This window comes from Physella acuta, unplaced genomic scaffold, assembly GCF_028476545.2.
Source record: "Physella acuta isolate Inbredline_101_S28 unplaced genomic scaffold, ASM2847654v3 ptg000213l, whole genome shotgun sequence".
Lineage (NCBI taxonomy): Eukaryota > Metazoa > Mollusca > Gastropoda > Physidae > Physella > Physella acuta.
Window position 1 is genome coordinate 584,182 of NW_026731732.1, and position 72,089 is coordinate 656,270.

Below are 72,089 nucleotides of genomic sequence, written 5' to 3' on the forward strand. Positions count from 1 at the left end.
AGTCTTTTGAAGTTTTTTGTTCTGTCATTCGGAAATATTTATGGTCGACTGCTTACACTAACAGATTTAGTAGCTGACGTCTTACACTGAACTCAGATTTGTTGACGTCTTACACTAACAGATTTAGTAGCTGACGTCTTACACTGAACTCAGATTTGTTGACGTCTTACACTAACAGATTTAGTAGCTGACGTCTTACACTGAACTCAGATTTGTTGACGTCTTACACTAACAGATTTAGTAGCTGACGTCTTACACTGAACACATAGTTGTTGACGTCTTACACTGAACACAGATCAGCTGACGTCTTACACTGAACACAGATTTGTTGACGTCTTACACTAAAAGATTTGGTTGCTGACGTCTTACATTGAACAAGATTTAGCTGTTAACGTCTTACACTGAACACAGAATTAGTAGTTGACGTTTCACACTAAGAGATTTAGTAGCTGACGTCTTACACTAACAGATTTAGTAGTTGACGTCTTACATTGAACACAGATCAGCTGACGTCTTACATTGAACACAGATTAAATCTAGTCGATGTCAGTGGGTATATTTCGTTCTATCACAGCACGTTTAAATCACTTCACCTGACAAAGTGCCCCAGATGGTCTTAACGTTTGGTTTGTGGTTCGTTAACTGAACAACATATTACAATAATCTTAAAGATTAGTATGGGATTATGTTGGTGATTTTAAAGAAAAAAATATTCTACTGACCCCCACCCTTTAAAAATTTGTTCCATAAACTATCATCGATGAAAGCAAACGAGAAAGGAGAAAAAAGTCAATCATCGACCGAAATTGGACGAGATTAAAGTTTGCCAAGAGCGACTGTCTCGGCGATGCTCTGTGTCAGGAACAACAACTCTCCCAGCGTTGCTCAAAATGTCAGGAACAACATGCTGACTTAGCTCCCCTGATCATTTTTTTTTCTTTCGATAAAAACGGCGAGACCAGGTCATCGCTACAGGAAGACTTGACAGCAATCAAAGCTTGTAGTAAGATATAGACAGCAATCAAAGCTTGTAGTAAGATATAGACAGCAATCAAAGCTTGTAGTAAGATATAGACAGCCATCAATGTTTGTAGTAAGAAATAGACAGCAATCAATGTTTGTAGTAAGATATAGACAGCAATCAATGTTTGTAGTAAGATATAGACAGCAATCAATGTTTGTAGTAAGATATAGACAGCCATCAATGTTTGTAGTAAGATATAGACAGCAATGTTTGTAGTAAGATATAGACAGCAATGTTTGTAGTAAGATATAGACAGCAATCTATGTTTGTAGTAAGATATAGACAGCAATCTATGTTTGTAGTAAGATATAGACAGCCATCAATGTTTGTAGTAAGATATAGACAGCAATCTATGTTTGTAGTAAGATATAGACAGCCATCAATGTTTGTAGTAAGATATAGACAGCAATCTATGTTTGTAGTAAGATATAGACAGCCATCAATGTTTGTAGTAAGATATAGACAGCCATCAATGTTTGTAGTAAGATATAGACAGCCATCAATGTTTGTAGTAAGATATAGACAGCAATCTATGTTTGTAGTAAGATATAGACAGCCATCAATGTTTGTAGTAAGATATAGACAGCAATCTATGTTTGTAGTAAGATATAGACAGCCATCAATGTTTGTAGTAAGATATAGACAGCAATCAAAGTTTGTAGTAAGATATAGACAGCCATCAATGTTTGTAGTAAGATATAGACAGCAATCAATGTTTGTAGTAAGATATAGACAGCTATGTTTGTAGTAAGATATAGACAGCCATCAATGTTTGTAGTAAGATATAGACAGCAATCTATGTTTGTAGTAAGATATAGACAGCCATCAATGTTTGTAGTAAGATATAGACAGCAATCTATGTTTGTAGTAAGATATAGACAGCCATCAATGTTTGTAGTAAGATATAGACAGCAATGTTTGTAGTAAGATATAGACAGCCATCAATGTTTGTAGTAAGACACAGGCATTACAGAAACCAATGCTTGTATTTTATTCTCCCATGTTTAAATTGATCAACTCTACATCAAAATATTTCATCAGTGTGAATGACCAACCTGAATGGCATCCATTGAGTTCCTTTACTCCACCTCACCAAACAAGCTGCACGTCACATTAGAGTGAACACTTAATGATCTAAATCTAATTAATGAAGATAGAATTGTGTGGGCAAGTCTTCTTGCAGAAGTGTATACAACGATTTGAAAATAAACCATATTGACATAAATAATCCATTTTTAATTGGTGTCGCGAATTTAATTTCCTAGTGCACAATTTCAGTCGCTGTATTGTTGAAAACAACGACGGTCAAAGCTTATTTACGTGTTGTTATTTTTTTTTCGTAGCGATTTAATGTGTGGTTATAAAAAGTTGATTGCTATTGAATAAATCGGATCTTGACAATATCGGTGCATTTTGTTTAATTAATTGGGTAACTAAGCAACGTAAACATGTGTTTTTGTTTTCCAAGTCTGCAAACTGAAATAAGTCATTTTTATTTTGACTTCTCAGTTTAGCGCTTAAATCTATCGAATATTGTTTTATAATATAATTAACAGATTGCTAAATTCAATAATAAAAGGGGAGATAACAAGCTAGACGCGATCGCCCGATCAGTCTGATGAGCTGTGGTTCACGCCGAATGTCTGGTCACGGTTGGTCGACCACGAACGAGGGGCAGACAACTGTTTAGTAATCTGTTGGTCGGGTGTTAATGCTAATTTTTTAGTCGTAGCCAACGCAGTTTCAGTTTCATTTAGAACTAATGACTATCGAATGAAAATAAAACAAATGTAAAAACCTTTATAATAACAAGCTTTTAATTGAAATGAGAATAAGAAAATAAAATAAACTATCTCCAATAAAAGCTTTGGTCACTTATGTAAGACTAAAGTACCCTGTTCGAGCCTGATGGTCCATGGGGCAAGTGAAGTAGAGTTCACCTGTTTCTGTGTCCTCGCTCATGAGATCTCTTACATATTCTAGCGACCAAATCTTATATTGGAAAGTAATTTTTTTTTGTTTTATTTTTTTTTCATTGCATTTAAATTTAAAAGCTGGTTATTATAAAAGTTTTTATCTTTGTTTTATTAAAACTTGTAGTCTGGCGAAGATTAATGTTTGAACTGGCATCACTTCTGAGTTTGTATTGCCTTAAAGGTAGAGAACGATAAAATATATCTTGGTACTCCAAATACGTTTATCTCCTCTCTGAAGCAATTGATACTAGCGCTCAATTTTAAAAAATTGTTTGATTTAAAAACATTTTGGGAACGTCGTGGTCAAGCGTACGACTAAAAACCCGTCAGTTCTATACACGGGTTTATTCACTTGTTCGACTAGGCGATTGTCAGCAGGCCCGAAAACAAATTAATATTAAACATTACCAAGTAGACATTCTTAATAAATTTGAATTTTATGTTTTAAAAATCAACACAATTCTGAGCATATAAAACTAACATTTGTTTATATTTTTTAAATATACCTTTTATTTGGGCAAACGGCTTTCGGTAAATTGTCTATTCGGGCGTTTGTCGCAAAAAATAAAACAAGGGGGTGGGGGTGGAACATGCGTGAAAATTCCAGAGTTGCCTAAAACGTCAACTTGTATAAAATAATTAGTCCACAAAAATATAACACGGTGGAGGATTTCTACTCCCCTAGGGTGTTATAATGCCGTCTAAGAGGCTGGACACTATCGCATCATAAGATTCATATTCGAGGGCTAGACATCACTATGTGTATAATGTACGACCTAGTTCGTTAAACGGAGCGTTACACCCATTGTCACCCCACTTTTGCCAGCCACTGTCAAGTGTAACTAGTGATTAGAATAAATATTCTTATTTCCGCGCATATACATGTACTGAACAAAAAGGCTATAATTACTATAAAACGTCAAGCCTACTCACCGAAAGCGCAGTTTTGCCAGAAGTAAAGAGCCAGGACTTGAATCAGAACTGCCATAATTAAATTAATGAAGAATAATGACCAATAATTAAAAACTTGTGTCCGAATTTGAAAACGTTTTTGAGCACACGTTGAGCTGGTGTGTTTTGTATCAGTTAATGAATTCTTTGAACGCTGTCACTTGTAATACAAAAAGCAGCAATCACTTTGCTCTATTTAATTTTGTCAACTGTATAAGTGCATTTCATCACTGAAGAGCTCTGGTGTTTGATGTTCTCGTGAGCTGCTAGTTAGAGCGTTGATTGTTTCTTTTAGTGCGAGAGTCCCACTTCCGCCCGTTTTCCGCCGCCTGCGATTCCATCTCTGTGACTGCTGTAGCAGTGTAGGGGCCAGCGGAGGTTGTGCGTGCGGAGTGGCGGGGTAAAGGGCGGGGCGGGGGCAGGGGCAGGCGTACGGTCCACACGGGTTCAGTTTTTCTATTTCCTCTTGTCGCTTATCGATGACCTAACACTGTGGCTAATAGATGACCTAACATTCTCGCTAATAGATGACCTAACATTGTCTCTAATAGATGACCTAACATTGGCGCTAAGCGATGACCTACATTGACGCTAAGCGATGACCTAACAATGTGGCTAATAGATAGCTAACAATTTCGCTAATATATGACCTAAAAGTTTTGCTAAGCGATGACCTAACAATGTGGCTAAGCGATGACCTAATATGTGGCTACTAGATGACCTACATTTTTCAAGCAATTTTCCAAGCCTGACTCACGCCCTAGGCTGTACATACATTATTTAACAGACAGACGTTTTGTTGAAAACTCAGATTGTGAGGTTAATCATGCTCTCGTGATACTTAACAACGATTTTGATGGTGGTTTAAAAACCTGTGTAGTTAAAACTATTTATCATCAGTGTTTCTTCTGTTTCTTCCAGGCATCTCTTCGAAGAGAGTCTACCGCCCCCCCCCCCCCCCCCCCCCGGAGAAAAAAAGTCTGGAAGAAACTGCTTATATGATCATCCTTCCGATAGAAATAGAACCAAGGACTTAGACCAGAAGCGTAGCGAGAACTTAGGACGTCCGGGTAGGGGCGACTATATTTTTGTAGCGCGTCTATTATAAGTTTAGCAGCACGAAGTCATAGACAGCTTCAAAATGGTTTTTATGCTGCTACTGTACAATCGATGACGGTAAATAGTTGAATAAGTCTGGAAAACAATGGTTGTGGACTAATTTCTCCGGGTCAAACCGCTGGACCCAAAGAAAGGTTTTGAAACCTGGCAATCAGTAGGGGAAGTAGAGTTCTCCTGTTTATAGGGGACACCTCTTGTGTACATGTTGTACATGTTGATGCTTTATATCGAGCTCTGCCCCGGGTTGAGATGCTGGAGGGGGAGACTGGCGAGCATTAATTTAATGAGTGACTTTGTTGAACGTTTAGCAGACATGTAGCTGTATGTAAATTTGACAAGTCTGCAGTTGTATTGGGTCTTTGATTTCATGCAGTGCCCCTCCCCCCCCCCCCCCCACACACAAATTGGTTATTTCCCCTTGTTGCAAAATTTCAAGTGATGGGACTTTTTTTTCCGATTTGCCTTTCTGGATCACTTTCTCTATCACTCCCTCGAGTGTGTAAATCACCTTGTAATTCTCATCCAATAGCAAAGAAAGAAAACGTCACTCATACAAGCACGTGACACCTGGGTAATATAAAGAACATAAAGAACATAAAGAACATAAAGAACATAAAGAACATAAAAAACATAAAGAACATAAAGGACATAAAGAACATAAAGGACATCAAGGACATAAAGAACATAAAAAACATAAAAAACATAAAGAACACAAAGAACATAAAGAACATAAAGGACATAAAGAACATAAAGAACATAAAGGACATAAAGAACATAAAGAACATAAAGAACATAAAGAACATAAAGAACATAAAGAACATAAAGAACATAAAGAACATAAAGAACATCAAGGACATCAAGGACATCAAGGACATCAAGGACATAAAGGACATAAAGAACATAAAGAACATAAAGAACATAAAGAACATAAAAAAACATAAAGAACATAAAGGACATAAAGAACATAAAGAACATAAAGGACATCAAGGACATAAAGGACATAAAGGACATAAAGAACATAAAAAACATAAAGAACATAAAGAACATAACGGACATAAAGAACATAAAGGACATCAAGGACATAAAGGACATAAAGGACATAAAGAACATAAAAAACATAAAAAACATAAAAAACATAAAGAACATAAAGAACATAAAGAATATAAAGAACATAAAGAACATAAAGAACATAAAGGACATAAAGGACATAAAGAACATAAAGGACATCAAGGACATAAAGGACATAAAGAACATAAAGAACATAAAGGACGAAAAGAACATAATGAACATGCATAAAGAACATACATAAAGAACTTACATAGAGAACATACATAAAGTACATACATAAAGAACTTACATAACAACCAAACAAGTAGTAGAACTTCCTTGGGATTTAATAACAAAAGATGTAAATAGATCGTGTTATCAGAGTTTCTTACAGGCATCTCTACCGCCCCCCCCCCCCCGAACGAAATGAAATTTATATAATTTATATTGAAAATATAAACTTTTAACATTGTCCCCCCCCCCCTCCCCCCCCCCCCCCCGAAAATTTCAAGTGCCCCCCGGAGAAAAAAAGTCTGGAAGAAATACTGCGTGTTATTTTGTCTGACCACCGTTTGTTACGGTTACATTGGTCAGAAACAACTGCAAACCTAAAAGAGTTCAGTGAAAATGTGTGTTAACCAATGGCACAAGATTCATCAACACTGAGATACATTTTTTAATGAACTTTGGGATGAAACTATCAGGAAACGTGTTTGAATCAACTCAGGAAAACCACGCAGTAGCTTGAAGGAAATCTAGTCCTAGATTTTGATTGCCTCGGCTGTTCTTACAACTTTTTGATGTAACCGAATATCCTAGTTCCTGGCGTCTTTAAGGGACATAACACCGAAGGGCACGAGTAACATTTCACCCTCTAATTACTTCCCTTCCGCTTATTTTGGCTGTTGATTTAGCAGGGTTGTCCAGCTTTTATTGACACTACCTACATAGAAACAATAAAACACATATTGAAAACAACAACTCTATAATAAACTTTTATATGCATTGAAAATTTTGAAATAAAACCTGCTTTCTGTAATAAAAGTAGTAGACGCTAAAATTAGTAAGACAATTTTACGAGCACCCAAAGTTTTTATTCAAGAAAGCAAGTTTTATTTCTTTTATATTTTCAATGCATTTAAGAGCTTTTAATGAAGTGAGTTTTTTTTTTTACTTGTTTTTTTTTTCTCCTTTTTAGTAAATCGACACCACAAACCACTAAAAATACTTCCATTACAATCCAACCATTAGATCATGATCTCTAAAAGACAGTTATCTGCCCCTCCTTAATGCCCCTGTAAACAAGGAGTTCAGGACAAACAATTCACCTTTGTGGACAGGCTGATCTAGCAATTGCTTGAGATTTTTTATAGAACATCTAAATATTCATTTTTAATTACTACTTTAATATCTAAATAAATTAAAAATTAGATTTTCTTGAAAAGATTAACCTGTCTAGAAAGAATTAATAAAACTACAGCAGGGGTCTAAATAAAGTATACATTTCACACATGTACATTACAATAACTTCTTTCCTCATCCAATTACTGTCAGCTTTGTGTCAAATTTCCATTCATAAAAATTTTCTATTGTTTTAACAATCCATTGTGTACAAGAATAATTTTAATAAGATGCCATATAAACAAGATAACAGCAAATCAATTAGAACAAGTTTTATTTCTGAGTATTTCAATGTGATGTAGGCACAGGTCATTTATTTCAACAAGTAGTACAGAAAAAAAGGCACTTCTTAGGATAATAAAATGGATTAGAAACAAATAATAACATTTTGTGAAAATTATCTGCAGTAGATTTTTATTAATGTAAATAGGTTTTCTAAGTTTTTAAAAAATTCATCGGCAAAAACGCAACCATGAAAAACTAGTGCGGAGTAGAAACCTTGCACGGGTCACAGATTGTATAAATTTACACTAGGAAACATAAGGGAAATATAGTTTTTACTCTAGGGTGGTCAGTATAGGATAACATGCTCCAGAGGGAGTGGAGATGGGGTGCTTGGAATTTTGGGACACCGTTTGATGGTGGGATGGGGAGGGGAGTTCAAAAAGTAGGGACTTACACTTACACATTTAAAATTTTATTTTTTAGTTAAATTTTTTCATTTGGATATGTGCATTTATTTTTTTATGTTATACACTTAACAGTATACCTAATGTTGATCAAGCTCAAAAAGTAGTGTGACATCATTTAAGGATGACCCTGGAGGTATTAATTCAAATCTCCCCATTGAAAATTTGATTTTCCAAAACTTTTAGAATCTAAACATGAGTTCTATTATTATCATAAGATTTCAAATATGCTAGAATGTATATTAGTTAAATAACAAAGTTACTGGTTGACTTAAAAAGTTTTGAAAAAATCAGTAGATAAAAAACTCTGAAGGTAACATAATGTGCAAGATGAATGTTATAGAAAATATAAAACTGATTACTGTTTTACCTGGAAGTTAGTTTACTCATAATTAAATTAGAAAAATGTCACTAAATAACTTTTGGAATTTTTCTCTTCAATTCTAAACACTGTTCATGTTTATTTTAAAAACCAAGATTTGGGGAAATCGTAACTCACAGACTTCTCAAAATTTCTCCTCCAACACATTGTTTACCTTCATAGTGAACAAAATCTAATAATAATATCATATACTTTAGTAGCAACAGAAATTAGTTCATTATAGCCTGTAAGTTTTAATGTTTACAAAACAAAACTCATGTAAGTAGTGGAGGTTCTAATCAAACTTTATCTAAAGAAAATAATTTAAATTCCTAAAAATTCAAAATTATCTTCAAAATAAATGGAAAATATTTTTTTTTAAATTAATAAAATTTTGATTAATAAATAAGTTATGTAAGAAACTATAAAAACTTTTTAAAATAAGGAGAAAAATAAAACAGATGCATTATTTCTGCTTAACAAAACAAACTATTAAAAATACTGGGAAGTTTACATAAAAATAAATTGTGCATGAAGTAAAAACAATTTTACAAGTAAACAACAAGATTAGAGGACTTAATGAGATTACTCCAAGCAAGAAAGGTGAGGGTAAAACCTGTTGTTGTTTACAAGACTTGAAAGATGCTTTTTATGAAAATACATGCCTTACAGCTAGTCTAAGAAAATGTGTTTTTACTGAAAACCTAATAGCAAATCTATTAGTGAGAAAATGTGTTTCTACTGTATATTTAACAGCAAATCTATTAGTGAGAGAATGTGTTTCTACTGAATACTTAACAGCAATTCTATCACTGAGGTAGAGTTTTTTGTGATGGAATGTCTAAGATATGTTTTTTTTAAAAATACTCTTGATTTTTTTCAAAAACAGAATTTCTAAACCAGTATTTTAAAAAATAACATCAACTCACAGGGATCAATATTTCTGATGTAAAAGCTTTCAGAATTTTATACAAAGAAATTACTTTTATTTACACAACTGATTCGATACTGCACAGTCACTATATATATATATATATATATATATATATATATATATATATATATATATATATATATATATATATATATATATATATACTTACTTATTTTTAATATAAAAATTTTGAGAGCAATAATGAACAGCTTATAAACTAAAAAATTAAGAATGGCTGAAAGAAAAGGCAACTTACAAAATAAATTATATTTTAACAGAGAATCTGACAAAGTATCAACTACGTTTTTCTCTCCAGAATACTTCCCATTATCAGGCTTACAATGTGAGAAATACAGTCAATATGTGACAATTTGACAGTCAATGTGTGACAATGTCACAGTTCATGTGTGACAATCTGACAGTGAATGTGTGACAATGTGACAATGTGTGACAGTGTGACAGTCAATGTGTGACAGTCCATGTGTTGAAAATGCTTAAAATGCTTGAGGGTAGGAAATGATGCACTTATATGCAGAAAGTTGAAATGTTTTTTAGTTTGTTTGTTGTTTAAAAATAGATATAAACATACAGACATATATGTATTTCTTAATTCTTATTCAATATATTTTTTCAGACCTGTCTCCAGTACTGACACACTTTATCCAGCACTTGTTAATTTATGGGCTGTTTAGCTTTCATACTATAAAGGCAAAGAATGTAATAAAAATGTTTTATCAAGACCTTTGTGCTTGCCTGAAAACAATATGAACATTATAGAACAGCTGGATTTCTCAAATTGCTGGTAACATATACATTTGGCAATGTTTAAGTATAATCAAATATTTTTGGCCAATGCAAATAAGTAAACAAACTAACATATTCTTATTCAGCTTTTAACAGGTTTAAATATATAATTTACATCAGCAGTAGTCAGTGAACCAGACAACTAAATACCAACATTTACACTAACTTGTCAACATTACAAGCATAAAAACTTTTGATGAGAAAATACAAAGTATATCTACTAGTGAGTTGAATTTACAGAATGAAATGTTTGCATTTGATAATAATACTTAGTTACTTATTTAATATATATTATTTAATAAATTCTTGAAATGGATACAGTGTACAAATATTTCAGTTAACAAAGTCTAAGTGATGTAAACAAAAACTAAGTAAATGACACAATGTAGGCTAACATTTGTCATTACTGCCATTAAAATAAGAAACTGTGCTGTAACCTTAATGCACAAACAGATAAGATAATTATTTAATGCTACAACTATGTAAATATATACTTATATGTTTAACTAAATCTGGATACAAACCATAGCTGACATTATGTAAAAACTCTCCAAATATGAGTTGTGTTACATTCAGAGCAAGGAAATATCTGATGTATAACACAAACACTATGGAATGGTTGTTTCAATGCTGGTTGCATATCACTAGGATCAAATATCCGAATACATGAAGCAACATGACATAAGCACAAATGACTAGCATTTCAACTATGTACAGCTGTATGTAAACTTCTCATGTGAGAAGACAGAATAAAAATATTTACCATCAGTACATGGAACACCTTGTGGTCTATGTAATAAAAAAACTTTACATAATTAGCGTAAAACTCGCACCCTGCAGCACCCACTGGGTCACTAAACAAAACCCTGATGAAAGCTCTTTACAACTTTACAAAAACTATTCCTAAACAAAGTAAAAAAAGGGATCTGCAGCTATCTGAGCCAAGTCAGTTTTTTTTAAAATTAGGAATGTAACAGAAAGCTGAAACAGATTTTGTGTATAACAATAATAAAATATGTACACATTTTACCTTGCACCTTGAACAATAACTTTGTAAAATCATATAATAAAAAAACTAATCCAACATTAAACTTGTCAATTACAACAAAACTACTGAGCATAACATTTAAGGCTTTTGTTAAGGCATCTTTGTAAGGGAATAACAAAACAGGAAATATCATCAAAGGAAGCCTCTTTTCCATCTTTCATTTTCCAACCCTTCCCTGTGTTGTCTCCCCTGGCAAGCAGCACTAAATCTTCTGCTGCCTTTCTGTATCTGAAAATATTTTGTGTTTGATGACTGCATGGAAAACTTTTTAGTTTTCACAGCTTGTAAATAAAGTCATGTAAAAAAGGTTTTAAAATGTCAGTAACTCTTTGATAAGAAAGAAGCTGGTCAACAAATCTATAACTGGTCAACAAATCTAAAACTGGTCAACAAATCAATAACTAGTCAACAAATCTATAACTGGTCAACAAATCTAAAACTGGTCAACAAATCTAAAACTGGTCAACAAATCTATAACTGGTCAACAAATCTATAACTGGTCAACAAATCTATAACTGGTCAACAAATCTATAACTGGTCAACAAATCTATAACTGGTCAACAAATCTATAACTGGTCAACAAATCTAAAACTGGTCAACAAATCTATAACTGGTCAACAAATCTATAACTGGTCAACAAATCTATAGCTGGTCAACAAATCTAAAACTGGTCAACAAATCTATAACTGGTCAACAAATCTATAACTGGTCAACAAATCTATAACTGGTCAACAAATCTATAACTGGTCAACAAATCTATAACTGGTCAACAAATCTATAACTGGTCAACAAATCTATAACTGGTCAACAAATCTATAACTGGTCAACAAATCTATAACTGGTCAACAAATCTATAACTGGTCAACAAATCTATAACTGGTCAACAAATCTATAACTGGTCAACAAATCTATAACTGGTCAACAAATCTATAACTGGTCAACAAATCTATAACTGGTCAACAAATCTATAACTGGTCAACAAATCTATAACTGGTCAACAAATCTATAGCTGGTCAACAAATCTAAAACTGGTCAACAAATCTAAAACTGGTCAACAAATCTATAACTGGTCAACAAATCTATAACTGGTCAACAAATCTATAACTGGTCAACAAATCTATAACTGGTCAACAAATCTATAACTGGTCAACAAATCTATAACTGGTCAACAAATCTATAACTGGTCAACAAATCTATAACTGGTCAACAAATCTATAACTGGTCAACAAATCTATAACTGGTCAACAAATCTATAACTGGTCAACAAATCTATAACTGGTCAACAAATCTAAAACTGGTCAACAAATCTATAACTGGTCAACAAATCTATAAATGGTCAACAAATCTATAACTGGTCAACAAATCTATAACTGGTCAACAAATCTATACTGACTTGTCTGTGATATTCTCTTCCCTGGATTTGGCTAGGGATGATTTGAGTGTGGAGCCAACTTGATCGTTCTTTAGCATATCCCATAGTCCATCACAACCCATAACAATTACATCATCTTCTCCAAACTTGTAATCCATGAGATTAAAAACCCGAACCTGTTAATGAACATTTCAATTTAACATACAGAAGTGAAAAAAACTTCTAAAATTGGTTTTCTACTTAAAAATCATGATTTTTTAGACGTGTGTCTGGAATTGCTTGAGTTTTAATGACATTTGATACACATCTTACTGAAAAGCCAGCTACAGTTATGTTTTCTCATTGATAAAAAGTAAAATAACAAGGAAACGACCCCTAGTGGTTAAATACCAGTTTTAAAAAACTGAACTAAAACTACAGTTTGAGTGACTTACCTCTGGTATGGGTGAAAGAAATGGTTTGACCTTGATCTTTGAACCTGAGACGACAAGGCCGTGGTCCCCAAATCCTCTTGCCACTCCAATTACTCCCATTAAACGAGCCTAGGTAATGAGTTAATCAGGGGCATGTATGGTGGTAGCTTAAAACTAAGGAATTACATTTAAAATAGCCATAGAGTAAGGCCCCTGCTTGAGGTTATCAAATATTTACCCATTTGCCTTGCCCTGCAATAATAGGTGGTCTGTACACATCTTCTTCAGTGACAACTTTGTAAAACCTGGACAGGATGTAATCAATGATATTTTAGAAAGTTTCTTTAGCACTAAGGTTATTTAAGCACTCAGAAAAAAAATCATAAATATTTTGGTTGGTTGTGTAATAGTTCAAATAGTTACTCTGTACAAATGTTTGCTTTTATTATCATTATTTATGTATATATTTGATTATAATTAATTAGCACAATGTTAATGAGGTAATAAGAAAGGACAAACCATCCGGCTCTCAGTGGACCTCTGCACAAAACTTTATTCCCTATGTCTTTCTTGTTAGGATGAGTCAAAAAATAGTTTTCACTGAATGCATCATGGGTGAGTGATGGACAAATATGAGCCTAAGAAAATTGTGTCAAAATTCACCAATAATGTGCAATAACTATAAGAATTAAAGAATGTAACTATTATGGAGAAAAATAAAATACTAATTTGATTCTTAAAGCCCCAAATGTTAAATCCTTTTTTTAAAAATGGTTCCCATTAAATAAAATACTACAAGTTTTTAAATCCCTTTATAACAAAACGAACCAACACAAGGTTGAATTTTTTAATCAAACTTCTCCATATTCATTTTTACTTTGTTGCTATCAACAAAAATCTACACAAGCATTACAAACAAGATTCATTTATTGTTGCTAAATCACAACAGTGTTGAGTTAATGTTAACTTGCTCTGAAAACTGAACCACCAAGACAGTCTGTATAATAATGCTAATAGATTTAGAAATTATTGCATGTAATTGTGTAGAACTAACTAGCCACAAAGCTACAGGCTTTTTAACAGTTATCATTTAACAACTGATTGAGCAGCTAAACTAAGAACTAATTCCACAAACTAATAATTTGCTTACTAAATATTGAATCCTCTCAGCATCAGTTTCAGGGGTAAACTCTGAAGCAAGTTCAATGACCTCTTCCTCTACATACGCCACTGCTCTAGAAAAAAGTTTCATGTAACATTACATATTTGATGGAACTAATCTTGTTTTCTATACTTAGATACACATTTTTTTTTATATCTCAGTTGTAACAATCTTGTTTTCTATACTTAGATACACATTTTTTTTTATATCTCAGTGGTAACGAGTGACAAATATGGCTGAGAGTAAAATTTAACAAGATATATCCCCATAAACAAGCTAAAGATGTAAAAAAATTACCTGCAGTCTCCAGCGTGAGCCACATACACCCTGCCTAGTAAAATCAGTGTCACAATGGCAGCGCAGCCGCCGCTGATATTAAATGACTTTCTCTCTACACCAATGTGTTCATCCTGCACAAGTTCAAAGGTTAAATACACATAACCTTACAGTGTATTTTATCTATTTAGTTGCAATCAACATTCCACAAGCTTTAGCTACAATAAACATTCAGGGGACTGTGTATTTTGTTGATTTAGTTCAACACTTCTTAAACTAAACAGTGTGCTACATGAGTTAGATCAGGTTAATTTGTCAAATACAGAACAAAATCTGCTTTATATTTTATACTTTTCATAGAGACTCTTGTTGATACAAAATGGTGGGTTTAAAAAAAGATACTATCTTTTACGATAAAGAACTGAACAAAAATGATAATTTTAAGGACTAAGAAAAAAAAATACTTTGTTAGTAATGTCTAGCTAGAACTTACAAAAGACATAAAAGCAGCTTCTAATGCTCCTCTCACTAAACTGTCGAGAGTAACAAGAGATGAGGTCCGGCCAACTTCTTTAGGGTTGAATTGTGTTGCCTCTTTCATGTGTAAGTTAAATAAATCTTCTTGAATTTCAGCTAGTTTTTCCTACCAAATACAAAACGATGAATCACCATGTATATTGTAATAAACAAATAGTTGTTTAAAGCAATAACTAAAACAGCAGAGTATAAGGAACCAAATAGCAGACACAGCAGAGTATAAGGAACCAAATAACAGACACAGCAGAGTATAAGGAACCAAATAACAGACACAGCAGAGTATAATGAACCAAATAACAGACACAGCAGAGTATAAGGAACCAAATAACAAACACAGCAGAGTATAATGAACCAAATAACAGACACAGCAGAGTATAAGGAACCAAATAACAGACACAGCAGAGTATAAGGAACCAAATAACAAACACAGCAGAGTATAAGGAACAAATGGAGCCACCTGACCATTGACTGTCTGACAGAAATACTGCCCCAACGCCTACCTGTAAATGATTGATTAGCTGATCTGCTGCCATTAGAGCAGCCCCAACTCCAGCATGTCCATCAAATATGGCAAAGTACTGAACTTCAATGATGTCCATCTGTTTAAGTCAAGTAATTAATAGTAACAAAAAAACAACTACATTAATATTTACATATAAAAAGGAATGACTTTGTAGGCATTAGATCATGTGACACACTCAATCCAAGGCTTAAAATGTATTTCAAAATGTTATTCATTTTTGAAAGTTTTTTTGTTTCAGTGAGGAACCAAAAGTTAAACTTCTATGGAGGACTTGAAAAAACTTGAAAAATTATTTTTCATTTACATTACACACAAGAAACAGCTAACATAGTGAAGTATGCCATTAGCACAATTTTTTGCCTGGTCATTAGGAAAAGCGCATGAATTCAATTAACCTGCAACAGGTGTACCATAAATCCATAGCTAAAACTAACTTCAATGATACAATCTATTAAAATAATTGTGAATACTTTTCTTGTTGAATCAACGAGACCGTTGGGGTGGTGAGATAAAATAAAGCTGCCTACTGCTGCCTGGTCCTCATTGTTCTGTGATTTACCTCCATTAATGCATCTGTTGATATACACACAAATGTTTACAATAGCTGCCTGACATAAATTGGTTTTACTACTCAAATGTAACCACTTTTTTGACAATATGAATGAGCCTCATGAAACTAAATAAAATAATAATAGGAAAATAATAAGAAGTAAGTAACTACATGAATCAATATTCAATTTTGTTTTTTAAATCAGTATGTAATTTGTAATAGTAAATCTAAAATTTTAAAAATAAAAATCTCACTCAGCATAACCAGCTTGAAGAGGAATCCGTGAAGAATCATTAGGCACAATAATTGGCCTTGAATTATGATCTCTGGAAGCTTTTTCTTCTTGCTCAGACAAATTTAAGAAATGAGGTCTGGAGTAATTATGTCTGTCAGGCTGCTTATTTTCTTCTGAGCTTGTAAAAATGTCCTCTGTTTCATCATTATGGATGCTGGGGTTGCTCCTTCTTTTACCTCCGTGCTTAGAAGGTTTTGTTGAGTTGGATTTAATTTTCATTGAGCCAACAAATCTTGAAAATATTTCCATCTCACTAATTTTTCAATGTATTTTCCCTGGTGAGTTGTTGCAGCAAGAAAAAATATGCCCAATTTGTTCCTCTATGTTGAATGTTCACACTTCACAGGCATCCACATTCTGGGAAAAGAAAGTTAAATTCGAGTAAAAGGTTTTTCTAATCCAACTTATATTAGCTAGTGCTCATAATGAGTCATTTGCAATATTGTTGATGGTGATAATTTCATTAATTTGATATGAACAAAAATGAAAAAGAAAATTGAACAAAAACATAGCATAAATAAATCGAAGTGACTACTCGGAAGAACATTTTTCTCCCCAACGTCTCCACTTAGTGGGCAAAAGATAGCTCTGCGCATGCGCAGTGACCTAAGGCTAGGGTTAGGGCTAGGGTAAGAGATAGGATTAGGGTTAGGGATAGGATTAGGGTTAGGATTAGGGATAGGATTAGGGTTAGGATTAGGGATAGGATTAGGGTTGGTGTTAGGGTTCTGCAGTTGTAAACACACGCATGCGCAGTACCATCGAAAACATCGCCGTGATGGCAAGTTGTAGTTACTCTCCATTGCGCATGAGTATCTTATTCCGGCTAGCATCGGCCTAAATAAATATATTATATAAGAAGAACTAATTACTAAACTAAACTAGGCTACACGCAAGGCTACAACTACAACACTTCAACTACAACAAACTTACAACTTTTACAACTAAATCTACACTACACACTACACTTGACACACTAAATCTACACTCCACACAAGCAAACTGTACTTTACTGTACTGTACAGTTATTAAATTTAAGTTAAAGTTACAAACGCACCGCGACCAACTCAATCGAATCTCTCTGCTACTACCTACTCTGGACATAGATCTAATCTAGAAAATCTAGATCTAGATTAGTAGTATCTAAGTATCTGATCCCTAGCTAGATTCTAGATATAGAGATATAGATAATATAGATCTAGATCTGATCTAGACTAGATTCTAGATCTAACCTAGATCTAGATCTAGATCTATTCTAATCTAGATCTAGATCTAGATCTAGAATGATGTAGTAGTTAGTAGATGTAGAATCTGATTAACTAGAACTAGAAGAATCTAGATCTTTGAATAAAAAAAAAATAATAAAAATAATGACATTGAATGTGAGTCTGCCTTGGTCTTAGTCCTTAGGCCGGATGATTTTTATACAAGTGTCTGACAATGTGTTCATCCGGCCGATGGGTCTAGTGATTTTAGACCGCGTATTTATAATTCAATAATATTAATAAATCTGACCAAAAATAGTCTTATCAGCACTTGTTTACTTGTAAAGTTAAAAATACTTCCGGAAAAGAATTGAACTTCCCTACAAAACAAAAGTGTTCCAAGTAGATTTGTATCCGAAATGAAAATTAGCCTAACAAAAACATCCGTCTAGAGGTAAACTGATCCTAAACTGCTTTTAAAAAAAATGTAAGTAATTTTGAAATAAGTCGAATTTTATGAAACAGGTTTTGACAATGTAGCTCCTCTCACATGTTTAGAAAAAGTTGAAATAAACTAGAACACCCAGTATCCTTTGGATAACTGTGTTTGGGAATTTCGTAAATGACGTCACGCTTGTTTGATGAATTTTATCTCTCCCCCCCCCCTCTCCACTGTCCACTGTCACACATCGTCACAAAAAGCCAGACCTCCACATCTAAAATGATGTCACTACTCAGCCAACATGTTTTTGTCTTTTAAAAAACACCCCCCCCCCCCCCCCCTGAGAAAAAAAGTGTGAAAAAAACTCTGGCTACATCAATAGTGGGGAGCTTAATAAGGGAGCTCACTTCCACTTTATTTTGTTGGCTCTAGATCAGTGGTTCTTAGCCGGGGGGGGGTAGACTTTGAAGAGATGCCTGGAAGAAACTCTGTACCTCAAAAATTTTCAGAAATGCCGCTCTAGATCTATGTTACTTTTATAACACTAAAGAAGGACCTGACTGGTGCAGCGTTTATAGGCAGGCAGTGTTTCTTCCAGACTTTTTTCTCCGGGGGGGGGGGCACTTGAAATTTTCGGGGGGGGGGGGGGACGGTAGACTTTCTTCGGGGGGGGGCGGACACTGTTAAAAGTATATATTTTCTATATAAATTATATAAATTTCATTTCGCTCGGGGGGGGGCGGTAAAAAAAATTTCGGGGGGCTTTACCCCCCCCCCCCCCCCCCCCCCCCGAAGAGATACCTGGAAGAAACTCTGTAGGCAGGTGTAACTGCAGCTGCCCTGCGTTTGAACTGGCACCTTCATTAAAAAAAAAAGTTACAGAAAAAAGTACGCCCAGAAAACACTTTTTAAATTTTGAATCTGTGTCGTCACGTTAAAATCGACAATAAAAAGCAGTTTATTGTGCCAAACAGTCATTTCGCTTTTAAGATAAAACACGTCATTTTTCTTTTATTTTTAAAGAAAGAAAAAGTTACTAACTAAATTTTAACTGTACATTATAGATCTAAGAAGTATTTACAGCATCATGTGGACACAGGCTCAACAAGGATGATAGATCTAAGTAGTATTTACGGCATCATGTTGACACAGGCTCAACAAGGGTGATTGATCTAAGAAGTATTTACGGCTTCATATGGACACAGGCTCAACAAGGGTGATTGGTCCCAGCCATGGGTGAACTGGGCCGGGGAAAATCCCGGTGGGCCGCCAGAAAGAAATCCTGGTGGGCCGCCAGAAAGAAATCCCCGTGGGCTATCAGGATCGGTGCTGTTATCAGAAGTGGCGTTGTCAGCATTGATGCTCGGGCTTACAAGAGAAAACAAATGGAGTCGGAAGTTCGATTCGCCGATATATTTCCCGGGTTGCTTGGAGACAGCCAGTCCACCCCTGACCCCAGGCCTTGCGATGTTGGGCGTATTCCTAACGCCGACTGCATACTGTGTTTTTATTGATTAAAAAAATTAATCTCGTCTACAAAATATAGATCTATAAGTAATAGATGGGTGAGTTTTAAGCATTCGATTTCTGTGTTGTGATAAAATGACCAAGTGTGCACGTGCAGTGTAGCTTCAACTTTAGGGTGCCCTCCTTGGAGAAAAATGTCTGAAAGAATCACAGAACTCTACCCATTATTTGGTCTTATAACACTAGTTTCTATACAACAGTTCCTTCCATTTCACCAGCTCCCCGTTATTATGTGGCTTCAATAACAGTTATAGGAACGACTGATTACATTTCAAATGGAACTACAATCAATTCTAACTGAGAAGAAATGTGACAAATTCCTATTTGTTTTTCTTATCGAATCCCGGACCAATTATGGATTATCCACTCAGGCCCTATGAAGTACAAATGGGGGGGGGGGGGGCAAAATGGTGACCTTTTTGGACGTGTGTGGACTGGGGTATGCTGTCCGGACTTATGCGGATTTGAATTTCTTTCGGATATTTGAATATTATTTGAAAAAAAAAAACATTTCACCGTCCTACAAATTATTATATACATTCAACTGAGAGGGATGTGTAAAATTAAAAAAAAAAACATTCCTTGTATTATAGCAGGTTATTTTAAAAAAAATGAAGTAAAAACCAATAAAAAGTATAGAGACGTATTGCTGATTGTGTCTATTACGGTAGTATCACAGCAATATAACTAATTCATCATGCTAGGCCTAGCATGCACTAAGTTTTTACCCAACATTGTGACGATGAGTAATGCGTGAGTAAAAAGGGTAATGGGTTGAAGAAATGTAACATAGCATCCTTTTTGTACTTATAAAATAAAAGATGTTAAACATAATGATAATTTTCATTGTAATATAGTTTGCTGGTTGGGGGTAGTTTGATCGAGGGGGGAGATCGAGCCTCTAGTGATGTTACTGGGTAGATTAGGCATACGTCGCAGAAGTTAAATATTCATTCATGACGTACTTGTTTAAGTTTTATTTATACTTCTTAATTTTGTCACTTGGGGCTTTTCACCCACGACGAACTTACAGGGTTAGGGACTTTTAACGGACCATAACTCATAATAAAAATGCGTTTTTCGTGCCCTTAGGGTTCGTCCATAAATGACGTCACACTCGTAGGGGGGGGGGGGGGGGTCGGTAAGTTTGTGATGGTGTGTGATGAGGGGGGGGGGGTTCAGATGGTGCGACGTCACACTTTTGCATTTTAAAAAAGCAATGCTAGAAATCGAATTTTAGACGTTATTTCGCGGTTTAGAAGACTGTTTAAACAAATGGTAATAGGAATTGATTAAAATACTCTATTTTGACAGATTTCAGACAAGATTTTAGAAAAATATCGATGTTTTAAAAAAAAATTCAACTGAAATTTTGAGGGGGGTACTAGGCTGAGGTGTGACGTCATTTTAGGGGGGGGGTCTGGCTTTTTGTGACGACGTGTGACGGAGGGAGGGGGGAGGTAAAAATCGTCAACAAAGCGTGACGTCATTTACGGATGACCCCTTAGGGTCTATGCCTCATAGTAGACAGGGTAGATAAAGCATAAACGATGGTGAGCCTAGGGCACGGTGTTTCTTCCAGACATTTTTCTCAGGGGGTAGGGGGCACTTGAAATTTTCGTGGGGGTGGGGGACTCAGGTAGAACTATATATTTTCCATATAAATTTTGTTTTGTTCGGCGGGAAGGGGGGTGGCAAAGAGATGGCCTGGAAAAAACTCTACTAAGACATTTATAGATAAAAATGCCTAGGGTTAAAGGTTAACACAGGCACACATTGTACTTTGTAGCATACCTCTGTTGCTTGAACACGTTTCCGGTAGAGAAAAATACTGTCATTTATAATTTCCTGGTATTAAAGAGTGTGGCTCTGCCCCCCCCCCGTACGAAATGGAATTTACATAGTAAATTTACACTTTTAAGTGTCCGACAACCCCCCCCCCCCCCCCCCCCAATTTTTTTTTTAAAAAGAAAGCTGGTTTTGCTTTTTGAAAATGTAATTTGAATTTCTCTTGAAATAGGAGATTTAATTTAAATATAAACTGCATTATTTATGCATTATACACCTGAGTGTACTATTATTGGCAATGGTATTTAGGTTGTATTTTTTAAACTAAGAGGTTTCTTGTGTAATTTTTTATTTAAAAAAATAGCCAGATACCAAACAATTTTTTATTTCTTTATTTAATTTATAAAGATCACAATGGAAACTTTTCATTTTCTTAAAGCATCAAAAGAAAAAAAAATCTTGACATAATTTATAATGTTATTTATTAACTAAAAGCTACTGAGCCAACCACGAATTAGTTTGTTGACCTCAAATGGAGTGTCCATCTGGGTGAAATGTCCAGCTTCTGGTATACGTTTGACTGTTACATTAGGATAATTTTCCTTTTCAATTGTATCAGGCAGGGCAATATTAAGAGCCATGTCCTTACAACCCCAAATCAAAAGAACTGGAATTGTGTAGTTCATATCATAAGGGACACTACCAGATTTTTTTTGAAAAGCAGCTCTGTAAAAGTTTACTGGTGGAGTTATTGCACCTGGTGAAAGAAAAGAGTATTAAAAACATTTGATAACAAACTTTAATACAGTTATGCACTAAAAAGTAGAAGAAAATGATTTTCTTTAAATATATAAAAATTAAGGCTATTCTTTTTAGCTATTCAAATATTGGTTTGCTATACTTATAAAGAAAATAATTTATTTTCTACTTTGTAGTGCATTTAAGATTGTTATTAAATTGTTTTTTTTTTTTTATTATTAAAATGTTTTTAGAATTACATGACTAAAAACAATAGCACACCAAATCAGTGTTTCTTCTAGGCATCTAGGCCAAAGAAGCACCCCCCCCCCAACAAAATGGAATTTATATAGAAAATATATAAGAAACACTGCACCAAATGAGCATAATGTGTCTATAACAGGAAACTGTCTATATAGGAAACTGTAATATTTAAATCAAGCATCCAATTAAGTCAAAATTTATATCACACTGCATTGACCTCATGCCAAATTGTGAGAATTTGGTGTGGTAGAAGTGGTAAACATTTCGCTCGTCCGTTTGGACCATTTAGCAAGACAAAAGAATGACAGAGAAGGCAAGTTAAATAATAGCTTGTAAAAATACAAATGAATGATAAACAGTAAGTGTTTTGAGTTGTGATAACGCAATATCTTTTGTCTTAAAATTACAGTACAGTTTATTTGTCTAAAACCCATCACTTACCTGGTGCAGAAAAGTTGTATTTATATGCCTGGAGTTCCTCCTCTGACATGGGATTCTGAAAACTGGAAGAGAAGCTCAACTCATTTTTGTTCTTGTTGGTAAAACAGTTGGCCAGCATCTCATAATTTTTCATGCGGATATACAACTCTGGCAAAAATGGCATCTGGAAAAAAAAACATGTACCTGGAAAAAAGATTAATTTGTATAGAACTCAATATGAAATGTAATAATTAACTTTTATGAGAAATGATTTATTTAAAACTTTATACTGCATACTTCAATCTTACATGCTGACTGAGATTTGACTGCAGTAGAGCAACTATATAAAAAACTGATTGTAGGACAGCCACACATTTTACTGCAGGAGACAGCCATACAGGGATTTTACTGCAGGAGACAGCCACACACAGGGATTTAACTGCAGGAGACAGCCACACACAGGGATTTAACTGCAGGAGACAGCCACACACAGGGATTTAACTGCAGGAGACAGCCACACACAGGGATTTAACTGCAGGAGACAGCCACACACAGGGATTTAACTTGCAGGAGACAGCCACACATTTTACTGCAGGAGACAGCCACACATTCTTCTGCAGGAGACAGCCACACATTTTACTGCAGGAGACAGCCATACATTTTACTGCAGGAGACAGCCATACATTCTACTCCAGGAGACAGCCATACATTTTACTGCAGGAGACAGCCACACATTTTACTGCAGGAGACAGCCACACATTCTTCTGCAGGAGACAGCCACACATTTTACTGCAGGAGACAGCCATACATTCTACTCCAGGAGACAGCCATACATTTTACTGCAGGAGGACAGCCATACATTTTACTGCAGGAGACAGCCATACATTTTACTGCAGGAGACAGCCACACATTTTACTGCAGGAGACAGCCACACATTTTACTGCAGGAGACAGCCATACATTTTACTGCAGGAGACAGCCACACATTTTACTGCAGGAGACAGCCACACACAGGGATTTAACTGAATAAGATGTCTCACCAGGACATCTTCATTTGTTCTATATTTGTCTGTATAACTTTCTGAAAGACAGGATTGGAGGGGCAGTTGAGGACAATCAGCTTATCAACCATCTCTGGCACCAGCCTCCCAAATGACCAGGCAACAGCCCCTCCCCAGTCATGGCCAACCAAAACACATTTTTCATAGCCTGAAAATAATACAGTAAGATTTTACAATTAAATTGATGTTAACAGCATATGTGAGTTAAAGGTTTTAAAATATGATAAGTTAGTAATAGATAAAGCGAATGTGAAACAAACTTGGAAAGAAACCAAAGTTTATGCCTCATGACCTAGCTAACTACCAAAGCTATTTTTTTAAAAATATCTGATTGACTATAAACATTCAACCAGTTTTGGCGTATAAATTAAAATGTTTTGTGCAAGAGGTACAAACTTACCAAGTGCTGAAATAATTTGTTTGATGTCAGACGTAAGCTTTTTGAGAGTGTATTCATCAATGCCTTTTGGTTTCTCAGATTCCCCATAACCTCTCTGATCTATTGCTACAACTCTACAATCATATACAAAATATCTTACATTATAAAACAGGTAACAGAATGTTTTAGCAGGCTCACTCTATTAACACAATCACAATTAAACTCAACACAAGGTTTTGTTAAGCACAGAACAAGTTAAAAGAAAACCAGACAAAAAAAAAGAAAATTACAAAAGTCCATAAAAATTCAGCAGTTATAAACAGTAAACAAAAGAAAATTACAAAATTCCATAAAAATTTAGCAGTTATAAACAGTAAACAAAAGAAAATTACAAAATTCCATTAAAATTCAGCAGTTATAAACAGTAAACAAAAGAAAATTACAAAATTCCATAAAAATTTAGCAGTTATAAACAGTAAACAAACAAACTTGTTTACATTTTTAAGTAATCTTAGAATTGGTATAGAGGACTTTAGTTTTTTAATAGAAATTTCATTTAAAGAAGTTAGAGATGAGGCTGAAATCCCTACTACTAATTTTACTTCAGACACAATTGTTAACACACAAAAACTCAAACAAGCATAGGTTAGCTGTTGAGATGATGGATGATGAGATTGGAGGAAACTTGCCTATAATCCTTCTGAAATTCCTTGATCTGGTACCTCCAAGAAAACCAAAACTCTGGAAAGCCATGAACCAACAACATCAAGGGCTTGTCCACAGGTCCACTGGCAACATAGTGAATTCTGATACCCTGTAAGCCAAGATCAATAGAAATTTGATTGAGATCTAGTTTTTCTTTTGGGAGACTCAGTGTGATGGTCTGCAAGATTTTTTAGACATCAAGAAATGGATGATGGGTTTTATTAAAAAATGACTAAAGCGTGTGGCTTAATTTTAGGGGTTCTGACCAGAGGCGTATCCAGGTTTTCTTTGTAGGGGGGGCGAAAAGAGCAAAAAAAGGCGCAGAATTTTTAACACGTTCTATATACGTTTATTATATATATATATATATATATATATATATATATATATATATATATATAATTACTAGCTGTATGTCATTACTTTGCTATGATGTAAAATAAGTTGAAAGTAGAACTCTGAAGAAATAAGAAAAAACACACAATGTAGGCCGACAAAACAAAAATTGTATCAATCTAAACAAAAAAAAATAATATACACACACTACAACCAAAAACAATGAACGTAACACAATCTGTTTTGCAATTCTTGTAAAAAAAACATTTCTTACATAATAATTCCTGGGAAATTATTTAAGACAAGTGAAATAGGGGAAATAATCACTCTCTTAATATAAATATGTATATATTATTATCTACACATTTAATTATAAATGTCAAAACAAATAAATAATTACTTTAGACTATAATGATATTGTTTAACACTATTCGTGTTTACAAAATGTTTTTGTCTATAATCAGAATTTAATATATCGTCATCATAAATGCTAAAGTATTACAGCATAATGAAAGTTTTTAAAATTGGAGTTGGTATAAAAACCATGCTTTTCGATATAATAGAAAAACATTCTGAATAACAGCTGCCATTTAACTAAATATTGGACTTTTTAGTTCAGATCATAATTATATTTTAAATTAACTACTGCTTCTTTGTGTTCGTTAAAGATCATTTTTTAACATAGTGATAGGTATGGGTTAAATCACTGTATTGATCACACACCTTTTTACTAATAATTGCAAAAACAATATTCACAGAGTTTTTACGTTTAAAAAGCTAGTTTTCTGGCGGCATGGTACTTTGGTACATCATTACGCGTTTTTCTACATGTACTTAACAGATCAGTTCGGGGTGGGTTGGGGGGGGGGGGGTGGGTTCAACTTCATTCACCACTGTCCGGTCACTTTAGGTCAATTATCCAACCCAATGTATACCTAGGTGTGACATTAATGTCGCTCTACACAATTGTGGTGGTGAGGTGTGTGTAGGGGGGGGAGATAACCAACTCAGAGTGAACATAGCGTCAGTTTTTAGATGACTGTTCTAAACATACAAATATATTACACAAATATATATTACAAAAATATATATTACACAAATATATATTACAGAAATAGATTTAAATAAGTAGCAGTGGTATTATGACAATATTTTTCTACAGAGGGGTCCATGGGGGAGGGGGTTGTAACTGTTTCATATAATTTGTAATCGTAATCACTATCTCCCAAACTGTAACAATACTACTACTTCATCGTGATGACGTTGTTGACCTTGTCAAAATTTCCCCACCACTACGCAGTTTGCTCATAAGTAAATTTAAATAGAGGTGCGACATTAGTTGTAATTGTTTCTGTATTGAAATTTTTAAAAACTAATCACACGATTCCAACTGTATATATAAAGTAATTATGTGTGAATTTTTATGTATAACATTTCTAATTCAATTATTCGTAAGCAAATACATTATACGGTTGCCTTAAACTTAACACCCCTCTTGCCAAGTGGTACTACCCGTGGAGGTTTTTTAAACATTGCAATGCATCGTTATGGTTATTTTTAGAATGCCAAACTGATGCAGCTGTTAATACGTGTTGTAAACGTAGACACTACTAGACTAGTACAATAATGCTTAATTGCTGCATGAAAAGATATCTTGTGATTTACATAGATGTGCCGAACAAAAATATTTTTTTAACAAGTATCATTGTTTAAAACTTTGAGTTTAAAAAGTTTCCAAAAAGGCGCCTCTTAGCTGAAAATGGCCAGAGGGGGAGCGGCCGCTCCCCCTGCTCCCCCCCTGCGTACGCTACTGGTTCTGACTTTTTGTGACAAAGTGTGATATTTTTAAATGGTGGTTGGAGTCCATGCAAAAAATGGTTGTCAATAATGGTAGAGCCCTGGTATTTTAATAAATTAACTACATGATTAATACCTGTCAATAATGGTAGAGCCCTGGTATTTTAATAACTTAACTACATGATTAATACCTGTCAATAATGGTAGTGCCCTGGTGTTTTAATAAATTAACTACATGATTAATACCTGTCAATAATGGTAGAGCCCTGGTATTTTAATAAATTAACTACATGATGAATACCTCAAGGGAAAGATAACCGTGAGTCCCCAAATCAGGATCATCAAGACAAGATGGCCGTTCTATAGGTTTGCTCTGTAGAACCTGCCTAAACCCCACAGAAAAACATTCTCTCAGGATCCTGAAGACAACGATAAAACTGTAGTAGATGGAGAAAACCCACAGGAACAAAAGCTCGGCAGCCCTCAACATTTTGCTTCAGTGTATAATCTGAGGAGAATAAAGTAGTAAATACATGCCAAGTCAGTGACTTTAAACAATATGAGGGTTTGGGTCACACCTGGTGACATCATCCAAACTCAAAATGGTGTCACCAAGACCACACAGGTGCTTATTATTACTAAAGAGAGTTGCTATGTTTTTGGAATGACATATTAATAATACACGCACACACACAAAAGTTAAAATATTACATTTATGTATAAATCAGTCTAGACACACACCCCACTCATATGATTTGCGATTGGATTTTGTCAGTGTGGACAATACATTATAATAAAGTGCATTAGAGGAGGAAGTGCATATGGAGATTGTGGAGTTCTGTACATCCAAAACCTTTTAGAACCACTAATATATATTTAATATATATATATATATATATATATATATATATATATATATATATATATATATATATATATATATATATATATATATATATATATACACCTAGGGGTGGGGGTATCACAACCCCAGGAGGGTTCTGGCCCACCAGACAGCCACTTTGACTTGACACTGGGTCAGTGCATAATTACGCCTGCACACAGAGTCTTGAGAAGGCTACTATATTACCTTGGCTGACAATGGCTTGACTGTTGGTGTGAGGCCAGGGTTAGTGACAGTTTGTATTTTATGGCTGGGAAAAACCTTCCTGACCGGACGGGACCGAGTCATGTCCGGATCTGACCTGGGCCAGGCCAATATTGAGATCTGTCATGTGTCAGTGCCAGAGTTCCCATGCTTGACTTTTGTGACTCCCCTATTTTACAAGAGTGAGATGAGTCTGTGAGGGCATGGTCTGTTGGCTGTGGGGACAACCCCACCCTGGGTAGCCAATATATTTGTAACCCAGAAATACGAATAGACAAAACAACAGGAGAGATTCACCAGAACAACCAGAGAGAACGGCTATTTTGGAAGAGAATGTGTGAACCCTGTGATCATGTGTGCGTACGTATGTTCATTTGGGCCTATAACATGAAAGAGGCAATCTCAACATTTTATTTGTGTTATATAGGGTAATGTTATACAACACTTACTTTTAGATTATTTCAAAATAAGGCCTTACAACTAGACTATTTCTAGTGGGGTGTAACAAATTATTTTCAATTACATGATGGGATTCCCATTCATACTTTATTTAAAGAGCTTTTTATGTGGATCATCTAGTAAACTAAATCTAGACAAGCAATAATAATTCGTCATTTTACTTAGGCCTACAGATCTAGTTATACTCAATATAGGCCTGATAAAGCCTTTTCTAAGCGAGTGCAGTGAAGTCTTTTTACCATAATACTTTTCTTTCAATTTTCTACTAGATCTAGATATACAATCCACTTAGCCTACATATTTTAATTTTTTTATATGTGCCATTATGTGCTGTTTAGTCAAATTTAGTGTTCAGACTTCGGGCCTACACTCTACATAAGCCCCATGAAATATTATTATATTACATTTTTTATTTACATGATGCTAAACTTTATGTTCAATTTGATTTTTTCAAAAATTTTACTAATAAACTAATATAATTACTTTTAATTAGCCTAATTAGTAATTAGGCCTAATTAAATCTAGATCTAGGAGTCTGGGAACCTCCTACTTTGTGCATGACGTCAATTACTTAGTAAAGACATAGGCCTACTCGATCTTATTTATTACTATTATTAGGCCTAGATTTCTAATTATATTTTCAAATATTTTGTATTTAACATGCTCTGAACACGCACGGAAATGCACAGAAAAATAAGATCATCTAGATTCTAGATCTAGAATCTAGATCATTATTTCGTAAAATAAATAAATTAAACTTAAACTAATACTAATTACAAAATGTCTCTAACCCGTAAAATCTGCTTACTAGTAGATCAATATTAATAATATAAATAATAGTTTCTAGATCTAACTACATCTACATTCTAATTTCTATGATCCATGTCCTAGTTAAGAAACTTTAACCTAGTTAACAGCAACAACCAGTAACAATTTTCAGGTCATAGGTCAAGGATAGAAGGCTGTTTTTATTATACAGCTGTTTTTTTCTCAACCAGCATGGGTTCAAATCTCCAGATGCATCTGTCTCCGGTGACAATACAAGAATGCATATATTTTTTGAAATCCAATAGCTTTTTAGTCGTTGAGTAATAAGAAACAGATGTTTTTTGGAGATGCTACTAATCTAATCGGGTTTTAACGCAAATATTTTTTTTAATGATGCGATCTTCATTCAGAACGAATGACTAAACGGTAGAAACTAAGGCTTTATTAGCTAAAATATGTATAACCACCAATATCCTTGTAAAAAAACATCACCCCGCCACCACCATTTACCCTAGGGGAAGGCGGACTGTTAAAAGTATATATTTTCTATATCTTCCATTTCGATCGAAGGGGGGGGGATCGATGCCTGGCAGAAACTCTGCCCATCCCGTTACCCCTCCCTTCCCCCCTCCCCATCCCGTTACCCCTCCCTTCCCCCCTCCCCATCCCGTTACCCCTCCCTTCCCCCCTCCCCATCCCGTTACCCCCCTCCCCATCCCGTTACCCCCACCCTTCCCCCCTCCCCATCCCGTTACCCCTCCCTTCCCCCCTCCCCATCCCGTTACCCCTCCCCCCTCCCTTCCCCCCTCCCCATCCCGTTACCCCTCCCTTCCCCCCTCCCCATCCCGTTACCCCTCCCTTCCCCCCTCCCCATCCCGTTACCCCTCCCTTCCCCCCTCCCCGTTACCCCTCCCTTCCCCCTCCCCGTTACCCCTCCCTTCCCCCCTCCCTGTTACCCATCCCGTTACCCCTCCCTTCCCCCCTCCCCGTTACCCATCCCGTTACCCCTCCCTTCCCCCCCCCCCCCCCCCAATCCCGTTACCCTCAATACCCGTAACCCACCCCACCCCCTTCCTCTTGAGGGAAGGCTTACTACCCCTATACAAAAATAAGCAACACAAAAAAAAAGTGGCAGAAAATTTTCTGCTTGGCTGTTCGTTTTTTGGTGGTTTTTTTCAGAAGACTTAAATATATTTTCTTTTGCCAATATTGTGCTTGTACTACTGGTTTTCTATTATTCTTTCATTGTTGCTAGAAATCAATATATATATATTTTTAAGATCTTAAGATATTTGCTTAGATCTTATTATTTCAAAATTGGCAACAGAAAATAGCATTTGGTCTCCGGCAGGTTTTAAATTTAATTGATAATCATGTCACAATCTTCTGACAGGGGCATCTCTGTTGTGGTATATGACAATCTTCTGACAGGGGCATCTCTGTTGTGGTATATGACAATCTTCTGACAGGGGCGTCTCTGTTGTGGTATATGACAATTTTCTGACAGGGGCATCTCTGTTGTGGTATATGACAATCTTCTGACAGGGGCGTCTCTGTTGTGGTATATGACAATCTTCTGACAGGGGCGTCTCTGTTGTGGTATATGACAATCTTCTGACAGGGGCGTCTCTGGTATGTGACAATCTTCTGACAGTGGCGTCTCTGTTGTGGTATATGACAATATCTGACAGGGGCGTCTCTGGTATGTCACAATCTTCTGACAGGGGCATCTCTGTTGTGGTATATGACAATCTTCTGACAGGGGCGTCTCTGTTGTGGTATATGACAATCTTCTGACAGGGGCGTCTCTGGTATGTGACAATCTTCTGATAGGGGCGTCTCTGTTGTGGTATGTGACAATCTTCTGACAGGAGCGTCTCTGGTATGTGACAATCTTCTGACAGGGGCGTCTCTAGTATGTGAGAATCTTCTGACAGGGGCGTCTCTGGTATGTGACAATCTTCTGACAGGGGCGTCTCTGGTATGTGACAATCTTCTGATAGGGGCGTTTCTAGTATGTGACAATCTTCTGACAGGGGCGTCTCTGTTGTGGTATGTGACAATCTTCTGACAGGGGCGTCTCTGGTATGTGACAATCTTCTGACAGGGGCGTCTCTGGTATGTGACAATCTTCTGACAGGGGCGTCTCTAGTATGTGACAATCTTCTGACAGGGGCGTCTCTGGTATATGACAATCTTCTGACAGGGGCGTCTCTGGTATGTGACAATCTTCTGACAGGGGCGTCTCTGGTATGTGACAATCTTCTGACAGGGGCGTCTCTAGTATGTGACAATCTTCTGACAGGGGCGTCTCTGGTATATGACAATCTTCTGACAGGGGCGTCTCGGTTGTGGTATGTGACAATCTTCTGACAGGGGCGTCTCTGGTATGTGACAATCTTCTGACAGGGGCGTCTCTAGTATGTGACAATCTTCTGACAGGGGCGTCTCTGTTGTGGTATGTGACAATCTTCTGACAGGGGCGTCTCTGTTGTGGTATGTGACAATCTTCTGACAGGGGCGTCTCTCGTATGTGACAATCTTCTTACAGGGGCGTCTCTGTTGTGGTATGTGACAATCTTCTGACAGGGGCGTCTCTTGTATGTGACAATCTTCTGACAGGAGCGTCTCTGTTGTGGTATGTGACAATCTTCTGACAGGGGCGTCTCTGGTATGTGACAATCTTCTGACAGGGGCGTCTCTGTTGTGGTATGTGACAATCTTCTGACAGGGGCGTCTCTGGTATGTGACAATCTTCTGACAGGGGCGTCTCTGGTATGTGACAATCGTCTAACGGGGCGTCTCTGTTCTGGAACCGGCGTCGCCTAATGAAAAATAAGGTACCTGCATGAAATATCCTACTGGGGAACCAAATTAGACAACTGAAAATCTCACAAACAAAAAGCTTGGGCAGCCAGCCACCGATCGCCTATGTTTTGAGTCACGCTGTCAATTCAAGCAAATTTCTGCCATCATTTGGCTTTCAGTAATGCAGAGATCCCTCTCTATATTTTCCCTAGATATTTTACTTTCTAGCTGTAAGTTGACAGGTCGCCGGCAGGCCAGCAGTCTTTGAGCATTTTTTCTAGGCCCTTTAGTAATGTAGTACTACTATTGTTCTACACATATTCATCTTACAATAATTCAACAATTAAGATTGTTATTTACAGTATTATTCAAAATGAAAGCGGTCTCGCATGCCAGTGTTTGACTTAGTGTTGGCGTTTGTCCAACAATTGTTATCTAATATGACGCATGGAAGACGTCTTGAAAGTAGATGAAATGTTTTATATACTATTTCTTTTCCTGTTTAGAACGTTAAAAATAGTTTATTTTCATTATGCTTCTTATATTGTATACAATCTCCGCTGTGAGATTTAAAAATTTCCTGCAGACTTATACTAAAAACTAGGAACGTTTGCTTTTAAAAACAAAGTACTTGTACTCAACAAAACTAAGAACCGGTACTCTACAAAACTAAGAACATGTAATCTACAAAACCAAGAACCTGTACTCTACAAAACCAAGAACCTGTACTCTACAAAACTAAGAACATGTAATCTACAAAACCAAGAACCTGTACTCTACAAAACCAAGAACCTGTACTCTACAAAACTAAGAACATGTAATCTACAAAACCAAGAACCGGTACTCTACAAAACCAAGAACCTGAACTCTACAAAACCAAGAACCCGTAATGTAATGTACAAAACCAAGAACCCGCACTCTTCAAAACCAAGAACTCCTACTCTATAACAGCAACGGCAGTAGCGTACGCAGGGGGGGAGCAGGGGGAGCGGCCGCTCCCCCTCTGGCCATTTTCAGCAAAGTGGCGCCTTTTTGGAAACTTTTTAAAGTTTTAAACAATGATATTTGTTAAAAAAATATTTTTGGTCGGCACATCTATGTAAATCACAAGATTTCTTTTCATGCAGCAATTAAAGCATTATTGTACTAGTCTAGTAGTCAGGGGCGTAGCGAGGGGGGGGGGGGGGGGGGGCGGGGGGTGCGGACCGCACCGGGTGACACCATTTAGGGGGGTGACACCAAGGCAAAAAATAGCAAAATATATAGAGAAAAACTCGAGGGGGGGGGTGCAAATCGAAGGTTTGAGGGGGGGGGTGCAAATCGAAAATTTGAAAGTTTGTCCCTGGGAAGGGTGTCTATGCCTCTGGGGGGGTGACACCATTAAGTGCCGCACCGGGTGACACCCGACCTCGCTACGCCACTGCTAGTAGTGTCTACGTTTACAACAAGTATTAACAGCTGCATCAGTTTGCCATTCTAAAAATAACCATTACGATGCATTGCAATGTTTAAAAAACCTCTACGGGTAGTACCACTTGGCAAGAGGGGTGTTAAGTTTAAGGCAACTGTATAATGTATTTGCTTACGAATAATTGAATTAGAAAATGTTATACATAAAACTTCACGCATAATTAGTTTATATATAGGCCTACAGTTTGAATCGTGTGATTAATTTTAAAAAAAAATTGCAATACAGAAACAAATACAACTGATGTGGCACCTCTATTTAAATTTACTTATGAGCAAATTGGGTAGTGGTAGTGAAATTTTGACAAGGTCAACAACGTCATCACGATGAAGTAGTAGTATTCTTACAGTTTGGGCGATAGTGATATGTATGTTTAGAACAGTCATCTAAAAACTGACGCTATGTTCACACTGAGTTGGTTATCTCCCCCCCCCCCCCACACACACACACCTCACCACCACAATTGTGTAGAGCGACATTAATGTCACACCTAGGTATACAATGGGTTGGATAATTGACCTAAAGTGACCGGACAGTGGTGAATGAAGTTGACCCCCCCCCCCCAACCCACCCCGAACTGATCTGTTAAGTACATGTAGAAAAACGCGTAATAATGTACCAAAGTACCATGCCGCCAGAAAATTAGCTTTTTAAATGTAAAACTCTTTGAATATTGTTTTTGAAATTACCAGTAAAAAGGTTTGGGATCAATGCAGTGATCTAACCCATACCTATCACTATGTTAAAAAATGATCTTTAAAGAACACAAAGAAGCAGTAGTTAATTAAAAATATATGATCTGAACTGAAACACCGAAATTAAGGCTGTTATTCTATAGGTTTCTATATAATATCTAAAAGCGCGTTTTTATACCAACTCTGATTTTAAAAACTTTCATCACGGTGTAATACTTTAGCATTTATAATGACTATATATTAAATTCTGATTATAGACAAAAAACATTTTGTAAACACGAATAGTGTTAAACAATTGCATTATATTTTAAAGTAATTATTTATTTGTTTTGACATTTATAATTAAATGTGTAGATATGTACATATTTATATTAAGAGATTGATTATTTCCCCTATTTCACTTGTCTTAAATAATTTCCCAGGAATTATTATGTAAGAAATTTTTTTACAAGAATTACAAAACAGATTGTGTTACGATCATTGTTTTTGGTTGTAGTGTGTATATATATATAATTTTAGATTGATACAATTTTTATTTTGTCGGCCTACATTGTGTTTTTTTTTTCTTATTTCTTAAGAGTGCTACTTTCAATTTATATTACATCATAGCGAAGTAATGACATACAGCTAGTAATGACATACAGCTAGTAGTTATATCCATATCCATATACATATATATATATATATATATATATATATATATATATATATATATATATATATATATATATATATATATATATATATATATAACGTATATAGAACGAATATAGAACGTGTTAAAAATTCGGCGCCTTTTTTTTGCTCTTTTCGCTCCCCCTACAACGAAAACCTGGATACGCCTCTGAGCAACGGGTACTCTATAAATAGAGGAATTTATAACAAAAGGGACCCGTTCTGTTAAAATTCAGGAACCTCTAAGGTCTAAAGCAGAAAACTTTTTTTTTAATCAAATCAGGAACCATTACTATATTATTATTAAACAAGGAACATCTACCCAACACATCAAATAATTTGTTCAAATAAAAGGAAGATGTGACAATACATTAGTGGCGAATCTATAATAAGTCTTCTCGGGATAATTATGTCTTGCATGAAAATACAAACTGCTTACTTCTGATTGTTGTGTATCGGAATGTCTTAAGATTTTTTCCTGTGTATATTTTTTCTTGATGTCTTGTAAAATCCTCACAATTCTCTACAACGTACTGACATCCAGGATTTAAGGTTTGTCCCAGCGTTCTACGATATCTGTTGATGTTTTGCTGAATGGAGAAAAACAATTTAGATCGATATGCAAACAAAATGAGTTCTCACACAGCAGAATAATAAAAAAAATAATGTTAAACTTTATAAAAATGATAATACCCTGCAGAGGCGTAGCGAGGGGGGGGGGGGGGGCGGGGGCGGACTGTACCGGGTGACACCATTTAAGGGGGTGACACCAATGCAAAACAAAGCAAAATATATAGAGAAAAACTTGAGGGGGGGGTGCAAATCGAAATTTTGGGGGGGGGGGGTGCAAATCGAAAACTTGAAAGTTTGTCCCCGGGAAGGATCGCTACGCCTCTGGGGGGGGTGACACCATTAAGTGCCGCACCGGGTGACACCCGACCTCGCTACGCCACTGATACCCTGTAATAAAAGTAAAAAGCCCGTACAAATTAACAGGGAGAATCACTCATCCATTGTAAATTACAATAACACATATTATATAGGTAACCTCTCCATCATATTGACTCAGTTCAAAAATTCGTTGCAAACAGGTATATCATTTATACGCTAAAAAGATCAGTTTCAAATGCTTACTAGGAATTAGTACTGAATAAAAGTCAATTTACCTATTTTTGTTATTTTTTTGTATGTGCGTATTTTGTGGTCAGTTCAATGGTCAGCCACCTTATTGTCCCCGATTCGAGACAGACACATTAGAAATGTCCTGAAGACTCTAGTCAAGTCCTTCATAAGTTGAGTCCTAGTGATTACTAAAGTCTCAAGTCAGTACGTTTGTCAAAAAGACCGAAAAACGACTATTTTTTGCACCCGTTGCCCACCTACTTATAGTAGCTTCTTACTTCAGGTTTTCTATAATGAAAAATGCTCGTATAGCAATAAGCATGATACCGTTAAAAAGGTAAATTTTAAACTCTGATCGTATTTATTTACAAGTAACTGTAAAATTCACAGAGTTGAACAGCATTAAGTGGGATATTAAATTTTTAAAAGTTGAATAACATTTAAAAAATAAAGCGGGAGTAATCTCCGCTATACTTTCTCGAATATTCTTATATAAAACTACGGGGGATGGCAACTCGGGACAAAGACATACTTTTTTATCAAATTTTTTTTTTTAAATTAAAATTTTTAAACCAGTATAGAATTTCGTAGAAAAAAATAAATGCGCACCAAATGAACAGTAAACACCGAGTGTAAGATAATACGGAACATAAGTACTTTATAAAGAAAAACGTTATTTTCAATTTACTAACTAAATGACCTACGTGAAAAGTATAAAATAATTCGGTCCGGTTGAAGTGTTTGGAATTTTGTTCGCATTTTTCCTACCGTGACGGAAGATGCACAGAGGAATGAAGTAAAAAAAATAAATTCATATGCGTTTTTTTTAGAAATCGGAAATAGCCCTAAGTACTACTTCCGGTCACAGGAAATTACTCAAAATTTCGTAAATCTATCAGGCTTTTGAAAAATCGAAAGAAGAATAAGTACAGCTTCCGTTTAACGGAAATCGCTTAAAGTTGAAAGATAATTACTAATTTGATATAATACTTAATATTTCATCAACCTAGCTGTAACGATATTCAAGTTATCGCGTTCACAGACAGATAGACAGACAGGCAGTCACACACGCGCGCACACACACACACACACACACGAAATTTCAAAACTAAGATTTTGAGACACAGGTGTAAAACGTCGAGATTTGTGAAAATCTTGATTTCGATTTTTTTGCTCGGTTACAGTAGTCCCTCTATACTTCATTTACACGAAAGTAATGAAGCAAATTTTACATTACAATTTAATTTCTGAGCATGACCCAAAAAAAAAACGTATCACTTCGTAAACAAAGCACCACTAAGCTAAACCACATTAAACATTATGTATTTCGATATAGATCTAGATCTATTCAGCTTTATTGTAGGTATCGTAATTTAAATTTTCGAAGTGTTTATTCCCAGACATTTTTTTTTTTACAATTTGAGATATATGGACAATTTTGATATCCACAATCTTAGAATTATTAGCTAGTTCAATACAAAGTTAATCCACTTACCCTGGAAATAGGCCTTCCTTCTAGACACGGTATCGGTTATAAAATCTCTAGGGAAGGTAATTTTTTCTTGACACATCTAGCTGGCGTCTGCCTCAGCGTTGGCGGGAGTTTGTAAACAAACAAGTGAACAGTTATCGGTTTGGCCAGGTTTATGTGGGTAATGGAATGATGGGAACAAAAACATCCCCCCCCCCACATAGACCTGCCTTCGTTGATGTTACGGTGTCCTACTATGTTGGGACAAATGTAGCCCCCTAGAGCTGCCTATGTAGATGGTGTCCTACTATGTAGGGACAAATGTAGCCCCCTAGAGCTGCCTATATAGATGGTGTCCGCAGGGGCTTAGCGAGGGGGGGGGGAGTGCGGACCGCACCGGGTGACACCATTTAGGGGGGTGACACCAAGGCAAAAAATAGCAAAATATACAGAAAAAAACTTGAGGAGGGGGGCTGCAAATCGAAAACTTGAAAGTTTGTCCCCGGGAAGGGTCGCTACGCCTCTGGGTGGTGACACCATTAAGTGCCGCACCGGGTGACACCCGACCTCGCTACGCCGTGTCCTACTGTGTAGGGACAAATGTAGCCCCCTAGAGCTGCCTATGTAGATGGTGTCCTACTATGTAGGGACAAATGTATGGACTAGTGTATGTAAATGTATTATAGATATGCCCTATAGGTATATTTAAAAGAGTGATTTTTTTCGGCCGATCTTACAATTTTAAGGGAGTTTTCCCTGTAGTGATGTGGCTAAAATGTTGTCTAGATGGGTGTTGTCCCTATAGTGATATGACTAAAATGTTGTCTAGATGGGTGTTGTCCCTGTAGTGATATGGCCAAAATGTTGTCTAGATGGGTGTTGTCCCTGTAGTGATATGGCCAAAATGTTGTCTAGATGGATGTTGTCCCTGTAGTGATGTGGCTAAAATGTTGTCTAGATGGGTGTTGTCCCTATAGTGATATGACTAAAATGTTGTCTAGATGGGTGTTGTCCCTGTAGTGATGTGGCTAAAATGTTGTCTAGATGGGTGTTGTCCCTGTAGTGATGTGGCTAAAATGTTGTCTAGATGGGTGTTGTCCCTGTAGTGATGTGGCCAAAATGTTGTCTAGATAGGTGTTGTCCCTGTAATGATATGGCTAAAATGTTGTCTAGATGGGTGTTGTCCCTGTAGTGATATGGCTAAAATGCTGTCTAGATAGGTGTTGTCATCGTAGTGTTGTGACCGAAGCTTCAAAATGTATCATTCTATTTTAATTACAAAGGGAGAGCACTTCATTCGCTGTCGTTTGTGGGGAGGATGCATAAATAGGGCACCAGTGGGAAGCGGATGGGTAATGAGAGGTCATATATATACTTAAAGCTCTGTGGTCCGGCTACACCTTTCATCCGATCGCCATCAAACTTTGGGCAGTTGTTTAGAATAATCCTGGGGAGGTTTTTGCGAGACTTTTTTTTCCATATTCGCAGGGGTGGCGCTCCAGCAGGGCGCGATTCGATTATTCTCTATATATGGTATCATCCGATCGCCATGAAACCTTGGGGAGTTGATTAGAACACTAAAGAAGAGGTTTCGGCAAAAAAACTTTTTTAAAAACTTCGCAAGGGCGGCGTTAGTTTTAAACAGTGCAATAATATGGGGCGTTTAGTCGTTCACTAAACTGAATCAAGCGCGTTCGCCGGCGCCCAACAGGGTGCAACTTGGCACCTCGGGCTATCCCGATAGTGCTATGGCGCATAAGTTCGTTTTAAAGAGTGTGATAGAATATAGATAAGAAGTAGTATCATAGTTTTTCATAAACTAAATCAGGCGCGTCTGCCGACGCCCCCGTGGGTATGCGATTTGCCCCGGGACATCCTCTGACTTTCTTCTATCCCCGCTACAACGCGCGGGGCACACTAGTATGATAATTTACACAGCTACCCCCACTTTTGTTACGTATTTAGTTAAATACGAGAAAGAAAAATTAATTATAAAATAAATTTAGACACATCCATGTGTTTTTCATATGTATTTTGCCAAAGGCTGTTCCTCAGTTGGCCTAGTGCGTCCATATAGTCTGTGATGTAGTGCGTCAATGACAGCCTTTCTACTGTGTCTGCTTTCTATTTTGATCATATTCTTTGTTATGTAATGAGCGTGGTAAAAATGGGCAGTACAGATGGTTAAATTATTGTTGCGATAAACTGAGGTTGCAAGTCACATTAACCACGTCTTTGTGTCATTTTACGCCCAATTAAAATTAGTTTTAAAATACACGATGAAAACCGAGAAGGTTGGAACATTCTAGTAAATTTTGTTAAATTAGAACCTACATAAATCATACTAAATCTTTTTACGTGTTATAAATATTACTATATGTATAAAACCTACATATATTTTACTACATTTTATTAATTGTAAGTTGATTTGCACTTTCTGAATATTATAACAAATTCCATGCAAATACACAAGTGTGACTTTTTTTTCCTACAATTATGTCTGACATGTCAAGAATTCGGTGCTTAGAGTACTTTTGTGTTAACTGTTTTTGTGTTTTTGGTGTTTAGACAGTACGGAAAAGGATAATGAAGGAATCCTAACGAGAAAAAAATGAAGCTAGTAGACGATGTTGTTAGAAGTCTGCGCGTTGCAAAAATATTTAGAGAAAATACTGATAGAATAAGTAGTTTGAATTTTTCTGCGAATGGTGAAACGTTGATTACAAGTAGTGATGATGATTCTATTGTTATTTACGATTGCTTGAATGGAACGTAAGGAACTCTTCAGTCTTCACTACGCTTCTTCCCCATTTTTTAAAAAAGACTCGAGATTGTGAATAAAAATAAAATCATTTTAAAAAATGATTTTTTTAATGAATTTATTCACAATCTCGAGTCTTTACACTTTTGAAAAAGGAGAATCTAGATTTAGATGATCTAGTCAATCTAGTCTTGAAAAAAAACTGTTTAAATCTAACATAGATATTTTTTTTTAGATAACCTATCTGTACCTTGAATTGAGAAAAAAGCATGAAATAATTTTATAAAGTGATTAAATTGACCATTCCCAGTCGAATGGGAATAGCGTGTGGTGTGTACGTACAGACTGAGACTCACATTGAACAGTACTATTCTCAGTCAAATAAACACTTAGTCGGCAAAAGAGAGCTCTGCGCATGCGCAGTGACCTATGGCTAGGGTTAGGGGTAGGGATAGGATTAGGTTTGGTGTTAGGGTTAGGACTAGGGTTTGGGTTAGGGATAGGATTAGGTATAGGGATAGGATTAGGTATAGGGATAGGATTAGGGTTCTGCGGTTGTAAACACACGCATGCGCAGTACCATCGAAAACATCGCCGCGAAGGCAAGTCGTAGTTTCTCTCCATTGCGCATGCGTATCTTATTCCGGCTAGCATCGGCCAATACTTAATGCCCTGTGGTCCGGCTACATTTGCCCCAAATGCTGATTTTGGGGGTATGGCTTTAAATGCTAAATTAAACTAATTTAAAGTAAATTTGATAGCCTTTATTATTATTTTTATATTGAGTAAGAATAATTTTGCATTAAATTTCAATATTATAAAATACTTGGATTAGTAAAAATCTTTAAAAATGTACAGGTGCTAAAAAGTGTGGCTCTTAGTGCCCTTCTTTACCCTACAGTAACAAATGTTAACAAAATACAACAAACAATGCCAGATAATTTCCGACGCTATATACATCCAGACTTTTTCATGCGTTGGGCCTATTTATTAATTTGGTTGATTCTAGCCAGAAGAAGATGCGCACTGCGCTACAATTACAAGGTTTTTCATCTAGACTAATAAATGTTTGTTGTTTATCTTGATGGGACAGAGATTAACATGATAAATACTTAAATAGCAGATTTAAATAGGCTAGCCTATACTATGAACCATCAACCACTGATAACCCCAGCGAAGCACAAGTGCTCAACCACACAGTACTGATAGTTTTGTCCGAAGAATAAGGCTACAAGGGTAATTTAATCCCATTGCACCGCTATAAAGATAATTTGAGTCCATTGAACAGCTATTATGGTCATTGCAATTTTTATCTTTTGCCTGCCAGACTAGTGCTGGGGAGAAGAAGCTTCTTCCGGGTAATCACTTTGTATGAATCTTGCCATTTTGCCAAATGCTATGAACTGCAAGAATTGAAGAATAAAAAAAAAAAGTATTCTATACAGATAACCAATTTATTTATAATATATCATCTATAAATTTCAATGAAAGAATAAACCTCAGTTTTACATTCTAGCCTATCAAGTATTGGACGGGGTGGCCTTCTATTTTTTTTGGACCTACCTTTTCATTAAGGGGTCCTTGTTGAAAACTGCTAAACCACATTTACAAAGTGACTTATATATGACCTTCCTTTGTAAGTTAGAAAAATTACAGGATTCTTTTGACCCAATGCTAGATGATGGCATTCTTGTGTGACACTAATACTACTATGAGTCATTTCTGTTTTAGATTTGACAAGAAAGTAATTATGTGTTAAAATTATTTGCTTGATTTCATAAAAGTAAAAGAAAAATGAAGGTATTTATTATTAAGACATCACAGATAACACTTGTCACCTTATATCATTTACAGGCCTAAAAGAACACTTAACAGTAAAAAATATGGAGTGGATTTAATTCGTTATACACATGCACAGAATACAGCTTTGCACTGTTCAACTAAAGTGGATGGTTTGTAAAACTTTTTAGCTTCAACTTAATTTGTGGTAAATTATGTATTATAAAATTTAACATGTTATAAAATTTACATGGGCCTTTCATGTAATTGTTACAAGATAGCCTCTGCAAACTGTGTTAGGACAATTTGGGCATTATGTCACCTATATAATAATAACCTCTCTACACAAAATAATTTTTAGCTAGAAGTAGCTTTAATTTTAGTGCTTATTTAAGATTCTCTAGTTCAAGTTGTTTGCAAGTGACAGATGAGCTGTTTAAATTATAATAAGAAGAGTTTTAAATACTTTTCCAGAAAGTCTTTTGAAGAAAATGACTGCATATTTATTTGGTTTTTAAGTTACTGAAGTAAAATCTTATAATAGTATGATCAATACAAGTTTACTTTTTGTTTACTCATCATTTGTAAATCCATTTGATAAATGCATCAATTTTTAAAAATAAAATATATATGATTCCTTTAAAATGAAATTTTTTACAGATACTATCAGATATCTTTCCTTGCATGACAATAAGTATATTCGCTACTTCCCAGGACATACAAAAAAGTAAGTATGAAAAGTATTTTACTTTTTTGTTGATTTTTTACCTTGTGTATATGTTATTGTTACAATTTTGCTTTGGGGGATGCATTATTTTATATTTTAACACACAAATTAAATTGAAATCCTTTCTTCTTAGATCACAGCAACTTCTACAGGATGTTTAGTCTATCAGTAGAATCATTTAATTATTTCTTTTAAAAAAGCTGTAAATCATTTTTTCTATTATTTCTAATATTCCTTTTTGCTTATTTTAGAGTTGTCACATTATGCATGTCACCAATAGATGATGCTTTTATATCTGGCTCAATGGATAAAACAATCAGACTGTGGGATTTAAGGTCTCAAAATTGCCAGGTGAGTGAACTATTTATATATTTTCCTTTGTTTGTTCAGAAAAAAAAAGTTAATACTATATAAAAGAAATGTAGTGGACAGATGCAAAATGGTTAATTGCATTTTATATCTTGCTTTAATTAAGCTTAATGGTAATTATTGATCTCTTACCATCATTACTAGGGATTGATGCACTTGTCCGGTCGCCCTGTTGCAGCCTTTGATCCTGAAGGGCTTATTTTTGCAGCAGGTGTTAACTCTGAGAGTGTGAAGCTGTATGATTTAAGATCATTTGATAAAGTAAGTTAAAAAAAGGTTTTACCAAGGCTAATTAAATACATATATAAAATTGTCATTATTAATGTTTTTGTTTGGTTACAAAACTAAATTTAAAAATTGTGATGTATGTTTGCCAATAATTATTCAATTAATGTGTTTTTAGGGACCATTTACAACATTTAAGCTTCCACAAGATAAAGAATGTGATTGGACTGGTCTTAAATTTAGCCCTGATGGAAAAATGATTTTAATTTCAACAAATGGAAATGTTATTCGTCTTATTGATGCATTTCAAGGCACCCCACTTCAGGCATTTATGGTATATTGGGTTTACTGATATCTTTGATGACTAGTTTAACTTAAAATTGTACTTCTTAGTTCTAAAAAAAATGTATTTATAGGGCTTTACAAATCACAAAGGGATTCCACTGGAAGCTTCATTTACTCCTGATGCTAGATATGTTTTCTCTGGTAAGTCATTCTTTATCATACTTTATGTATTGTCATTCGTTTTTTTTTAAACGCATATTTTGTCCTAATTTAATTAATGCAAAATTTATTTATATCTTAAAATAGGATCAACGGATGGGAAGGTTCATTGTTGGAGTACAGAGTCTGGAGTCAAAATGGCTATTTTACAATCAGACCACCCTGGACCAATTCAGTGTATTCAGTTTAATCCAAAATACATGATGATGGCTTCTGCATGTCAAAATATGGTTAGACTATATATTTAATAGCAAAATACACTTAGTGATAGAGGTATATTTGCCTTTCCTGTGATGGCGTCCTAATTGTGAGCTGTATTAAAGGATGTTGGTTATGAAGGGATTATTTTATCTAAATTTCTACTCTTCTGCAAAATACAATTAGACCATTTCCTTTACTAAACTTTAAATTATTTTTTTAACTTATGTGCACATTTTATATTTTTTTAAAAATGTGTTGTCTTTTTATCTGGTTGTAGAGAAAGTCAGATAGTTTTAACACCCTGGACTACAAAGGGTTAATCTTTACTTTTAACAAAATCTTTTTTTTAAAAGTTGTTTAAATATAGATCTATATGGAATTTACCAATTTTATTAAATTTATTATGTTTTTTAAAGCTGTAAGTTAATTTTTTTGTTGTTGTTGACATTTTTTAAAGTTAGATTTAATTATTTTTAAATGAAGATTAAGTTTATATATATATATATATATATATATATATATATATATCTATAATTATAAAGAAAGTAATTATTAAGTTACAAAATGTAAAGTATCAGTATGTCATTTTATCCAACCCCTAATTCCCAGCTTAATAACTAATGTATAATAGAGTTATTTTTACTCAACCTCTTCTATTATTCTATTAAATAATTGAATAACATTCTTTCAATTTTTATACAAGTGAAATTGTCAGAAATACATTTGCTATATTTGAAGTTGATCTAATCTTACTGTATTTTTTTTCCATTTCAGGCTTTCTGGCAGCCAGCTGTGGATGACTGAGTTTTGTTTTTTCAATGAATGGGTGATAGTGTTGTTTCTGCTCCACATTTGATGTAATTCGCTAGACAAAAAGAGTAAAAGTATATTGTGAATGTAACAAGATGAATTATTTGTGTGAATGTTCATTGTATATTTAAATTCATTGGATGATTATTTTCGTCTGTGAACAGCTTCATTATAATTATCATATGTTAATATCATATTAAATTTTTTAAGTTTGTAATAAATGTTTTATTTGTTAGAGAAATATTTTCTGCTTTTTTTGTTTTGTTGTAATGATTAATTTTTTCATTTTTAAAGTTAAAAGATGTTTGTACATAGTAATGAATTAATTTAAAACATATTCTTATAAATCACAAAGAACTCTGCTTTTAATAGGTAGTTAATTCAAACTGGCCTAAAAAGTGCTCATTTAGTGAAAAATTGTTTACATTAAATTTTAAATAGTATAAATTTGAGTTGTTGTTCAACTTTGTCTTTGACCATCCTATTCATCTCATTTTTGGGCCATTTATTGTACCTCATCATAGCGGAATACAATATTATATTTATATTTGAAATTTTAAAAGATACTCAAGTTACCATCTTTTGAGAAACCATAGTACAGTTACCGGAAATTGCTCCAAAGTTGATAGAAAACTGCAAATTCGATATAATACATACAGGGTTGAAAAACTTAAGTTGTTTTAGCTACTGAAGTTTATAAAATTTGAAAATCTTGACTTATATTTTTGCACGCTTTACAAAGCATCTTTTATTTCTGTATATGATAAAGTAGGACTAGGAGGTGTTAAAAAATGAAAACCGTAAAAAAAAACTATTCAGCACAATTTACAAACCTCTACCCTGTATATGAGAAAGTAAATATCTAAGGCCAATACTTTTCATTGCTGGGTCTTTTTGTAGCTGATTCTGATTGGTTTTGTCCTTTTAGACAAGGGTACTCTGAAAATTAATTAAACCAGATTTAACTTTAATAGTTGTTAGTTGTTGAAAGATTTTTTACTGCAATTTTCATAAGTATAAATGGTCATGTTTTTATAATTTTCTTTGCTTTTTCAACGATCCACAATGGAGAAAGTCTTTAAAAAAAATAATACTTAATAAATAACTTAAGAGGCCTACATGACGATTAACTTAACATAAATTTATATTGCTATAAAGAGTCATCCATAAATAATGTTGCACTTCTGAGAGTTGGACGTTTGTGATGAAGGGAGAGGTTGAGTTCAGAAAGTGTTATGACACGACAATAAATTAAAAATATTTGAAAAACTAATTTCCTCCAAAATACTTGAAATGTTTTGATCTGTGATATTATGTCAGTAAATGAATTTCATCGAGATATATTTTATCCTTAAGAACTTTTATCTGAGATTTTGGTTTACACCTGCCAACCACACATGTGGTTTACACCTGCCTGCCACACCTGTGGTTTACACCTGCCTGCCACACACCTGTGGTTCACTCCTGCCAGTAGGGGGTCGGCGTGGTCGATTCTGTAAAGCTCATGGTTGCTAAACCGAAAAGTCTCGAGTTCGAACCCTCGGGCAGATGAGGCTCGTTAGCTGGGGACAGCCACTCTTCTAGGAGAGACAACTCCAAAATCAAACAACTGCTGCCTTGTAGTTTGTTCTTGGTTGGACAAAGGCTATGGAAGCAAATCCAAAAAGAAAAGCAGGCTAAAATCTTGAGTCAATTGCCTCAATTGCGCATAACCAGTTGACACGTAATCCTTAATTGTGATGGAAGCATGGTCGAGTCGGCAAAGCTCATGGTTGATAAATTCGAAAAAAGTCTAAAGTTCAATCCCTCTGGCAGTTAAGGCTCGATCCCTCCCAACACTAAAAATTAAGAACGAAGAAGACTCCTGCCAGTCACACACCTGTGGTTCACTCCTGCCTGCCACACACCTGTGGTTCACTCCTGCCTGCCACACACCTGTGGTTCACTCCTGCCAGTCACACACCTGTGATTCACTCCTGCCAGTCACACACCTGTGGTTCACTCCTGCCAGTCACACACCTGTGGTTCACTCCTGCCTGCCACACCTGCGGTTTACACCTGCCAGTCACACACCTGTGGTTCACAATTGCCTGCCACACACCTGTGGTTCACACTTGCCTGCCACACACCTGTGGTTCACTCCTGCCAGCCACACACCTGTGGTTCACACCTGCCTGCCACACACCTGTGGTTCACTCCTGCCAGCCACACACCTGTGGTTCACACCTGCCTGCCACATACCTGTGTTTCACTCCTGCCAGTCACACACCTGTGGTTCCCTCCTGCCAGCCACACACCTGTGGTTCACTCCTGTCAGCCACACACCTGTGGTTTACACCTGCCAGTCACACATCTGTGGTTCACTCCTGCCTGCCACACACCTGTGGTTCACTCCTGCCAGCCACACACCTGTGGTTCACTACTGCCAGTCACACACCTGTGGTTCACTCCTGCCAGTCACACACCTGTGGTTCACTCCTGCCTGCCACACCTGTGGTTCACTCCCAGTCACACACCTGTGGTTCACACCTGCCTTCCACAATTATGTTAACTCCCATACTATAAACCCAGAGTCAACCTTCTACACTTATAGCGACTGGATGAATGAGGTAGTAATGCATAAAAGACACAAACACGTTTTTCACATGTACAACTGTATGTGGCAGAGGCGTAGCGGGGGAGGGGACATATGTCCCCGGGCGCCGACCTTAGGGTGGCGCAAAAATGGGTTGGAAAAACAAATTGAAAGTTTGAGGGGGGGGTGTTAATCAAAAGTTCGAGGGGGTGCAAATCGAAAGTTTGAGGGGGGGGGGTGCAAATCGAAAGTTTGTCCCCGGGCGCCGGGAAGGGTCGCTACGCCTCTGGTATGTGGCCAGCTCACGCGTCGGATAAGCTTCTTATTTAGGTGCTAAGCATAGTAGACATCACGCTTTTTTAACAACTTTCATAAAGCCAGACCCTCCCCCCCCCCCTAAATTACGTCATTTATTAACAGTATTTGACTATAAATAATGTTTAACTAAATCATTTACTAATGAATAAACTATTCTAAATAATATAAACAATAATCTGAACAACCTTGTTTAGTGAATTAGATTCATACAATTATAAATAACTATTTAAAAAATATAATACATTTGGCAACAATTTTCTGGTGCCCTATTTGGTCCCCGCCCCCCTGCCCCATCCCGCCACAGTAGGCCTACACTTTGGAGGACCGGTCGAAAAGTCATATTGCCAATGTGTGAAATTGTTACGTGCCGCTATTCGGCTTTCAAAGGGGAGCAAAGAGTCACAGAAGTCATTAGAAACTGAAGTTTTGCCTATATTTTACATTACAGTTTGTGTAGTGGATTTTAAGGTTTGCTGAAGAGTGTGGTATAGCGACTGTAAAATAAAGATAATCGTACCGTAGCTACCGTATTTTTTTTTACAAATCAAACATCAAGGCAAAAATGCACACGAATTACATTTTTAAATTTTTAAAACATTAATTATGGTCGTCTGTCCCCCCCCCCCCCCACCCTCGCAGTGCGGGGTCTGGCGGCATGGTAGTTCCGCCCCTGTCGCGTATATAAGCATAATTATGTATTTATGTTTAATAACGGTCAAAACTGCATCTTTTTTAAGCCAAAATTAAAAATGCAAATAAGTTGCATGAGATAGGCTTTGTCCAACAAATAGATTAACGACAATTAACGACAAGGTACAAGATTACTGTTCAATTACAGATAGATTAGTTAGAGTGCAAAAGTGATTTGATCACCATGTACTGATAACACTAGTCATTTTTTTCCCCTTTGCTTCCCCTTCCCTTATGGCCTAACAAGTTTATTATTTTACCTGGATAAAACATAGTTTTTATAATAAATATTACTAGGCCTATCTGGTTTCTCCTCCTGTACGTTGTGTCACCGCCCCCCCCCCCCCCCCCGCCTTGTAACGATATAATTGGGCCTAACACACATTAAGGCTCTTAGTAGCAATCGTGACGTTTGTTTCATGTAAGATCTGGAGATGTATTTGTATACTGATACATCGTAGGTTAACTCCTTATAGGTACGCAATTAAAACGTTATTTTATATACATTTTTCTGTGTGCGAAATGTTTTCTTTGCGTAGGGCCTATTTTTTTCTCTTTATACACAGAATGTAACAAAGTAAAATGTAACAAAGTGACAATGCCATGGATTCACGATTGGTCTCTATTGCAACTCCCCTTAATAAGTGTAAAATGAATTGGCACTTACAAGTGACTTACCCACACAATTATTACTTTCAACCAGGGCTACACTAGTGTTTCTTTCTGACATTTTTTCCTGGGGAGGAGGCACTTGAAACTTTTGGAGGAGGGGGAGGGAAACACTGGTTAAAGTAGAGACCTATATTTTGTGTATATTATATTATATTTCGTTCGGGGAGGGGGCGGTACACGTGAAGAGATGAACAGATGAATCCCGCTGTTTTTTTTTAAAATTTGACCTTTGCCTTTAGAAATCGTGACCTAGTTAAATAGTCAGGTGATCAGGTCGTTGGCACCGTACAGGAACTGTAAAATAGAAACTGCGTAATCTTTTAGCCTACTAGATATAGGCCTGCATGAATAAATGTGTCATGACGTAGTAATCTCCCATTTAAACGATGGGGAAAAAATTATCGAGTAGTTAGGTCTACCTACACCTAACGGTGGGCGACGTTAACTTAACAGACAGGATTACTTGGATACTTATTTTTAAAAAGGCCGATTTTTTTGGTTTGTTGTGGTCGTCATTTGCCAGATAAATACGGAAGCGAGATCCAGGCATTGCTATGAGTATGAAAAGCCTCTCATAAGGCTAGCGTCTAGATCTAGAGTTTAGGCTGAATACTCAGTGAATAACGCCGCTCTTCTTACTCAACTGTCTTGTGATTGGGAACACCGGTAACTTTCATAAAATAGTAACAGTATGACTATGATTCATAATGAATTGTGCTAGACTCTATTTAATCCAGTAGTGCTCAAGGCTGTACTGTAGGCAGTGTAGGTAGGCCCGCTTAGGCGCTTAGCGATGATGGAATAAAAATGTGCTTTTTTAGATTTAGGACCTTAAAAATAATTTTAAAAAATGAAATTAAGCCTAAAATTAATTCAGAAATTGGATGATTTTTAAATACCGATGTCCAATAATAGACTCTTCCATAAAATAGGTGTGTTGGGTTGTTAGTAGTATTGGAATCTCGACTAATTTTATGGTAAGAAATTAGGGTTAGGCGATGGTAGGACTAGGGTTAGGGACAGAGTTAGCATTGACATCAGCCAGCAATGTGTATATTTAGTTAACATATATAATATATATATTAGTCATATAGATAGTAGTAAATACTAAATAGGTACCCATTAGAGCTGGGTGGACTAAGTGACATTCTTCGCACTTGAACTCAGATTCGAACTTGAGACTAGCAGCAATTTAGGTATACACTGAAAGGGGGGGGGGGGAATGCAGGTGTTTTGAAGTATTTTTCTTATTGAACGAATGATATTTATCTTATCTTTGTTTGGTAGGGCCTATATAAAATAGCTTTTAATCCAAATATTTAACTTTTAAGTGATCTTTTAGCTAACACTACAGAAACATAAGTCTGTGACAAAATTAAATTTACTATTTACAGCACCATGAGGATCAAGCTGATACTAAATAACATGTGAAATAATATATTTTAAATAGTCCTATAATATTTTCTATCTCTAGTTAGCAGAAATGTATTGTTAATATTATGTAAACAGATAGATAAGTACTACTTTATAATTGACCTATTTTAGAAAAGATGGAGTCTCTCCTTGATTTTGTGTATCCTGAGCTGTCACTCATGAATCCAGCTACATTTACCATCGCTACCATAACCACCATGATGACTATCTATTTATACTTCATACAGCCCAGCATGTTGATTCAAGTTTATTTCAGGTCTTTACACATTTTCTTTAATGTCCTTCATTTTATAGTTAGAAGAATTGGTCAAGTAACATACTTTTTAAGCTTTCTATACATATTGGTGATGCTATGTAGGCTAATTGAAAAAGCATCTTAAAAATTATTAGATTTTTTCTAACGTTTCTAGTGATATTAGTAATACATCATGTTTCATTTAAAAATACTTCTTAGGGTTGCTGTAAGATGGAGTGGAATGAAAATGAAGTACACCAAACCATTGTCCGATGGTTTCACATTTTTTTATGGGGAAAAGGGCCATTTTATCAAAGATCAAATGAGTATATTGTTATTGCATGGGTTCAGCGCTGATCATTTTATGTGGGCTCCCATTGTTCAAGTAAGTAAATAGAGTGCTCACTTTATTTTTGACTCGATGTTCATTTTGTATTAATTAATTACCCTTTCCTACACATCAGTGTGTGTGTTTTAAGCAAATAATAATTAAATGCTGTTGTTTCAGAACATTTCATCTAATGTGCATGTAGTAGCTGTTGATCTACCAGGTCATGGTTTCTCTTCTAACCCTCTTAAAGATGATGACATTGGTTTTAAAGGCCAAATCAAACGAATCAGACAGGTAATAAAAAGAACTAATTTTGTAATAGATTTTTAGAAAGTTCTTATTTTAGTAATGTTACTATTTTAGTATACACTTACTTTGGGCTTTAGGTAGCTTAATATTGTTTGATAAATTGTACATTTAAGCTAAATTTTAAGACAGGTAAAATTAAAATATGTTATGTCTAATCCAATAACCAAATAATAAAAGAAACCTAGTCTGAAAATGTGATGACTTTCAGTTTTCAGGCTTGATTTTATTATAATTTGACCTTGAAGGCAAACAAAAGTACCCAATTACCCAAATACTTTCCCAACATAAGGGAATTAGGAAAAAAATATGACTTTTTATATCCATTTTCATAACTCAGGTAATTTAGTTGCATTACTTGAAAACTAACAAATGCCACTGCTTCAAAAAAAAATAAACATTGATGCTATGACTATTTTAGGGGACATGTTTCAATAGACATGTTTGGCCTTAGGTTATTTATTTATCATCAAATCATATTCTACCTAAATAAAACTATAATGTATAAAATTTCTAACATTTGTCAAATGAACAGTTTTTAGATGTAGTAAATCTGTCAAGTCAGCCCCTTCATGTTGTTGGTGTATCAATGGGTGGAACCCTGGCTGGGCTGTTTGCTGCTGAGTTTCCTCAACTGACTGGATTGGTCACTATTACTTGTCCTAGTAGTAAGTTTTTGTTAGCAGTGAAATCACTTCTCTTTTTTAAACATTGATTTTTTTTTATCTGCTCTCATTACTTTCATATATATGTTATAAATAAAAGACTGATTTTTTTTTTAATCAGTGAAAACACCAGTTGAAAGCCGTTTGATTAAGCAACACAAAAAAATCATCCTTGAAGAACATGGTGGTCAGCTAACATTAGATAATTGTCCAATGTTGCCACAAACTGCAGAAAAGCTGCAAACTATGCTGAACATTAGTCATTACTACTCTGTCAAGTACCCTTTGCAAGTAAGTGTTAGAATACTTTTTAAGATCTTTACACACTATTTTGACATAAAATAACAAACTTTCAAAGTTTTAACTGCAGTAGTTATAAAATAATACTGAATATTTATTTTTTCTGTACATTTTCAAAGATATTGAAAGGAGCTGTAGAACTAAGGAAGAAGAAAAACTACCTCTTTTTACCATGTGAGTGAGATTATATGGCAAATAATACTAGTTATACAATATACAACGTCAAGAAGGTTTAATCTGTAATTTTATTGACTTTTTCAAAGCAAATAATTTTGTATTGATATTATCTATTATATTTTCAGTGGTTAATTTATTGATTTCTGAAGAATCCAGTGAAATGCTGGAAAAAAATGTGCATAAAATTCTTGCACCTACCCAGATTATATGGGGTCAAGAAGATTGGGTTAGTGCTACATCTTTACTTTTTTTTTTAATTCACATTTAAAATATTTTAATTTTAGCATTTTTTAAATTAAAAGTATTTTGTTATATTTTTAAGTATATGCATAGCTTATACATATTTAATAAAATTTTCTTCCTATTTTAAATTAAGAATATATTTTTAAAATTTTTTCTTTCAGTAATACATACCTTAGATGTAATAATTACCTACATTATTTAATTTCTTCCCCCTTCTCCCCCCAGATTATGGATGTTTCAGGTGTGGATGTGCTAAAGGATAAACTTCCAAACTGTAAGAGAATAGATATTTTGAAAGAATGTGGTCATGCTGTAAATCTCGACCAACCAGCAATTGTAGCAAATATCGTTCTAGACTTCTGGAAGCAGCACCAATCACTGAGAGAAAATAATACGAGTTTTACATGACATCATTTTTTTTCTAATGCTCCTATAACGACACAAGTGTCTATAATTTAATTACCAATTAGTTATTTATAAGTATAGTTATTTATAAGTATTCAGTTCATTATGAGTCAGTTAAGTATTAATTTATAAGTATGAAACTGTCACAAGAAACATACATTTTTATAAGTTTAAGTTTTTTAAAATTATAATTTTAAATTATAATTTCATATTTCAACACCAGATATATCTACCTGGAAATTTTCACATTTAGAAAGTTATATTATATTTATGATATGTCTAAAGTGCAATGCCTGGGTATAATATACTAAGTCATACTGCTTTTATTATATTTTAACAGATTTAGTCATATTTAGTCATAACAGCAGCTTTATAAAAAGAAATAAGAAAAATTGAAACAGCTAAACATGAAACAAAAGGTTGCCATGTTTAAAATATAATAACCAGTACTTTTAAACTAGAGAATATTTGAAAAAATAAATGCAATTGACATCTATATAAATATTGACATTGAGGCAGCAAACATTTGTTCTTTAAAGCTAGTTTTCAAATAGGTTTTAATCAAAATCTGTTCAAGCATTTAAATTCTTCACAATTAGCAACTGCATTGTTTTTTATTCTGTATTACAAGTTTACATTAAATACTGAAGTAATTCCAAAAGTTTGTAAAACATGTTTACTACCGTATTTATACTTTTTGTCCTCATTATTACTATACAGATACATTTATCTTTATTGCATACTACCATTAGCTTCTGTGAGATTGATTATCATGTAATTTAAATGATGCACCTTTCAAGGTTTTTTACAGCATGTGAACCTCTAGAACATTTTTCTAATGTGAACTCTTTAAGGAATACATATATGAGGCCTTTGGTCTGACAAGGTTTAAATTCTACTACTTAATTCTGATTTAGTAGGTCTTTTATACTATCACTTAAAAAAAATTCTTTGTAATTATCTCTTAAAAATTATTACACACATTTATTTAGATGACAGCTTTTTGTAACTATTCTGTATAATCCGGTGAGTTTCTTGACTTAAGATCTTAATCATCTGAAATTAAGTAGGTTATTTCTACTATGTGATACTTTGCTAATTCTTAATGATACTGCACTACTTACATATTTGTGTTCAGGTCACTTCTTGTTTTGATAAGCAACCATTCATTCTTTTTTAAGTTACTGCTTCACAGCTCTTATCTATTTGCATAATAATGGTGTAAATGTCCTTATTTATATTGCCCTAAAGACTGAATCTATTTTTTTACTTTTGTAAAGAAATAAATGTTGGTTCTCCATTGTCTTCATTTAGCTGATAAAATTATCTAGAATGATGTTGCTAGAACCAGTGAGCAATTGAGTAATAATTCTGTCAGTTTTTTAAATGAAGAGACAATTTTTCATTTTTCTAGCCCTCTGCAGTATGAGCTGAATTGTGTGTGTATGTACAATAAAATACTGGATTAACTAGTCTGTATTTGCTCAGTCCTAAGTTAATTTTAAATTATGATATGTATATATATATATAGTCATGGTCTTTATTTTTTATGTGTTCATGTGTACTTTGGTATATTTTAAAAAATTTACATAATTCCATTTACATTAAAGGCTTGTATGTTCAAGTGCCTTGCTTAAATATGTACACATGCTAGTTCAGAAAAGTTATTTTTTATTGTGAACTTTACTTATATCTGAGACAATATTTTTTTTTAATAAACACAACAATTAAAGTAGTATTCATAGTTAACAAATTTTCAAAAGAAGGAATAATTTTATAAGCAATTCATTTTCCCTTGGTAAAAAATAAGTTGCTTCAATTTTACTAGATTCAGGTTTAGCTTTTTTTTTACCCACCTGAGATGCTTGGCCTTCATTTAATATTCTGCTCAACTGAAAGATAGGTAATCTTTTTATTTTATATTTTTTAAAGTTTAGAGATCTTTCCACCAGCTCTGATAGTGAAAAGGGATCAAGTTAAATTTGCTTTAAATTGTATCCTTCACCAGTGCCAGCTTAAAATTTTAGTCAAGATTGGTAACTTCTTTTCAGTAGAACAAAATGCATTTTAAAGTTTTTCTACTTTTAGTGCACAATGATTGTATACCTTGGTTTGAGGATCTATTTAAACTTGATTAATTGCATTCCTCTCGCGTTTATTTTTCTGAACTGCACATGGACATATTACTCAGCCAAATGTTTACTTTAAAAAATGTTTTTTAATGTTTAGCAGAAAACCATTTTGAGCCACGTATCAATTCTTTTTCTACTTGTACAATTTTGTTTTTTCTCTGAATGCAGACAATTATTCAACATAACTTAAAAGTATACACTGCAAAAGTTTCAATTTAGTATTTTTTTCAGTGTAATGCTTTTCACTCTTAAAATTGCAGTTCTCTCCTGCTGTGTTGTGTCCAAACTTTATTATTTGTATGAGAAATTTTAAAGCAACGTGTAATACATTTGGTTTACTTAAAAGTATTTATGAAGACCAATCAGGTAACAAAATGTATTTGGTTTCTATCTGAATAAAGTTGATTTTTCAATGCCTTTCCTTATTTTACATTTACTGATTTAGTTATATACTTAGTTGGTATGAATTTTTTATTTTAAAATCTTTATTGAAAGTGCGAAGGTTGAATGATCATTTGTTAACTCTTAATAAAAATAATTTTAAAATTGTACTCAATCCTGCTAAAAGTGAAGCCAACACACATTTGCTCTACAACAAAAATAAAGGACTCAGACCCATCTACAAAATCCTTTTTGCAACAAAAGTTGCTAGATAATGGTAATAGAGTACAGAAAGTGACAGCTTGCACAGAAAAAAATCAATTGTGCAAGCATATCTTATCCACTTATGTTGACAGACCAGCTTACCAATGTTTTTAATAAAGCTACCCCTCAGATAAGTTTCTAGTAACTACTGTCTAAAACACATTTTATTGAGGCTTTTTAAAAATTTCAAAACCATACACATCTTAAAACTATTCTAAAACTAAAACTTTTAAAATTAACTACTGACTCATTTCTACTTAAGGGGTAGTTTGTTACCAACTGTAACATGGCCCAATTAAAATAGAAAATGTGAACATCAATTGGATATGTATCCAGACCCAAAGAAGCAATTTATATATTTAAAATTGCTTTATTTTGTAAAAATTTAATTAAGCAGTATTTAATTTTTATACATTATCATAAATAAAACTATTAAAAATTATTTGTTTTCATTGAAATAGGTTATTGCTAATATACTCAGTTCTAAATTAAATAATATTGTAAAGTAAAAGCTTAGAAATATTTTATATTTATTACATCATTAAATACCACACATCTTAATTTTGCATGTTTCTGATACAAGTTTTTGTATTTAAAAATATTGTTGCAATTAAAAATTAATCCACAATTCAATGGCAAGAAATTTAATTGCCATAGAGTATAGAGCTTTTTATTGTTTACTATTTGGATACTACCCCAGATTTCATTGTAATATGTATACATATATGCATGAATGTAAAGTTTTCCAAGACTTGGTTTGTGTTAGCTTTATCTTTAGTCTTCTTTTTAGTACAAGTATTTATGTTAAAGTTTCATTCTCGAGTTAGGCTAAAGTTTTAATAGGGTTTCTTTAGTCACAAAGTCAGATTATGATAGAGTTACTTTCAGAAAACAGGATGAGATGTTTGTTTTCTCTTCTTTACTTCATAAGCTAACAAAAATTCTCTAATATGCTTTCTATACAAGGGTCACATATGGTCTTGCCTGTTTAATTAGAAAAGATGTAGCAGATGTCTCCATCTAATGATGTCGGTCCACGTCAATAGATGATTAAGCAACATGAAATATTAATTACCCTGTTATGACCGCACATTGTACAAACTTTACCCTAAGCTCATTTCAAAATGACGAAACTTTACTGAGTGAGGCTCAGAATTTACATAAATAGAATGATTGAAGCTCCATGTTATGCATATATATTAATATTTTAGGTATTTAAATGTATAAATTAGTATGTTTCTATAATTATTTCATATCTCAAAGGGCTCATGATGTCACACTTCCCATACATATGCATTTTGGTGTGTCATAAAATGTATGTATATATATGTGTGTGTGTGTGTGTATATATATATATGTGTGTGTATATATATATATGTGTATATATATATATATGTGTGTGTGTATGTATATATATATATGTGTGTATATATATATATATATATATATATATATATATATATATATATATATATATATATATATATATATATATATATATATATATATATATATATATATATATATATTTGAACAGCAGAAACATTCTCAGCTGTGTCTCATGATGCTTCCACAAAACACAAATTATGTTTCATAGCTAATAGAACAATAAATTACCACCAGTATTGTTTATTATCATTCAAGTCAAATGAAACTATGATAGACAAATTCAAATATTTTAAAATTCTCTTGTCTTCATTTCTAGTCATTCTTACACTCATTATGTTAAATGAAGAATGCTTAGTTGAATAATAAATAAATTATTTTGGAGATATTGATTTGGTTTATCATGCTTCAGGGTTGTAACAATACCTCATAATGATTTTGAATACACCCTACATCATGTAGTTCCATCAAACTTTTGTTTACAATCTCTTATTTATTACTGCTATTGCCTAATGATTTTGAGGCTTAAATCTATTATTTATTTGTAGAAAGTGTATCCTATTCAGTCACTTATATAGAAAAGTAAATTAAGGGTCGTCCATAAATGGCGTCACACTTGTGACAATGTGTGATACAGGGTGTGTGTGTGTGCAAGATAGTGTGACATCACACTTTAGCATTTAAAAAAGTAATGTTAGAAACTGAATTTTAGCAGTTATTTCACTTTGAAAAAAAAAACAGTTTCAATAAATTGTAAGTGAAATTGATTAAAATACAATATGTTGACCATGCACATTCAACAGCATTTTTAGGGAAGGGGGGGGGGGGGGGGGGTTGTAGACTAAGGTGTGACATCATTAAGGGGGGGGGGGTGACAATGTATGACTGTGATGAGGGAGGTAGAAATAGTTTTTAAAAGCGTGATTTCCTTTTGGGATGACAATTTATTGCTTTAATTGAGATATCAATAAAGTAAATTTAAAAACAAAATAATCAATATATTCAATAAGAAAATGTGCCTGCATATGGTTCTCTATAAATGTTACAAAACAACAATCAAGTGCTATCTAGGTTTAAGTGTTTTCTAAAATTCTAATAATATTATAAGTAGAAGTGAATCAATTATTATTACTATTCAAAATAGGACTACATATCAAACAACAATAAATAGCGAATATACACTTGATCTTCTCTGTAAACCAGATACTCAGATTGATAGAAGCTGCTGCTGGAATAATCATCAATGGTTTTTGGTTTACCTTGAGGCACTATAACATCATGGCCATCAAACTTCAGAGTAGTGTCAAATTTACTATCTGGAAAATTAAGAAATGAAAGCAATATTGACAAACTTGTTTTTCAGACAAAATGCCCTTTAACATAATCAAATAATTTTTCAATGAAAACAGTGATACCAAGGCTCAATGATATCCAAGCTCCAAGAACAGCATTTAACCAAGAAAACTAATCTAATAGAACAGCCTTAACACAGCCAAAAACTAATACTGGCTAAGTCATTAAAAAGCACTAAATCTAAATTGTCCACCTAAAATCAACATTGACCCTTGCTCAAATACTAACTGTCAAGCAAAAAATATCAAAACAATATAATATAATACAATGTCTGTTAAATAATACTCAAAATACTTCAAAATGTTTTGCTTTATTTTATTCAAAATTGGAACAGGGAGTAATGAAGAAAAAATATAACACAAAAATGATGCATTATACAGTCTTTAACTATGCCGAACATAAAAGAAATCGTTTCAGGCAAATAAACTATTATTTAGAAATGATTATAGATTGTTATTTATATATGTATATATCAGGGGCGTAGCGAGGGGGGGGGGGGGCGGGGGGTGCGGACCGCACCGGGTGACACCATTTAGGGGGGGTGACACCAAGGCAAAAAATAGCAAAATATATAGAGAAAAACTCGATCGAGGGGGGGTGGGTGCAAATCGAAAGTTTGAGGGGGGGGGGGGGGTGCAAATCGAAAACTTGAGGGGGGGGTGCAAATCGAAAATTTGAAAGTTTGTCCCTGGGAAGGGTCTCTATGCCTCTGGGGGGGTGACACCATTAAGTGCCGCACCGGGTGACACCCGACCTCGCTACGCCACTGGAATATATAGTTTCAAGAACAGTCATTTATGGCTTAAAACATTTACATTAGAAATATTTTTAACAAAACAATAAGGTTATAAGTTATTGAATATATTGAAAGGTATGAACATGACATCATTTCAAAGTCTTTGCAAAGAGATGTGTTAGTTGTTACTAATCAGGTAATCTTCTAAATATATTAATGTTAGATTATTAATTACAAATTTAGGGATATTTTCTTTCACGTTCATTTATTTATGGTCAGGGGTTGTCACAGTTTTTATCTTCTTTTACACTCTGGTAAATGTATGATGCAACTAAACTATTATTATCACTTTTATAATGAGTATGGTTGATTATATAATTCATACATTTTTATGTTTTATCTGTGAGCCAAAATCTAATAGTTTTACATTTTTTAAAATGTCATTATATTTGTTTTATTTCTAGTGGATGTAATATCCATAAACATAAAGATGTAGATTATAATTATATACCCTCAGACTGTACAACCAAAATACTATATGTATTAATATAAACTCTGCCAATATCAACTGTTTTTCAAAATACTTCCCAAAAAAATAATTACACATACCCGGTTCTTGTTGGCCACAAGCCAACACACTATCGTATCCTTTTGGTGCACTAACTAATGATGGCTTGTCTTGTGTAATTTTATGCTGTTTCCCCAGTGCAACTTCATTTAAAAACATTATACCTTTGCCTTGTGCAGGACACACTTTGAAATGGAAAAGATATTTTTGTTAAAATAATATGGATGTACAAAATACTTATTTTTAAAAATATATATATATTTAATTGATTACTAATAATCATTCCATTTAATAAAGATTTTTTAATAAAATTGTTAATTACCAATTTGACAAAAACATGCAATAATAATTTCTAACCATATCCAGCTGATTTATCATTCTCAGATGCAAAGTAGATGCCTTTCCCAACACGACCTCCACTGTGTGGCATAATTCTTAATCCACTTTTTAGAATAGCTGTGACCACAGCTACATTTGTGCCATGCCACAAAAGTTTTCTGTATTCAATATCTTTATTTTTTATAAATCTATCAGCCTGAAAATTAAATGATATTGATATCTTCATTGAATATCTCATTTCAGGCAGTGGCGTAGCTAGGATTTTTGGGCCCCTATGCAAAAAGTGTTAGTGGGCCCTCAGAGGCGCAGCGACCCTTCCCGGCGACCGGGGACAAACTTTCGATTTGCACCCCCCCCCTCAGACTTTCGATTTGCACCTCCCTTCAAACTTTCGAAAAAGGGCCCCTATTTGCCTTGGGCCCCTATGCCTTGCTTACGCTAGCTTTACGGTAGCTACGCCACTGATTTCAGGTCAATTTTGTTGACAGGACTTATATTTAAAAGAAGTATTCATCTAACATAAAAATGAATTTAAAGCCCTATCTGCAACTATAGATTGTTAAGTACCATTTAAGGTTTATTTAACATAAATACAAGTTAACAATTAGCTATTTTTCCTCAATTCTGAACAGTCATGTAAGAGAAGTTTCTAGCAATATATGCTAATGTTTTAAAGCATCTCCCTCTTAAGTTAGAAAAAGAAAAGACATATTACAGTGTTTTAATTTAGTTTCAGTTAACTATGTATGATTGTAAATGGAATTTCATTTTTAAAAAGTTCCACATGTTCAGACTACATACTTCTCCTTCACGATCAACCTCCCACACATCTGTAAGTTTCTGTTTCCTCCAACCACTTGTTCCCTTTGTTGCTTCAAAATAGTTTTTAATTACCTGTTTAAAGTTTAAAATAATTCAGAAATTATTTAGATCTACATTTTCTTTCAAATTACATTCCAAATAGATTAGAAATACATTTTTAATAAGTGGTCAATAAAACATATTTTTGGTGATATAAATGAAAAAAATATTTATTGGAAATAAAGTTGTTTTTTTTATTTACCGCCTAGCAGAACATAATAAAATAGTTAAAAAGGGAGATAACTTAGAGTTAAATAAATGTAATACCACCTAATCTTAAGAAAATTGATTTTAAAAAAAAAGAAAATTGAAATACACCATCTCTTTTTGTGAAAATATAATAGCAATACCTTGAATTCATTGGACTTTTTATCTAAAAGTTTAAGTTTGCATTTTAATAGTCCATAGTTAACATCAAATGGATGAGGCAATGTGCTGTCATTCTGAAAAGATTACCACCAAAATAATTTTGGACTATATTAAACTGATATTTTATTTTTAAAATAGAGAGCTATAAATCCATTATTATTTTTCTCATATCCTAAAGCAATATAGGTTATGACTAATTATTATCTATAGATTTTTCTTTAGTTAAACACATATTTAAATACTTTTTCCAAAAGTTTAAATCCAGTAATTTATAATCATCCTTATGGGAATTATGAATAACTAGCTTTAAGCATCAAAGTTGATTTTTAAATGAAAAAGTAAAAACTTACAGTGTCAGCACTAGCTTTTTCTCTGTCTTTCTGAATGCTTTGTGCAAGCTCAATATCTCCTAAAACCTGAGAGCAATATGTCATAAACATTTGAAAATATTACTTTTTATCTTTTATTATGTCTCTTAAACCTGTTTTGGATGGCTTAAATAGTTTGTATTCAGTACTGGCAAGATTTTTTAACATTCATTGGCAAAACATATATTTAACTAATTTAACTAATCAGTAGACAATACTTTTTACCTTATAAATAAATAATGCTTTTAGTCCTTGTATTGAATCAAATATTTTGTATTCTTTTAAAGTAAACTATCCAAATTCTTGACATAATTTGTTACCTTTTTTTTACATTTTAAGGAACCTACAACTTTATAAAAGTCTTACCGCTAACATATCATACTTTTTCTGAATCATTTCTAAAGTATCAAGAGGTGGAGGCACCGTTCTTCCAACACTATGAGGTATTATTGTGTAGAATGTTGATGAAAGATCTTTTATTTTATTTAAAGACGCTTTATTGTTAACAGCTTCCTCAATTGCTTCCAGAGCTTCAAATCCTATAAATAAATAAATTATGTAAAATATATTTTTTTAAATTTACATAATGACCAATAATTACAACAAATTGTAAATATTATATTAATATGCTTCAATATTCACAATTCTAAGCTAAACAACAATTTCACATGGTAGTCAATTTAAGTAAAGAAATTTATGACAAATTCATATAGTTATGTAAACTTCCAAGTGACACCCTTGAAATTATTTGACTTCATAATCTGCTATAACAAACCCAAGACAAAGAAGCAGAAAATTATCTAAAACTTCAGTTCAAAGTAATACATTTCAACTCAGTTGTGTATGAATCATCTATCAAACAAACATACCTGAGACATAACTGATAAACTAAGTCAATACCCAGCTAACACAGTATGTAATACCAGGGTCGGCCCAAGCTTGGCCCAATGTTGTAATCATGGCCAAACATTGGACAAGCTTACGCCAGGGTACAGCCAAGATTTGTACATGCTTGCATCCCTTGATACCTTGATATTTAACAGTTTTTACCTTGGCTGCCAAGATTACACTGATTTATGTATTCACTGCAGAAATTTTAGTTAAATATGCTTGTTAAACTTAATATATGTTAACTAAAATTAAGTTATCTTTTAATATCATGCTCTAATGTAAACATAGCATCAATAACAGACTACGTTGCATGTGTTAAACATTTTGTTAATCTTTTTAAAATTGTGTGCGCTACTGCCACCGGCCCCCTGTCGCCCATTGTCCCTTTGTTCACATTCCTTCCTATTGTTCGCAAGCCAGCATACTGGTGCTTCGCCATTTTTCTTAACAAAAGACTTTGTATCCAGTCACAGTAAAACAGGTAGGCCCACTGTAGCCATTTTAGTTCAACAGTGAGAAGTAGTATAACTGTATTTATGCAGAATCTGGAAAACTCGTATTTTTTTGTTGGAAACTTCAACTTTATGGGCCTAAGTCATCAAATAAAAGTTATAAAAGGTAGTTTATTTGAGGTAATAAAATGAGCCTAGATCTAGTCTACATCTATATATTAATAATACTAGGGTCTATAATAGTCTATATTCTGTTTATTTTGGCATGCCATTAGGCTATAATTACATTTGACAATAATCTCCTTTATGATAGATCTAGATAGATCTAGATTCTAATAATACTAAATAACTAAAAATCGTAATCAGAGGGCGGTTAATTTTGACAGCACTTTTTTTTTGTATTGAAAAGTATGCAAGTACGTTTGGGGTTATATTGATTATTGATAGATCGATGTATTTATTGGTTTTCAACTTTAGGTATAATTATCACGCACAGGGGAAGGGAGGGGGGCGTAAATGTTTATAAATTAATAAATAATCATTCACTTTAACTTTAAAAAAAAACTTAATTTTATTGTTCTAGGCCTATTTGTGTAAGGATTTGAAACTGTCTTTAATAATTAATTCAGAGAGAGAGAGAGAGAGAGAGAGAGAGAGAGGAACAGTAGACACAATTATAGAACAAATTTCTACATGTCAAACAAACAGTCACAGTGTATTTTGATAGGTATTAATTTTGAAAAAAAATTAGTCAACTAGAATTCTAAATTGATTCAAGATTGTCATTCAAATTTCTATTACTGTTACAGCTCCCTATGGGAGAATAAGATGTCATCATCATCACTCCTTTGTGGCCCCTGGGGAGCAAAGGGCTGCAACCACACATCTCCAGCGGACTTGGTTTTGGGCTGCTCCTCTAATCTGTGCCCATGAGAGCCCAGCTGTTTTCGCCTCCTCCTCAACCGTTCTCTTCTATGTTTTCCTTGGCCGGCCCACCCTCCTTTTTCCCTGGGGATTCCAGTCTAATGCATGTTTTGATGAATAAGATGTAAGTTGTGTAAATAGTAGTGTGGAGACCTCAGAGCAACACTTATTTCATGACCAACAGCAATAAGATGGTACTATTAGTAAGCCATACTTAATGATCAACACTACTCATATTATCATATAGAGGACAGAGTAGGCAAATGGTTGAGGACACTATTGCTAAACATGAAGCCAAGTTAGTAGTACATTCATCAGTTCACCTAAGTCTGATATATACCCAATTTAAGACTATGAAATAAAAAAGGTGGCTAGATATAGTGTTGACTACACAAATCCTTTATTTACAGAGATCAAATAAACAGAGATACTTAAAAATTAGTATCTAATCTGGCTATCATTTATTGTATCACTCACTCATTTTATTATTATATTTAATAACTAAGAATCCATTTATTTTCAGGCCTCCAGGTGTTGTGTATATCAATCAGCCCACTGGAGATATATCAATCTTTTAATAAATTATAAGGTCCCCACTGCTTGATACTTCACCAAATACTGGCTACACCAGAAAATGACTAAATGTTCTTATAATAGATTGACGACAGAAGCCTGTGGTTGTATATAATACATTTAATGGGTCTAACTACATCACGATGGTAACACACAGAGAGGACGAGAGGACGGAAGGAAGTACACAAGGGACATCACTCAAGATAACAATATTATAAATATAACTAATACAGAAGAGTGAGTTCCCTTGACCTCACAATTATTTCAATCTATTACATCCCTTTACCCTTAGAACACAATAACACATCTCTCAATAGAACAATTGATAGTATCCTAAAATCACCAATTATATTGTAACATGAACACTATGGTAGATTACATCCTTACAAACAATGCACAATATGCTACAACATAATCAAAATACAAAACAATAATGTCAAAGTCCTTTTGACCTTTAGAATCATAGGTCTAACTTATTTGGGACTTTGATTGTCCTGCTTGACCTTCTCAGTGGCTTCTGATTTGGTGACTCAAGATTCTGACCATCTGGATTCTCTATCTCAGGAGGTCTAGGATTTAAATCATTAACTCCAGAATTTACATTTTCTGACTCCAGACAACTTGGTTCACTCATATCAACAGAACTTGGTTGTGGAACAAACTGAGTTTGTGTGAACTGTTCAGATTTGGTGGGATTGACAGATTCACACTTATTATCTGCACAAGTTATTTTTAACTTTATAAGGCACAGGTCCTGTACCTTGAACAATTTGACCTGGTATCCATTTTTCCTTTCTCCCATAATTTCTTAGATACACATTCTCATCAATACCAAATTCTCTTTCAATGCATGAGTTGTCATGATTTAATGGAACTATTTTTGAATTGGCATCTGGAAGTATTATGCCGTTATTCAGATCCTTGACTGACATAGATTTCTTTGATTGATCAATTTCCTCAGGTAATCTGATAGTGCTTTTTGGTAACCAAAAATACTGTTTAAAAGTAATATCCTGGACAATATCACTTTGCAACTGTGATCCAGCATTTGAAGTGGGTGTATTAAATGGCAAAAATCCTTTTTCTTTTCTTTTGATGTTACCCTTTTAGTTTCTTTTAGTTTCTGTAAGTGCTAATGATGTTAGCAAAGTTGTTTGATGATCACATTCCTTCTTACTAATGTATTCTCTTTAAAACATTTGAAATTGCCATATCACCATAATCATTTATTAAGTTACAAATACTTTGTTTAGGCAACTCTGACTGATAATGGACTGCATCTTCTCCATCTTTTATATTATCTTCACAAAGGGTTTTAATTTCTTATTCTATATGGCCTTAAGTCATCCTTCATAGACTCTTTAGGCCAACCATTTTTACAGTACTCATATACTTTTATTAAGCACTCATCTTTTTGTGTTTCTCTTTTAATATCATTCACATTTATATTGGAGTTATCCATGATAGTGAATAGAACAAATACATCTTCTGGTACATAGCTCAGGCTTTGGTTTTTTAAAGGTAATCTACTAAGACTATCTGCACTATTCTCAGATCCAGGTTTGTATTTCAATTCATAATTGTATGCAGTTAGTGTGATAGCCCATCTTTGAATTCTTGGTGAGGCATGCTCAGGTAGGGTTTTGTTTTCTCCAAATAAACCTAGCAATGGTTTATGATCTGTAAAGATGGTGAACTTCCTACTTATGAAATTTCTTAACACCAAAAATGATGCCTAAGCCTTCCCTATCTAACTGAGAATAATTTTTCTCAGCCTGGTTCAAAGATCTACTGGCAAAAGCAATGGGTCTGTCACCCTTCTCATCCATGTGGGACAAGACTGCTCCTACACCATCTGGTGAAGCATCACATGTTAATATAAGTCTTTTCCCTGGGTCATAGTGAGTTAGTAAGGTGTCAGCAGACAAAGCCTCTTTTGCTGTATTAAAAGCAGCTTCTTGTTGTTTACCCCAGTGCCAAGTTGCATTTTTCTGTAGCAGCTTGTACAGTGGTGATAGTTTACCAGACAGATTTCCTATGAACTTTGCATAGTAATTTATCAAGCCCAAAAAAGCTCTTAGTTGTTGGGTATTTTCAGGTTTGGGTGCTTCTTTAATGGCTTTTGTTTTCTCAGGTTGAGGTCTGATACCTTGCTTGCTTAATATATAACCAAGAAAACTAATTTCTGTCAGCATGAATTGACATTTATCTTTGTTTATCTTTAAACCTTTCTCGCCAACTATTTTCAAGACTTTATCAAGTGTTTTAAGATGTTCAGTGTCATTCTTACCAGTTATGTACACATTGTCAAAGTACACACAAACATTTGGAATATCCTTAAAAATACTGTCCATGACAGCTTGGAAAATTTCAGGGCTAGATGATATGCCAAAACATAGTCTTTCATATTGGTAGAGTCCTTTATGTGTGTTTATTGTCGTATAGACTTTTGAATCTGGATGCAGTTCTAGTTGAGTGTAAGCATGACTAAAGTCTAATTCAGTGAATTTGTCTCCTCCTGCCAAATTCAAAGAAATTTCCTCAATGTTAGGTATAGGGTACCTATTTAGCTCTATTTGCTTATTCAGTGTAGTTTTATAATCTCCACAAATTCTTATAGAACCATCCTTCTTTAACACTGGCACAATGGGTGTCGCCCAATCGGAATAGTCTACCTTCTTTATAATGCCATTAGATTCCAATCTACTTAGCTCATTTTCAATTTTATTCCTCATTGCATAAGGTGGAACTCTAGCTTTGCAGTATTTTGGATTTGTGTCTTTAATGCTTATCTTCACTGTTCTATCATTTAGTAATCCTGGATTACTAAAAACACTTTTATTTTCAGATATAACTTTATCTAGTGAAGTAAGACTAGATTCTTTTCCATTGTTCAATGAACAAATACTCTCCCAATTTAACTTAAGATCACTTAACCAGTTCCTACCTAGTAATGGCGGTCCATTTCCTTCAACCACAAGAAGAGGAAGTTTAACACTTTGACCATTATAACTTACATGAACCATACACTCTCCTATTACCGGAACATTGTCACCAGTGTATGTTGTTAGACACTTGTGACATGGCTGTAGAGGCACTGATCCTCCTGCGACAGCGTCAAAATCTTTCTTCGTTATGACTGTTAGAGGTGCTCCAGTGTCAAGTTGGAAGCTGATGCTCTTACCGTTAATATTAACTTGTACATTGATGGGAGCATGACTTATTGATTTCACAGAGAACAGGCTGAAATCCGGCTGCGAATCAGTTTGAGCATTTTCACAGGTAGAGTGGTTCATTGGTTGGGTTAGGTAGTCTTGGTGAGAGTTAACATAGTGCTGCCTTTGGTTGCGGTACTGTCTTGACTGGCTAGATTTAGCAACAGACGAAGACTTTGCAAAGCAGGCCTTGGCAATGTGACCTTGCTTACTGCACTTATAACAAGTTGCAGACTTGAACTTGCACCGATGAGATGCATGGGGACCTTTGCATCGATGACATTTTTGATAATTATTACTAGATTTAGATCTAGGATTTGAACGAGCAGGCTGTTTAGCATAAGTTGGAATGCTCTGATGGGGTTGATGTTTATTGACTAACCTGCTGTTTACTGCATGGATCCCTGAAGGCGTAAGAGATTTCGCCGCATCTGATGACTGCTGGAATGAAGTTGCAAGTTGTATTGCTTTTTCTAATGTTAGATCTGACTCGAGCAGCAACTTTCTTTGAATATCAGGGCTGTTTACACCTGTCACAAACTTTTCACACAGTCTGTCAGACAGCGTTTCTCCAAATTCACAAAATTCACTTAAATGACGTAAAGCAGCAACATATTCTGATATTGACTCGTTTGGTTGACGAGTCCTACTGTCAAATCTAGCTCTACATAAAAACTTTGATGGGGTAGGCGCATGGTGGTCTGTTAGCAATTTGCTCAGCTCGTTAAAGCTCTTGGTAGTTAGATTAGCTGGTGCGCATAAGTCTTTTAGTAGCCTAAATTGTTGAGGCCCTATGACTGTTAACAAAACAGCTCTCTTTTTGGCTTCTATCGTCACGTCGTTAGCTTCTAGGTAAAAGCTTAACCTCTCTAGGTAATCTTGAATGATTTCATCATTCGCATCAAATTCTTTTATTTGGCCATACAGCGCCATAATTCTAGAAATAATTAGCTAATAAGCTCTAGCAAACCTCTTTTTTGCGTAAGTAGGTGCTCTTTCTAGTAGATGTTTATCCTTCGTCGCCAGTTATAATAGATTGACGACAGAAGCCTGTGGTTGTATATAATACATTTAATGGGTCTAACTACATCACGATGGTAACACACAGAGAGGACGAGAGGACGGAAGGAAGTACACAAGGGACATCACTCAAGATAACAATATTATAAATATAACTAATACAGAAGAGTGAGTTCCCTTGACCTCACAATTATTTCAATCTATTACAGTTCTTAACACTTAACAACTGTAAGTTTACATTGTTTCAAAGTGAATAATAATTTTCATTTAGTAATTTTTGCTTGCATGTAATGATCAGCATGTGTAGTTAATGCCTTTACTGATATTAGTAAAATAATTTCAGACCACAAGCATTACTTCTGGGTCACTCTGAAGGGTCTAATCGTTCAATTACTGAATTGATAAAGTTGATGAAATTGCTCTAAAGTTGTCTGGCACCTTCTTAACTCAGAGACATAGGGTAAGGGGTTTATAATATTTATATAAATACTATTATTTTTTTTATTACCAGGTCTTTTTTTTCACTTTTGTTTATAAATATATGTATATATATATATATATATATATATATATATATATATATATATATATATATATATATATATATATGCAGTATAAGTGTTACCTGGGTAGCATGAACACCCCAGACCACCAGTCTTTATACCTATATAATATATCGTTACAAAGTAGCAAACATGATGTTAGGGGCTTCTTGTTGTATGTTTAGTGCAGTGCAAAATAAAATAAACATAATAAATTTAGTGCAAAATGAGCAGTGTATGGTTGTAATTATTTCATAAATGACTTTTAGTGTGTAACTTTTCTTTTTTAGAATGTGGATGGATTATGACATACCTTGCACAAATCAACAACCAGGCTTTTATTGGATTTGAATCCCAAAGGAAAGAGAAAGTTTGTTATCCAAAACAAACATGGAAAATATCAGAAACCAACAAAACACAAGCAGGCAGAGTGTTATGGACCCAACTTTGGGGAATCTCCTAAAACCAAGTATAAAAATAGAGAGGTGTGGTTGTGTCTCTCAGCTCCACAAGGGTCCACAAGAATGAGGACAACAGTGATTTTCGTAATAATTTTAGATCAGATTTAAAAAAAAAAATTTGATCAGATGGATCAGGTTAACAGTTTAATACATATTGCATTTAAGTGCTTAACGAAAAGAAAAGATGCTCTTACCAAAATAGTCTAAGAACAATGCTGATTTTAAATTAATAAATTGTTTCCTTTTGTAATAATATAATACTTTAAGTTGGCATTGTATGTATGTTTAGTGTAGATTTAATGCCCTAAATGAAATATACAATTGACATTTTTTTCTTTAAAGAATTAGTTGCAAATTTCTTTCATTATTAGTTTCACTGTACAATCTGAAAAAAAGCTTGCAACATTTGTATTGACAATACTTCTGCTGGTGATATTTATTTCTAATTAATGAAGTAAATTAATATATATTCAGTTTACTATAATTAAATACCTCATACTCGAGACAAAAAAACATTTATTGAATATCGCAGTGATATTCCTGTTCTACACAATGCGTATAAACCCTCGAACCATCTGTCTTTTGAAAGATTGTACATTTTGTATACACAATGGCATTCATTTCAACACTATTTAACCACAATTATAATCTAGAGATCCTGAACATATTTTCGTTCTGTTATTTATGGACAAGGCAGACTGGTCCAGCATTAAAATGTAAACCTTAATTAGAATACTTAAACAAGCTATGCAATTAAATGTTGTTAGACAAATATTTTATACTTTTTATTTTTAATGTTATGTTTACGTATCATAGTACAAGACAGCTTCTGTATTCTTGTACAGTAAATTAAGTTTTTACATTAGTTTAATTTAAACTGTAGGCCTGCTTAACATCTGTTACATTATATGAAAATGTTTTGTATATTTGTTTTAATTTGTTTGTATAAAAGTCAAAATGAAAGTTACTACACTATTATTTACATATTCTTTTTCAATCAATACTTTATAGTATAGTTATAATTTTCTTACAATTGAATGGATGGTATAATACAGATTTTAATAGATGAGCAGTTCTTGTGTATGTATTGCTGCTTTACTACATTTTGATTAAAATTTCTTTCACATTTTGAAATTACCTTTGTAAATATTATGACTGATATGAGAATGGATCTTTTTGTATGCTAAAAATAAAAATTTGAGCCAAGATGTAGCCAGGATATAATACAGGATGAGCCAAGGTATAGCCAATATTGGGCCAAGATATAGCCATTATTGAGCCAAGATGTAGCCAATATTGGGCCAAGATGTAACCATGATATAGACAATATTGGGCCAAGATATAGCCAATATTGAGCCAAGATGTAGCCAATATTGGGCCAATATGTAGCCGGGATATAGCCAATGTTGGGCCAATATGTAGCCGGGATATAGCCAATATTTGGCCAAGATCTAGCCAATGTTGGGCCAATATGTAGCCGGGATATAGCCAATATTGTGCCAACATTGCGCCAACATCATGCCGAGTTTCACTACCAACGTTCCGCCAAGGTTAAGCCAATGTTGCACCAAGATGTAGCCAATATTGGTAACCAATGTTTAGCCAATATTGGGCCAATATATGTGTGCTGACTGGGTAGCTTAAAAGACCTAGCTAATATAAATCAGATCAATAAAATGACATAATTAAAAAAGACATGCATCATTGATCAAGAAGGATGTTAAAGTTAATGTTTCTTTGCAGAAACTGTTAAAAAGATGACAGCTTGGCCATCTCCACCTTGCATCTTCCCCACCCCATCACATTATCA

General features: G+C 34.4%; 5 protein-coding genes and 2 long non-coding RNA genes across 13 annotated transcripts in view; 4 read left to right on the plus strand and 3 right to left on the minus strand.

Annotated features, from left to right (window-relative positions):
- Positions 1–10,626: 10,626 nt before the first annotated feature.
- On the minus strand, positions 10,627–18,102 carry LOC131937533 (protein phosphatase 1H). 5 transcript variants are annotated; one of them, XM_059295037.1, is made up of 13 exons: positions 17,858–17,991; positions 17,242–17,319; positions 16,442–16,839; positions 16,108–16,210; positions 15,615–15,713; positions 15,071–15,220; positions 14,599–14,711; positions 14,290–14,374; positions 13,659–13,777; positions 13,378–13,444; positions 13,161–13,268; positions 12,748–12,902; positions 10,627–11,582 (listed from the first exon to the last, which is right to left on the minus strand). In XM_059295037.1, exons 3-13 carry the CDS (start codon positions 16,729–16,731, stop codon positions 11,417–11,419), a joined length of 1,455 nt encoding a protein of 484 aa, XP_059151020.1. In that variant the 5' UTR covers positions 16,732–16,839; positions 17,242–17,319; positions 17,858–17,991; the 3' UTR covers positions 10,627–11,416. The 5 variants fall into 5 exon arrangements, with proteins under 5 accessions (XP_059151020.1, XP_059151019.1, XP_059151018.1 ...); XM_059295036.1 differs by lacking the exons at positions 17,242–17,319; positions 17,858–17,991 and adding an exon at positions 18,027–18,102; XM_059295035.1 differs by lacking the exons at positions 17,242–17,319; positions 17,858–17,991 and adding an exon at positions 17,998–18,062.
- Positions 18,103–21,821: 3,719 nt separating this feature from the next.
- On the minus strand, positions 21,822–29,624 carry LOC131937590 (epoxide hydrolase 1-like). The gene is given in 8 exon segments (XM_059295139.1): positions 21,822–22,201; positions 22,888–23,062; positions 23,064–23,070; positions 23,906–24,074; positions 24,327–24,439; positions 24,995–25,119; positions 27,445–27,651; positions 29,502–29,624. Coding segments are annotated over 7 exon segments (1,047 nt in total). The 5' UTR covers positions 27,634–27,651; positions 29,502–29,624; the 3' UTR covers positions 21,822–21,932.
- A 10,652-nt stretch (positions 29,625–40,276) lies between these two features.
- On the plus strand, positions 40,277–46,354 carry LOC131937592 (WD repeat-containing protein 82). Its single transcript, XM_059295142.1, has 9 exons — positions 40,277–40,489; positions 42,333–42,430; positions 42,918–42,984; positions 43,236–43,335; positions 43,498–43,614; positions 43,757–43,912; positions 43,995–44,064; positions 44,170–44,312; positions 45,058–46,354. The coding sequence occupies exons 1-9, from the start codon at positions 40,329–40,331 to the stop codon at positions 45,085–45,087; spliced, it is 942 nt and encodes a 313-aa protein (XP_059151125.1). The 5' UTR covers positions 40,277–40,328; the 3' UTR covers positions 45,088–46,354.
- A 3,318-nt stretch (positions 46,355–49,672) lies between these two features.
- LOC131937573 (monoacylglycerol lipase ABHD6) lies at positions 49,673–55,993 on the plus strand. Of its 2 annotated transcripts, none has more exons than XM_059295109.1 (9): positions 49,673–50,014; positions 50,894–51,038; positions 51,237–51,402; positions 51,526–51,642; positions 52,190–52,322; positions 52,441–52,610; positions 52,739–52,793; positions 52,922–53,022; positions 53,265–55,993. In XM_059295109.1, exons 2-9 carry the CDS (start codon positions 50,899–50,901, stop codon positions 53,445–53,447), a joined length of 1,065 nt encoding a protein of 354 aa, XP_059151092.1. In that variant the 5' UTR covers positions 49,673–50,014; positions 50,894–50,898; the 3' UTR covers positions 53,448–55,993. The 2 variants fall into 2 exon arrangements, with proteins under 2 accessions (XP_059151092.1, XP_059151093.1); XM_059295110.1 differs by having other exon boundaries at positions 49,673–49,846.
- Positions 55,994–58,513: 2,520 nt separating this feature from the next.
- LOC131937576 (protein mono-ADP-ribosyltransferase PARP3) overlaps positions 58,514–72,089 on the minus strand; it is a 17,181-nt gene continuing 3,605 nt past the window's right edge. For both annotated transcript variants that reach the window (XM_059295112.1, XM_059295113.1), the window contains exons 6-12: positions 62,568–62,740; positions 62,184–62,249; positions 61,815–61,907; positions 61,405–61,497; positions 60,622–60,799; positions 60,306–60,449; positions 58,514–58,923 (exon numbers count right to left, since the gene is read on the minus strand). In XM_059295112.1, coding sequence (XP_059151095.1) covers positions 58,754–58,923; positions 60,306–60,449; positions 60,622–60,799; positions 61,405–61,497; positions 61,815–61,907; positions 62,184–62,249; positions 62,568–62,740 — 917 coding nt within the window. In that variant the 3' untranslated portion in view covers positions 58,514–58,753. The remainder of the gene's footprint in view (positions 58,924–60,305; positions 60,450–60,621; positions 60,800–61,404; positions 61,498–61,814; positions 61,908–62,183; positions 62,250–62,567; positions 62,741–72,089) is intronic.
- On the plus strand, positions 63,523–65,112 carry LOC131937577 (uncharacterized). Its single transcript, XR_009386238.1, has 3 exons — positions 63,523–63,573; positions 64,354–64,592; positions 64,992–65,112. It is a non-coding gene; the product is annotated as an uncharacterized LOC131937577 (long non-coding RNA).
- LOC131937578 (uncharacterized) lies at positions 69,485–71,404 on the plus strand. Its single transcript, XR_009386239.1, has 3 exons — positions 69,485–69,504; positions 69,620–69,736; positions 70,109–71,404. It is a non-coding gene; the product is annotated as an uncharacterized LOC131937578 (long non-coding RNA).

Coding starts and splice junctions, on each gene's coding strand:
- LOC131937533 (XM_059295036.1), bottom strand. CDS start 16,731: ATGGAAATATTTTCAAGATTTGTTGGCTCAATGAAAATTAAATCCAAC. Junction 13,445..13,658: donor GGTCCACTGAGAGCCGGATG/GTTTGTCCTTTC, acceptor CATCCTGTCCAG/GTTTTACAAAGTTGTCACTG. Junction 13,269..13,377: donor TTGCAGGGCAAGGCAAATGG/GTAAATATTTGA, acceptor CTCATTACCTAG/GCTCGTTTAATGGGAGTAAT.
- LOC131937573 (XM_059295109.1), top strand. CDS start 50,899: ATGGAGTCTCTCCTTGATTTTGTGTATCCTGAGCTGTCACTCATGAAT. Junction 52,611..52,738: donor CTGTCAAGTACCCTTTGCAA/GTAAGTGTTAGA, acceptor ACATTTTCAAAG/ATATTGAAAGGAGCTGTAGA. Junction 53,023..53,264: donor TATGGGGTCAAGAAGATTGG/GTTAGTGCTACA, acceptor TTCTCCCCCCAG/ATTATGGATGTTTCAGGTGT.
- LOC131937592 (XM_059295142.1), top strand. CDS start 40,329: ATGAAGCTAGTAGACGATGTTGTTAGAAGTCTGCGCGTTGCAAAAATA. Junction 42,985..43,235: donor TTCCCAGGACATACAAAAAA/GTAAGTATGAAA, acceptor TGCTTATTTTAG/AGTTGTCACATTATGCATGT. Junction 43,913..43,994: donor CCCCACTTCAGGCATTTATG/GTATATTGGGTT, acceptor ATGTATTTATAG/GGCTTTACAAATCACAAAGG.